At 35.0% G+C, this 72,089-nt stretch overlaps 3 protein-coding genes across 4 annotated transcripts; all 3 read left to right on the forward strand.

The window, feature by feature from the left end:
- The first annotated feature begins 2,971 nt into the window (after nt 1-2,971).
- On the forward strand, nt 2,972-50,739 carry LOC149570561 (jagunal-like protein). 2 transcript variants are annotated; one of them, XM_089823146.1, is made up of 7 exons: nt 3,005-3,318; nt 3,402-3,457; nt 28,389-28,512; nt 28,809-28,915; nt 44,024-44,305; nt 50,216-50,300; nt 50,398-50,739. In XM_089823146.1, exons 1-7 carry the CDS (start codon nt 3,234-3,236, stop codon nt 50,469-50,471), a joined length of 813 nt encoding a protein of 270 aa, XP_089679272.1. In that variant the 5' UTR covers nt 3,005-3,233; the 3' UTR covers nt 50,472-50,739. The 2 variants fall into 2 exon arrangements, with proteins under 2 accessions (XP_089679273.1, XP_089679272.1); XM_089823147.1 differs by lacking the exon at nt 44,024-44,305 and having other exon boundaries at nt 2,972-3,318.
- On the forward strand, nt 22,570-23,330 carry LOC149570562 (uncharacterized). The gene is made up of 3 exons (XM_089823149.1): nt 22,570-22,829; nt 22,947-23,099; nt 23,185-23,330. The coding sequence occupies exons 1-3, from the start codon at nt 22,616-22,618 to the stop codon at nt 23,328-23,330; spliced, it is 513 nt and encodes a 170-aa protein (XP_089679275.1). The 5' UTR covers nt 22,570-22,615.
- On the forward strand, nt 23,470-24,616 carry LOC149570563 (uncharacterized). The gene is made up of 3 exons (XM_089823148.1): nt 23,470-23,585; nt 23,690-24,095; nt 24,231-24,616. The coding sequence occupies exons 1-3, from the start codon at nt 23,523-23,525 to the stop codon at nt 24,299-24,301; spliced, it is 540 nt and encodes a 179-aa protein (XP_089679274.1). The 5' UTR covers nt 23,470-23,522; the 3' UTR covers nt 24,302-24,616.
- Nucleotides 50,740-72,089: the final 21,350 nt, after the last annotated feature.

A 72,089-nucleotide genomic window follows, 5' to 3' on the forward strand; every position in this document is an offset into this window, starting at 1 on the left:
TACATTTACATTTACCAATATGAACTAGTTGTTTCACACACTGACACTTCCTTTAACAAATTACAAAACAAATAGATAATATTTCATGTTGAATGCAACTACAAAATATTGCACTCCTAAAACATTTTACAAATTATGTGAATATCTTGAAAACAAGCATTTACTCATTTCACACTATAAATGATTTTGACTAAAAACATTTATTTTCCACCAAGTTCAACATTCTACTTGGAAATTCAAAAAAACAATAATTTATTTCTATAAATCCAAAAAATTCATATGCTTGAACAATATGTGCTGACATTATCCAATGTCCCATTGCAATTAATTAACCACAGGAACAATGGATGCGACCAAAAGAGCAGGAAAGGCTTCACAAGTCAGGCAAGAACAATTGACAAAAAGGTAATCTATATATGCTTTCATGTATTCCTTCAATACTCATTTTCACATAAAACAAGCCCTAACATGAATGCAATTGCAAGACAAAAGTCAAAAGTACTGGCCACATTACAATTGAACAACTAAATGCAAGAAAGACATGAACCAAATTTGAAGGAGATGTTTTAGTAGCTTACAAAGTCAATCTTGACAAGGTCAACAAAATACGTGAAGTGCTAAGGGAGGATCTAACAGACCACAAGGCAGAGATGACAATAACTTTGACTGTTAATAACAACTTTGTACAACAACATGAAAACAAAATAGTACTAGGGATGGGTCTCTCCATAATAGGTTTTGACATTACAACGAGATCAAAATTCGACAGAGGTGACTGTGATTGTATTCTTCTTCTAATAGAGATTAACACAGTAGAAACAATCAATCACATATGCAAGAAATACAATTTGATTCTAAGCACTACAATAAAAAAGCCTCCTAACTAGCATAAGAAATTTTCCTATTGGAACAGTAAGTGCATTAGTCATTGGGATACATAAAGAAGACAATGCCAATATTCTTGAAATAAAGGATGGTATATCCGAGGAGGACAGAGCCCACGTAAAGCAATCTCCATATTATGACTACTCTTATAACTATTGCAACCACACATGTACATTGAAATGCACATTTCTTATGCAACATTAAAAATCTCTTTTTGTATGCTTTTTGTGCAGCTAGAAATCCATCCCAATTTTCTCCATCACTATATTTCAGCAAAAGAACACCTAGCCAAGAATGCGACACCAATAGTACTTTTTAGGAATATTGTTACAAAGAATGACAAAAGAAGAAAACTTTGAATAGGAATATCCACATTCCTCTGCAACTTAACTGATAAAATAATCCTACAAATGCTACATGAAATACTACAAAAGACTATCGAGGTAATGTTGAGCAATTTTTAACATGTAAACATCTTTGCATTGTAGCTTACACATAACTTACAAACTGAACTTTGCAACAACTTCATAGAGTTTTGAAAATAGAAAATCAATTCTCTAGTCCATTCAGTATTTTTTGTCCAAAATGCCAACACAAATTTGAAGGTTACAAAGTACCAGATGAAGAATTTGCCCCTTGTTCCAGATGTAACTAGGATGTCAACTATGTGCACAAGCTCCATCTGAAGATAGTACTAACTTATGAAATAAACAACCAATCCATTGCTCTATCGACGACTCATTGATTGATCAATTAATTTCAACACTCCACAAAACCAAGCACGAGGAATATATGCAAGACAAATAAAAAATGATATTCAAACTAAGGTAATTCTCTATTAAAGGAATTTTTACACTCACTCAGGCCAATAAATAATCCATGTGAATCACATGCCCACTAATCAACAAGGACAAAAGGTAAGCCACACAAGTTACTAGAACCAACAATTGAAACACAAATTAGTTCAATAATATTGAATATGTGACACACACATATCTAACTCAATTGTTTTCATACTATTGCAGGCAAACGGAGAATAATTATGTTCCACCTTACCTCACTCCAACAACCTCTGCTGGATAATGATATGGACATTGTAATAATAGAATGCTAAACAATTAAAAGCTTACAGACATATGTTTTCTACTATGGTAGTTCAAATATGTAAAGATGCTTCAACTCCAATTATGTAAATTAAATATAAAACCAAACATTAGTATTTTATCACCAGTCATGGTTATTTTGTGAAGCAAAAAAAAATGCCAATGCTATCAGACTACAACATTCCCTACTATAACATATTTGATCTTACCTTCATAAATGTTCGCATTGACAGTTAAAATGTATGATAGTTGCACATAAATTACATTTGAAAAAATGCATTGTATCGAAACACTGTGTTACATGAAGTGCATATGAATAAGACAGAGTTTAAACTAAGTGTATGTATTTAGTTTCTGAGTGATCAACCAATTTGAAATTAGTTACAAGCAAAAGATATTTACATCAGACATGTTTCAATTGTGAAATCATATAATGCATGTACCATCCACCAACCAACTGCATCTAAAATTAACAAATAGCCTCTTCCCATTGATATATACATTTTACATATTATTGTCACTTTAAATATTTTGAATTTCAATTGACATCTACAAATGTAGCTTCCCATGGATTCATAATTTATTTTAATGCTTGGATGTATCTTTTAAATTGTTGATGGATTACATTTTCACTTTCTTCTACATTTTGCATTTGTAGATTTAATTATTGTAAAATAAAACTACATTTTATGATAAAAAATAAACTCCAATTCAATTCAAATAGCTAAATACTTATAAATCCTAAAAGTAATAAATCAAACATACCAACATCTCAACACTAATATTTACCATTCACACATATACTTCTACTAAAATAATATCTATCATTATAGAGAATAAGCAAAACTCAAATTCACATGTATCGAGAGAAACTAAACACATTGCATTTTGTTTTAGAATTTGACAATTTATTAAGAAATTTAATTATCAAATATAAAAAAAAAATTAACTTGTCATATAGAAAAACTACTTTCATCGTCATGAACTGATGAATGATTGAATTTCAATTTTAATGAGTCCACACGAGACCACATAGCCTTAAGCAGACTCCTAAACAGATTTCATATTTATTTCCATTTCCAATCTTCTCATATGAATGAAGAATGAAGAAGTAAGAATAAAAAATCGTTAACTTTATGTAAATGAAAATTTCCGTCGAAATTTCTTCAACCTTTTCCCTCGAGCAAAGAGAAAGATCAAGCGCAGCAGCCATCGATTTCTAGCGTTTAGTTTGCCTCCAGTGAAATGGAGAGACCCAAAAAAGAGGGTTTTGGCAGGCCATCAGGATCCGATGGCTTTGATTATTCATATCGCATGACTGTCGATCAAAGTATGTTATTAACATTTTTAGTTTCAGGTATAAATCATGTTGGACTGTTACACCTAAAAATCTGTCCTTGTTTGTTTGTCCAGGATACCAGAAGGTTGCTCTAAGAAAGGCACAGCTCTACAGATTGTTCACGGCGCAGGTAACATCAGTGATCTTGTTTCCGAAACAAATTAGGTCTTCATGGAAATTCCATTTAAAAAAAAGTAAATATACACAATGTCAGTCACAACAATAAATTGATTTCTGTTCTACTCGCGGAAGTCGAGTTATGTAATTCAACACGCTTTCCAATTCGTAAAGATGCAGTGGTGTAATTTTGAAATTTTCAGAAGATGATCAATTAGGGAAAATAAAGTTCTACTATAGTTTCTTTGTGACATTTCAGGGCTGAACATGGAACTGATTGTACTATTGATTTACAACGACATGGACTGAGTGAACGACATAAAAATCGTCAAAAACATGTCCAATGAGTTAGGCAGCGAAACAAGTGTTTAGAAAAAATCTTTGCAATGTACTACGAATCAACATTCCTGATCACCCTGTGTGATTCACTATAGGATTGATTAACAACATAGGTTAGGATTGTGAAGGGGATCTTTTTTATATTAAAAAATGCCACTAATATCCAAGTATGCCAGAAATGGGCTACTTAGGGAAGGGAGAACAAGAAAAACTTGAAAAACCTATGTATGAACAAGGATTGATTTTACTTCCCCATGTAGCTACTCTAGGATGGGGAGTCGGTCCTGGTGGGGAAATTGTGGACACTTTTCCCTATTTTGTATCCAGGGTACTTCACTTAATTTTTTCTGCAGTTTTAGGCTTTGGTGGTATTTATCACGCACTAATTGGACCTGAAACTTTAGAAGAATCTTTTCCATTTTTTGGTTATGTATGGAAAGATAGGAACAAAATGACCACAATTTTAGGTATTCACCTAATCTTGCTAGGTGTTGGTGCTTTTCTCCTAGTGTTTAAGGCTTTGTATTTTGGTGGCATATATGATACCTAGGCTCCCGGCGGTGGAGATATAAGAAAAATTACGAACCTTATGCTTAACCCAAGTACTATATTTGGTTATTTACTCAAATCCTATGTTCCCCCAAGTTTCCGGGACGGGGACGGCAGGGGACAGCGGGACGGGTTTCCGGGACGACACTTTTTTTTTGCCGATTTTGGGGACGTCGGGGGACGGCAAAAGTGACATTTTTTTTAGTTTTTTAATTTTTTGTGTGTTAAAAAATTGGGGACGGATGCAAGTCCCCAATGAAGTTTCCGGGACGGGGACGTCCCCATCCCCGAAACGCTGGTTTTTTTGGGGGGGACGCGTCCCCGGGGAACATAGCTAAAATCCCCTTTTGGAGGGGAGGGATGGATTGTTAGTGTGGACAATCTAGAAGATCTAATTGGAGGACATGTGTGGTTAGGTTCCATTTGTATCTTCGGTGGTATCTGACACATCTTAAAAAAACCTTTTGCGTGGGCTCGCCGTGCGTAAGTATGAAATGAAGTGGGTGTTATTTAATTCTCAATTTCCCAAGGTGGTCGATATTTTTTAGAGAATGAATAATCACCTTACAGTGGCTTATTCTCAATCCTTCTTTATTCAACTTTTGAGAATGCATGCTAATCTCAGTAGCTGTCCTCAAGCTTCTTTTAAAATGGCGGTTCTTCACAGCTATTTTCCTAGCTTGATATTTTCTTGATTTAGTTATGATAAATTTAAAATATCTTTGCTTTTTAGTTTGTTTAGAATTTCCTGAGAATATGTTTGCTTCCACTGTAAAGCACATCTAAAAGCAGTATATTAGACCCAATTACAAGATCAAAACGCTAAATACAATACGAGGGAAAGTAAGTTTTTGCTGTAGTGGAAGAGAGAGCAAAATAGTTGTAACAAGGCGTGTGGAGTTCATTCCACAAGGAGAGAATTTAATTCTGGCAACCCAGTGTAGTTGTGACTTGCCAATTGGTTAATAAATAAAAATATCACACTTATAGATGTGTGGTTAAAATATAGATTGCTATAGACTTATTTGGTTAAAAGCATTCCTACCATCATGACTGGCTTTAAATAAATCTTCTGCTGCTAGGTATCCTCTATTGCCACCTAAAGAGTTCAGTGAAGAGTGATTTACCAAATGCAATTGAATGCTAAACAAGTTCAAGATTGATAAGTAGGAGATAATTTCCATAGCAAGTCAAATTGTGATATTGCTCTTAGGATTTAACTGTATAGTTTTTAAGTCAACACTTGGTGAAGGTTTTGTAAATGGGGTTGCAAGCAGAGTGGGTTTAACCATTTAGGAAACTCCGTAGTTAAGCATGCTCAAGCTGGAGTAGTACTGGGATGGGTGACCTCTCGGGAAGTCACAGTGCTTCACCTCTGTGAGCATCACCTAGATCTAATGAGTGCAAAGTGTTCCATTTATTCTCATGAGAGATGGATTCGTGTTGAATCACTACTCATGAAAGGGTCAATGAGTTTGACTCAAAAACTACACAATTAAATCCTGATAGCAATATCACAATGTTCAAGATTATCCAAAATTCTTGTAAGAATTTGTAGAAGGAAATTGGATGCAATATTTCTTCTCATAGCGTGAATTTAATGGCGCTCATAGATCTTGTTTGTATTTTAGAACTTCCTATAGGGGGTTACAGTAAATTCAGAGTTCAAAAGGAATATGGAAAAAGTGAATGAGACAAGTTTACTATTTATTTTTCCAATTTCAGTATTTAACTTGGTGTGAATGGGGTTATTTCCTAATCATTATAAGACCTATGCACATTAGGGATGTTAAGTTTATTCACCGCAGTTTGAGAGTACAATAATAATACTCATCTCCTGGTGTCTTATGCCATATTTATTGTGACACAATCCTATGCTATCCTAGCTCTCACATTTTCTTTACAAGCAAGGCTTCATTTTAAAATAATACATTCTGCATCTTGTATCCTTTTGTCTGTTTGTAATATGCATCATTATTGGCAGCGCAACATCCTTTGTTGCTTCTTTCTTGCGTGTTGAAAGTTATTTGGTGTCATAGAAGATTGCTGCTTCTGTTAGTCTTTTTGGTGACTTCAACATGGTAGTAGAGCTTTGATTCTAGAAGAGCCTTTCTAATTTTGGAGAGCTTATAGTATCATCTTTTTTTGGGGACATCTTTGTAAAATTTGACCTATTATTAAAAGTTTGACCCCATGGTCGGGTTTAGAGAGGTCAAATAAATTAGGATCAATTGTAAACTTGATATATTTTGCCTGCAACTTGATTTTTTGTTTTGGCACCTACCTTGATCATATGACATTTTTACCCTCTATTCAAGTGTGATAGTTTACTACAAGTCACTATTGTCATTAAAATATTTGTGGGGTACCTGTTGAGTGGTGTTTTGACACAGTTATCAACATGCAGGTAGAACAACAAATGCACCACTTCTCTAGAAAGGGAACCAAACAAGATTGATTACCCCAAGGTCCCTTTGTGTCTGGTCATGACGATGATGGATAACTTAGTTGCATACGTGGCTATAGCTGTAGAAGGGACTGCTGGTAATCAAGTAAAGAAATAGTTAAATGTACAAGGAGATCAGCAAATAAGATAACAACAATTGAGCAGGCTGCTCCAATCACGTATCGCTCAAGATTGGACACTTCTAGCACTATATCGACAATAAGACAACTTACAAACATGAAAAATCTGATTAATAACTGCAAGTTGTTGAAAATACCCTCCTAAACTAGTCAGATCTGAAAAAATGAAAAATGAATTAGGGTGTGTAATGAGAGATTTCAAAGAAATTAAATAACAAACACCATCTTAGGATATCAACCATTCAAATACTTATCTTCCATAAAAAAGTTTAGATTCAATCACGTAACCATGAAATTATAAGGTAGGCATTGACAACTTATAAAATCCACAGTGCAATCTTCAAAGGATAAAAGAACAGATTATTTCTCAAATTTTATCAAATTGCACAACCATACCATCCATTTGCACATGCGAGACACAATTATCCTCCAAGGCACCATTAAAAGTGACTAAGTCAAATTATTTAGCACAACAAGAAATTTAATAGCTGATACCAATTAAATGAATTGCTGGGTAAATACTATGACCATACACATGAAATGCTTAAACTGTGGTAAAAATGGTCACTTTGCTGCTAGGTGTCCTAATGCTAGTAGTGATGAAGAAGATGTTTTCAAGAACTCATCTGGTCATAAATCAAAGATATTTGCTAAGGAAAAGAAAAGCTTGGCAAAAATGAAAGTACTGATAATTGTGATTCTGATGATGGTGAAATATTGTTTATGGCTTTAGGATGTTGTTCAACAGATTCTAACAATGGTGAATCAAGCAGCAAGTCAGAGGATGAAGCGGATCTTGAAGCATAACTGGTATGTGCCTTAAAAGAGGTCAGTACATTGAAGAAAATTATCTCAAGTAATGAACTTTTGAAGGATATTAAAACGAAAGTAGAAGTTATTACAAATTTTAAACTTGAACTTGAAGAGACTAAGAAGAAACTTGATGTTGGGAATTCTGAACTCACCTTTAAAACTGAAAGTTGCTGCAAGTTATAAAGTGAAATTGTTGGTCTAAGAAATTGGATTAAGAAACTCAACCTTATACCTGACAAGCAATCGAAGTTTATAAAAAGTTCGGAAATGCTTAATAATATGCTGACTCAACAACGCGATTGTAATATTAAAACTGGGGAGGCTTCGAGAAGGCTGAAAGTTCAAATAATGCAGTAAGTAAAATAAATTTTGTTAACAGATGGTTTTCTAGAAGAACATACTCATTTTACGGCTACTGCCACTTCTGTAATTATTTTGTTCATAAAGCAGTGAATTGTACGCTTGTGCCAAGACTAAGATTCAACTTTTTAGGGTCAAATTCTTTTGGTCTCTTGAATAACATTAACTTGATTTATTTCAAATGCAAGAATTCAGGACACATTGTGAAGAATTGTGAGTTGAATAATTTTAATCCTAGAAACAGGTTGGCTAATCAGAAAGAAGTAAAAGTTTGGAGAAAAAGAAATACAAATCACTCATTGTTACAACTTTGCATGCAACCAAAGAGAACTTATGGATAGTTGACGGTGGTTGCTCAAACCATATGACAGGTGATAGAGGCATGTTTTATACATTCTCAGATTGGAATTATGGTCTAGTAAAATTGGGAGATAAAGTCTTGAGTACAGATACGTGGTAAAGGAACTGTACATATCAGTGGTATGCTGCAAGCAAATAATGCATGGTATGTTGCTGGTCTAAAATATAATCTTTGTAATGTTAGTCAGTTATATGACAATGACTACCATCTAACATGTAATGCTTGAGAGTGTGAGATAAGGATCATTTGTTCAGGAAAATTAGGAGCTGAAGGAACACAAACTGAGCAAAATGTGTATGATCTGAAAGGAAACTTGCAGATAATGGGATTCGGCAAGAAATTAATTTTTCAGGGAATCATCAGAAACTATGTTTTGAACTCCTTGTTGGCGACCTGGAGTTGTGGCTTTGCCATACTAAGTTCTTGGTCTAGGGCATGAACTTAGGGGGATTATTCATTAAGGACTTATGCTTTATACCCCATCCCCTTGTCATTGATGTCGAAGGGGGAGAAAAAAATGTTGTTTGAAGACTGTGATCAGTTCAGACAGTGTAATTTTGAATCAGATTAGTTGATCTAATTTTAAATTGTCTTGACATCAATCACAGGGGGAGATTGGTAGACTAATTTGTCATTGATGTCAAAACCAGGATGAGTATGGTGGTTCTAACAGAGATGATATTACAGGTATTAGATCAAATAAATCCATCTAATAATATATTTGTTACTTGTACAAATTAAATGGTGGCTGAGTTAGTACAGATTGAATTGTGGCTGCTTACATCCTTGTGTTTGAAAACAAATATCTCCAGTATCGGTATTGGCTGTAGACAGGTTTGAGATGATCAGTGACAAGTGTAAACAAAGTATTTTATTAAGACACAATATATTCTTCAAAAGTAACATGAATAATATGGGTTTTACATGAAACGGTGAAATGTTTTTCAAAGGCAGATGGTATTCTGAAGAATATTGAATGCTATCTGTCGGGATAAACTAGCAAAGAGGAGAATCACTTTTGATATGTGAAATGGTGAGACTTTTGGGAAACGATACATTAATGCCACATCAAACGATCCTCTGTCTATAAGCAATTTAATATACAAAAGTGTGTTTATTTGTTTTACTTAATTGTTTGTTGTGTATTGAAACGGTGGAAGTTAAAATCAATCCCAACCAATTACGACATTATAAAAGACACACATCTACATTTGAAAGAATAGAGCGTGTTATCAATAATGAGGTGAAAGAATATTAATATTGGAGATCGCTGCTTCAGATATATAATCACAGAGGTGCGTGTGTGGAGCATTATAGAGCATATATTTCATGTGATAAAGTTGGATGGAGTGGTATATGTGATATCTGAAAGAATGTAAAAGAAGTTAAACACATTGAATGCTCTGAGTGTTGGAAATTTTATCAGAAGAAAACTGGAAACATATATACATTGAAATCATCTATCACTGTTGATAAGCATATGCAGCAGACATCGCGTATACAATGAAGTCATTGCAGAAGAAAGAGGGCTTGATATTTGGTACTGGTATATTTAGTTCATTTGATTTTGGATTAAAATCTATTCTACATTTCTGATATGATCACATCAGTACAGATTTCTTTTATACTGTTGACAAGAGGTGTCTAAGTCTGTTGATTGAAAGTGGACCGTTGAAATTAAAGTTGGTTACATATTCAGATTTTGCATATCTTGTTTTCCGGCCTACATGGATATTTCAGATTTGAAGTAACAGTGCAATAAATATTCAGATTATTCAACATAAGAAAAATCAGAAAGAATATATGTTTTAGATTAAAAACAGAGATATAATTTATTTGCTCAAATTGTAATTTTGAGAAGTTGGTGCTCATATAAACTGTTGGACTAATGTTCAGATTGTATAAGTTGAGGCTTTTGTTTGAGATGAGTTGATGCTCATATTGGACGAGTGTTGAAGCTCTTAAAGCTTACGAATTTGTTGAAGCCCTTAAGTTGTTAGTGGGAAGGTTGATTGAGACTGGATTAGGACAGTAGTTCCTAGCAGTCTTTGTGTTGGTAGTTTTATCCTGAATTGGGTTTCCATGTTATATCTTGTGCATAGTCTCTTGTGAATAGTTTGTGTTTATATTAATTGTTATATGATGCTCGTTAAGTAAATCAACCAGCAAAGTCAAATTGATTAAATATTTTCTATACTCCTAATTCAACCCCCCTCTTAGTAGTGTAATTGTGTTCTACATTATTTGTATTCAAGATGATATCCAACTTGAGACAATCTCACATAATCTAACTCATTGAGAGCAGATTGAGCTCCATGCCTGAAACATGGTATAAATTGAGAAATATGAGATTTCACCCACTATATGTAATTTGAACTTTGCCTTTGTCCATAACATTTTACTCTTCACCTATGCCAAAGATATCACTGAATTGGTTCAAGGTGTGTACTTTGTGGACCAATCTTTTTAGCATATAATGTGCCAAGAAACTTTAGAATCTATCTACCTGGTAGATGTTTTGACATGATCTACTAGTCTTTTGGCCATAAATGCATAGAAGGCAAACTCCCTCTGTTCAGTGTGCTTTGCAATATGGTCTGTTTGCTCTTCTGCCTTGGGTGTGGTGTGATTGCATGGTCTTGTAAGAAGCAGGCAACTATTGTATTATTATTGATTGAGGTTGAGTATACATCTCAGTAAAAAATCTCATATATATTTATGTTTATGTATATGCTTGCATGTAAAGCTATTGATGGGGAGGATCCCCTTCACCAAGGTCCTAATCTCCTCTAGGACTCTTCTAGGTTCCTTTCTAAGCCCCTTAGGGTTCTTTGCCTAACCCTAACTCAAGAGGGAATTGAGAACTATCTCTTCAATTCCCCTTCTCCATTGATTCTTAGCTATCAAGTAAACACTCCTTCAAACTCTCTTATTCCTTAGCATTCAATAGGCTAGTACTCGAACTAACAACCTAAAACCAATTCCCAGGCCAGGTAGTGTGATAGGGCTTCTTGATTGGTCAATTTGATAGTTTCTAGGGTCATCATGATCACAAGACCCATAGTTTTCTTAACAATCTCTTCATTCCCTTTGTATTAGGGCTGGTAGCCTTTTGTGTCCAATTAGCCCTCCTTATTGACTTTTCTTGCAATACTTTTCCAAACTCCTTAATGAGGCCCCAAACAAACTAGGGTTCGTCATACCCTTTTGGAAAAGCTTTGAGATTTTCTTGATTTCAAACCCTCAACTCATTTGTATAGTGGATTTCTCCAAATACCCCTATTTTCAAGTGTTTATAAACAACCAGTCTCTACAAGTGAACAAAAGGTACACAAATGGACTCAACTTCCCACCAAATCATGTCCTAAGGATCTTCATTCAATGCTCTACACCTCCATACTCCCGATTGGCACAAACCAATCCATCCATCAATGCTTTCAATCTCTGCAACTCCTTCAAACACCTAGCCGGGTTCATGAAAGTTGCCTAGGACTTGAGTGTAAAAACATGAAACCAACTCCAAATGTTCCCAAAAGACATATTTACAGAGTATAGCAATGCTCTTCTTGATTCCAAGAGGCCATAGAAGTTCAACCATTGAAATTCAAGATAGAGCCATTTCTTGGCAACCTACTAGGTAAAGGACATTGTAAATAAATTATTCGAACACCTATCAAAACAAATCAACCTGCAAATCCAATGATACTCCAAGAAACTAGAAAGGAAATGCTAAGTAAACATGTAACCAAGTTTTACCAACTCAATCCATTAAGGCGTGGAAGAGTGGCTCGCAAACGGATTGACTGAGAACAAATTTCTCTATATTGCTGATTGCTTCAAACTAAAACTCCGTACAATACTAACTCCAATCTTTGTCTTGGGCTTTGCCTGAGCTTATATAGTTCCTTGTCCTGTGTGGCAACTACCAGTACAGTCTTCCAATTGATTTTGGGTAAGTTACAAATGTTTGGGCAAATGTTGTCAATGTTGTCATGACAACTTTGCAAAGTTGTTATGAGCAACTTTATATCTTTTTGCATTCTAACACATTCTAACCTCAAACTCACTCCACATGAGCCAAGTTTGGTTCAAATCAACTATTAAACACATTTCTACACCTTTCCACTCACCTTGGGGTCAGTCAATGTTTGACCATCTTGGACCTACCTAAGTAACTTGTGCGACTACAAGCTTATATTAACAACTCATTAAGTAACCATGTGCCCATAACCTATTGGACTACTAAACAACTCAAACACACGCTTGGGATTACAAACCACCCCTTATTCACTCATGGTCTGGCCACTACAAGCCAAAATGTCTCTAGAGTTTAACCAATCCTCTAGGTGCTCCTCCACCAATTATGCATTTAATGCCATTGGTCTTCATCATACCGAAGGCTTTTGATTAGATAGAGGGGTGTTATATATTGCGAAGTAATTGGAAAAGATTTGCTTGTTATTAACAGTGATCAAGAGATCAATTTATACAAGAGACTTAATGATGTTTCCTTAAGAAACAATTGTAAAGAATAATTTTTTTAATTCTAGCGAAGAGAAAACTAACAGTTATCTACAACTAACTAAAGAATAGAAACATTCTATTCTAGAAACAAAAAACTAAATATTAGAAACATTTTAATATTTACAGAAGATAACAATAGATAACCATTAGATACTAAGCAAAGATAATAGATTCTATCTATTATTGTAATACCCTCCCTTAATGGTTAATCTATCTAGAGCACAAAGCTATCAAAAAGCTAAAAGGCAAATTCTGTTTGTTCAAGGTGATTCGCATTGTCCACTATGGGCTGCGAACCAGATTGCTTAATAGGGGCAGCTAAGTGCTTCCGACATTCAACCTTCATGTGCCCAAACTTGTGGCAATAGTTGCATCGAATGTTCTTTTTCCTAGAGCCTTATGAATTTGGAGCAGAGGATGTCTGCTGAGAAGACTGCTAATGGTACTTTGGATAATGCTCCAAAACTTTGTAGATGAGCATAATGCTCCAAAACAAACCGCAAAAAGCCATGATTTTTAGGAGAAAATAAAAAAAACCAAACACAATTTTTGGGGTGAAAAATCAATCAAAACCCAACATGATTTTTGAGGTGAAAAATCAATCAAAATCCAACATGATTTTTGAGGTGACAAATCAATCAAAACCCAACATGATTTTTGAGGTAAAAAATCAATCAAAACCCGACATGATTTTTGAGGTGAAAAAAAATCAAAACTAGACATGATTTTTGAGGTGAAAAAACAATCAAAACTTGACAATACAAAGCTTTGTTTTGTTAAGAAAAACGGTAAAACCCAACAAATAATTTTTGAGGAAAAAATTACAAACCCACAAAGGAATCCCACACAACTTTGCAAATTACAGAATCATATATTTTTAAGGGAAAATTTATACAAACCCATAAGATTTCTTTTTTAGAGAAACAAAAATATGAAAACCCATCAGAATTTTTTTTTGAGGAAAAAAATTATTAAAATCCACTAGAATTTTTAAGGGAGGCAAAACACGAGACTTTGCATGGTAAAGCAACACATGCAAACAATATGCAAGTATATGCAACAAACATGCAAGTACATGCAGCCTTCGAAAAGTAGAGACCCAAAAAATTTGAAGGGTCACCCAGAAGAGAGCTCAAAAAACCTAGAAAGAATATGTTGTTGGTTTCTAGATCGGTTGGCTAAAAAATTGAGGTACCTAGAAAAAACAGATGACAATCTAGTTGAGATCTCAAAAAACTCACCAAGAATCTGTAAAAAAATTAAATTGATCCAATACAGAAAATTGGGGTTTTGAACAAAAATGGCCTTGCTGCAAAAAACCACAAAAAATGGCGGAAATGTATAGAAAAAACAGACGGATCTGGACAAAAATGGGTTGCAGAACCGAACCAGAAGTCAGTAGATTCAGATCTCTTAGAACGGAAACCCTAGTCAGATTATAAAGAGAGTTGGAAGCAAATATGCATGTAAATAATTTCAAAAATAAAAGGTAGATAATTTCAACCAAGAAATTATAATTATTTTTGAAAAAATTTAGAGTATTGGCTCTGATACCATATTACGAAGTACTTGAAAAATATTTACTTGTTATTAATAGAGATCGAGAGGTCTATAAATATAAAAGAATAAAGCGATGTTTCCTTAGGAAACGATGATAAAAAATAGAAACAGATAATAATTTCTTAATTGAAATTCAAAGATCATTAGTTTCAAAATTATTTCGCACATACCTGCTTCCTAATACCAAGTCACGTCTAGGGTTTCAGTTTTCTTTGATCTTGGCTCAGGCTTACAGGTCTGAAAATCACAATTTTTTTCCAACTTGAAAATTGTGACTTGCAAATCGCGATTTTCTATTGGATGTTTGTTTGCAATCACTACGAAGATTGCGATTTCCTAAAGGAATATCGCGCACATACAAAGCCCGTCTTTGAAACTCGCGTTATTTCATGCAAATCGTTGTTAGATGTTCTACTTGTGTTGCAGCTATTGGGTCTTGTTTATTGGTGAAAAATCGTGGCATACAGTCGCATTTTTCTGAGGACGCTCATCTGGCGATTTTAGGGTGAAAAATCTGGTTTCTTGGTATCAAATCTTCATCCTCTCTGCCGTCTTAGCCAAAACGCTTCTGTCTTGAAAAAAATTGGGCATCTTTTTGCCTGCAAACACCATTTTTCAAATTTTCTACAATTTCGATCATTCATGGCCGCTAGCTAGGGTTTTCTTTGAAACCCTAATTTTTGAGCTCGAAAAATCATTTTGATTTCAAGTTCTTGGTGGGTTTTTCGAGAGCTCAATTGGGTTGTCGTTCGTTTTTTCTAGGTGCCTCAATTTTTGTGCTAGCGTATCCAAAAAATGGCAACATTTTCCTTTTGGGTTTTTCAAGCTCTCTTCTAGGTCACTCCAAATTTTCTAGATCTTTCGTTTCTTGTCTTGAAGAACATGCCTTCACAGATTTTCACGTCCTTTCATTGAAAAATGTGCCATGACATCTCTGACAAACATTCTGCTCGAGCTCAACTCCAAATTCAGTGGTCAAAATTATGACACTTGAAGCAGCAGATCATCGCAATTTTTGAATATCAGAACACTGATCAACTTGTTCTGGGTGTTACGAAGCATCTGACTACTCCTGGTCCTGATCAAGATACATGGGATTTGAATAATCAAGAGGTGGTGATGCTTCTCAAATTGTCTGGGGTTGATGATCAGCTTTCTTAGAATCCATCGGGCAAGATAGTTGCTGAAATATGGACACATCTCAAAAGTCTTCATGAGACTTTTGACAAAAGCAACACTTTCTTTTTGAAGAACACTCTGTTTTCTATTGTCATAAGATGAGTAAACCTTGCTCCAGGCACACTTGAATCGGATTCAGGAAATCCGTGATCAGTTACTTATCATTGGTTGCAAGATGGAGGAAGAGGACATTGTGGTTATCACTCTTCGAAGTTTACCAAAGTCTTATGAGCATTTTATTGAGACTCTCAACAACACGTCTTCTGGTGTTGATCTGAAGTTCATTGATCTTTGCACACTTCTGCTTCAACAAGATCAGTGGAAACAACAGTTCGGTAGCAACTTGAGCTCCACCTCCACAGAGCAAGCCTTCGTTGCTAAATCCTTTCAGAAGGATAAAGGCAAGTTTCAACAGCCATCTTAGCAGAAGTCTTCTGCTCCAGCATCAAATGGTTCCTGGAATAAGCACATTCAATGCAACTATTGTCACAAGTTTGGTTACATGAAGGTTGAATGTCAGAAATGCTTAGTTGCACAATTTAAGTAATCAAGTTCATAGCCCAAATTGAACAGTGCAAAGCACATTGAGCAGATAGAATCTGCTTTTATGCTTTCATGGCTAAAAGACCTGCAAATCATGTTAAGTCGTTTGCCTGGTACATTGATTTAGGTGCCTCTTGTCAATTCACTCACTATAGAGACTGGTTGGTTTATCGACTACCAGTCTTATTCCGATTTGGTTACTTTTGGTGGAGGAGAAGAGTACACTTTTGTCGGCAAAGACAAAATCCAGATTCGGTCTGTTGGGAGGAATCTCATATTCCTCGATGTGTACTACATTCCAGGAATGGAACTAAATCTACTCTCAGTGAGTCACTTGCTGTGACATTCTCCACACTTGGATGTCACCTTTAGTTCACATCAGTGCACCATCATTGATCGGGCGACTCAGTCTATTGTTGCAGTGGGTCTTAAGGATCATGGTCTTTTGAGACTCACCGATTCCGGTGATTCTCGAGACTTAGCTATGGTTGCTCGGCGGTCTTCTCTTAGCACACTTTGGCATCAACAATATGGGCACTTAAATATGCATTATCTCTCACTGCTTGCTCAGGATGAGCTTGTTTTTGGATTGAGATTCAGACTCAACAACTTGGAGTTTGTGATGCATGCCAGACTGCAAAGCAACATTGCACACCTTTCACCAGTGGCGATTCATAGCAAGCTTCTCAGGTACTTAAACTTGTTCATGCCGATATCTACGATGCTATGGCCACTCCTATTCTTGGGTCCAGGTATTTTCTGTTGTTTGTTGATGATTTCAATAGAAATATGTGGGTGCATTTCCTTAAAAAAAATTAGGTGCATTTCCTGTATTTCAAAAGTTTAAACCTTTAGTTGAAAAAGAGTTTGGGAAATCTATTATTACTCTTAGATCAGACAATGGGGGGGAATTTTATTCTAATGCTTTCTATAGCTTCTTGGATACTCATGGCATCAAATGCCAGTTAACCACACCACACACACCACAACAGAATAGTGTAGTTGAACATCGGAACAAAACAATCACCGAGATGGCTCAATCCATGCTTGAACAAATACATGTTCTGAAGAAGTTTTGGATAGAAGCAATTAATACTGCAGTTTATTTGTTGAACCACTCACCCATAGTGGCGGTCAAAGGTAAAACTTTAGAAGACGCTAGTTAGGTTGCAAGCCCAGAATCAGTCACTTGAAGGTTTTTGGCTCCCTGGTCCTTGATGCGTCACGCACCAAGTTGGATGCCAAGAGTCAGAAACTCATGCTTGCTGGATACAGTAGTCTTCACAAAGCCTACTGCCTGATCGATGTTGAGACATCGCGTCTCATCCACAGTCATGATGGTCTTTGATGAACAATGAGGACCATTCATGCCTGTTTCTCTTGTTCCTGATCCAACAGACCAGCCTATGAAGGCTCATGATTTGGGAGTTAGGCTTCCATTAGGTCCACTTGATGGGAGGGCTTTAGTAGCTCCCGCAACTCCAGTTATACCAGTGATCCCTATACACACACCTCCTGCTTCTCTTGCAAGGACACCTTCCACTTCTCCTACAGGATCACCTCGATTTCTAGATGCTTTGTTAGGAATAAGGTGTCTTAACCTTGGATAATTCCTATTCTTATTATTTGTTTTGTAAATGCATTTTTTGCAAATAATGTAATTTAGTGTGTGTGTACATCTCTAGTTGGCATGTTGATGTGTCACTCCACTTGTATGTGTCAGCATCTTGAATTGTGTGTAAGGAGATTATGGCTGAAACGGTTATGACAGATTCCTATGACGCGTAAGAGCTATCTTTGGAAGATATGATGATGGGTGAAGACATGAAGACATGTGACAATTGATCATTGAGTACTGTACACTCTAGTCTCTATCTAGCACGAAAGTTTTTTTGGGTTCCTACTTTTCTAGAGAATGGTAAAATCCTAATAACGGTTGCTCTTTGGAAGTTTCCCTAAAATGGAAAGCGCATGATATAAGCGTTTTTAGGGTTGCAGATAGTGGAGAGTGAAAGTGTATTGTTGCTATGATATGCTGCTAATGGATTTGTCTTTCATGTCTTGAAAGAACTTGCATTGCAAGTGTGTTGTAACCTTTGTGTTGAAGATAATACATTGTGCAGGTTTTGGAGGGGTGGGGTTGTTTTACCGAAAGGATTTTCCCATTGGCATATCTTTGTGTTTATGTATTTTCTTTCTTTGTCTTTTTTTTGTATTCATGGTTGACTGCAATATTATTGTTTACTTAATATCGAATCTGAAATTGTAAGGATTTAATAGGAATTTGCACAATACTCAAGGGATTAGTGTAGGAAGTTGTTTTCGCATCTGAGTTTCCTTACATGCTTCATCTGAGTTTGATCCCGATTCTTCTGATGAGGAACTTGATCACCAAGCATCTCCTGATTCTAATGCTGGTCGTTCTCCTCTCTGGCCTAAGTGGTGGGCTAAGACACATGCTGATCTTCGTGACGGTGAGCTCATTGATGGGAGAATTGCTTGGAAAAAGAGCAAATCTACAGAGTCTGTTAACCTCTCTCTCATGGCCAACATTCATAGTGTGTTTGAACCTCAAACATATTCCGACGCTAAAGGAATTCCAGAGTGGGAAGAGGCCATGACATCTGAACACCAGAGCCTGCTGAAGAACAATGCCTAGGTTCTTTCTGATCTTCCACCAAGGAAGAAACCCATTGCTTGCAAGTGGGTTTACAAAATCAAATACAAATTGGATGGTACTTTGGATAAGTACAAAGCTTGTTTAGTTGTGAAGGGCTTTTCTCAGGGTTAGGGCATTGATTATGAGGAGACCCTGACTTCTACTGCAAAGATGAGCACCATCAGATTAGTCATAGGCATGGTAACATAGTTTGGCTGGAAAGTCCATCAGATGGACGTCAAGAGTGCTTTCTTGAATGGTATCTCCATGAAGAGGTCTACATGACACAACCTCTTGGTTTCAAGGTTGCTAGTAAAGACCATCAGGTTCTTAGATTGACAAAAGCTCTCTATGGCTTGAAGTAGGCCCCTTGGGCATGGTACATAAAAATTGATAATTACCTCAGTGATCATGGCTTCAATTTGAGTTCTTCAGACTCAAATCTGTACATCAAGACTACTGATAGTGACATCATCCTTTTGGTCATTTATGTGGATGATTTGATCATCACTAGCAGTTCGACATCTTTGATTTAGGAAATCAAACATAATTTACGCCATTCTTTTGATATGACTGACTTTGGGCTCATGCATTATTGCCTAAGTGTTGAGGTTTGACAACAATTTTTTGGTATATTCATCTCTTAGTCCAAATATGCTAGGGCCTTGTTAGACAAATTCCATATGTAGGATTGCAAGCCTGCGTCTACACCTATGGAGAAAGGTCTCAACCTATCTGCAAAGTCTGATTTTCCTTTTGTTGATGATACTACATACATGCAACTAGTAGGCAGCCTCATCTACCTCTCTGCTACTAGGCCTGATATTAGCTTCATAGTCAGCTATATCTCACTCTTTATGACAGCTCCTAAGGCTGATCATTGGATGACAGCAAAATGTCTGCTTTGTTATGTGAAAGTCACTTCAGATTATGTACTTCTGTACTCTTGAAGTTCTAATTCTAAACTTAGGGGGTTCACAGATTCAGATTGGGCATGCTTTGTTGATGATAAAAAGTCAACTTATGGATATGTGTTCAGTTTGGAATCCGGTGTAGTCAAATGGACCAGTAAGAAGTAGGAGGCAGTTTCTCTCTCCTTTGCAGAGGCCGAATAGAGAGGCACTGTCAAGGCAGGATTGGAAGCTGTTTGGCTTCGTTGGATGCTTGGGGATATGCAGATGTCACCAGCAGGACCGACTACTTTGTTTGTTGATAACAAAGGAATTATCAAGTTAGCCCGAAATCCAGTCTTCCATGAACGAACCAAGCATGTGGATGTTCACTGTCACTATATATGATAGCTAGTTGAAGACGAGACAATAGACTTGCAGTATGTTCCTACCACAGTTCCTACCATAGATCAGACTGTAGACATTCTCACCAAGCCTCTTGGTCGTGATAAGTTTGTCAAATTTAGAGGACAGGTTGGTGTTATAGATAGATTAACCATTAAGGGAGGGTATTACGATAATAGATAATTGTCTATTATTAGTTAATGGTAATCTATTGTAAATATCTAGTTAGCTTCAGTTAGCTGTAGCTTTTTTAGCTTTCTCAGCTAGAATAGAATGTTTCTATTCTTTATGATTGTTTCCTTAGGAAACATCGCTTTATTCTTTTGTATATATAGACCTCTCAGTCTCTGTTAATAACAAGCAAATATTTTTCAATTACTTTGTAATATTATTTACTGTTAGAATTTTTGTTTGATACAGTCTCTCATGGAATAGGATAATCTTAGTTTGCGAGGGAGAGGTATTCAAATTATTCAAATCTTTTTCATTCAAATCAATTCTTATACAATGTTGCAAAGCTGAATCATACCATTACTTATCATCATAGGTTCCTAGAGGAGGTTATTCAAATTCTCTTGCATGATTTTGAGGCAATTATTGATGGTGTAGGTTGGAAAATGCTATAATAAGAGCATGGAATTGTGTAGTTCCACAAATTAAAGTTCAATCTTAAAGTATTTGGAAGATAAAAGGTAATAAATAGGATGGACAACAATTTTTTTGTAGTACTTCAGCATAAGAATTGATAGATGCAAAAAAGTTTGACTTCAAATTAGATTGAACCATTAAAATTCAGAGGATTTTTTTTCTTACATGAGCCACTTTTGGGTTTGTAGGGGAGAATGAGAGAAATACAATATTCAATTGCAATGTACCATCCTCAATCAAATTGAGTTTTTCTTGAATACATTATTGAACTAATCTGTTTTAAGTATCCTTTTGTGCAAAGGAAGAAACCAGAGTAACAAGAATCGCCCAAAAATCGCCTGAATCGGCGATTCAGTGATGGTGATTTTTTTGGAGTCGGAAATCGCCATCGTCGATTTCATCAGGTGAATCGCCTGAATTGCCGATTCAGGTGATTAATCCAAAAAATCGCATGAATCGCTTGAAAAAATCGGCATGAATCGCTTGCGGCCAATAAAGTATAGACTTGTAAAATTTAAAAAAATTGCTTGTTTTTTTTACTTTGTTTTTGACCTATTCTCTTTGTTATAACCCTAAAGGGCCTTCTATTTGTTTAACATGAGTAGAAGAGAGGAAAAGTGAGAGAGAAGAAGAGAAAAGAAAAGCCATAGGTTTCTAACCAGCAAGAAGAAAGAGCACAAAAGAGATCAGCAATCCATTTGGGGAGGCCATCAATTGCTTTGGGAGCATTAAGGAGCCAATTTCAACACTCCTCAATTCATTTGCAAGAGGTAAGTGCTCTTTTTTTTTTTGCATGTTAGTGTATTATGCATTTTTTGTTAAATTTTTATAGTTTTCAAGATTTTTAGTTTAGATCTTGAATGTTCTTTATTTTTACTAAGTTGCAAACTAGGGTTTGTTGTTTTGTAGCTTTTATTAGCTTCAAACTTTGATATTTTACATATGAATTTTTATTGCAGCAGCCTTTGCTTTCATTTTTCGCAAATTCGCAATGGGTAGAAAAGATGAATGTTGGAAATATAACAAAGAGTTTCTTGAAAGAACCAAATATCAAACAAAATGTATTTTTTGTAAAGAAAAAATAACTTCTGGGGGTATTTATAGATCGAAATACCACATTGCTGCTATACCTGGACACGATGTTACAATTTGCACTCACCAAACTCCTGAGGCAAAACACACTTGCTTAATGGCATTAGAAAAAATTGAAAAAGACAAAGCCAATAGGAAAATGCAACTTGAAGGGTTAAGGGGTATTGGCTCCCATGTTCCCGCATCCGCATCCGCAGCCGCATCCACATCTGCATCTGCATCTGCATCAACTTCTGCATCTGTAGGTTGTGTTGGAGAGGGTTCTTCTAGGCCTCCTTTTTATCCTAGTTCTTCTGCTCGTGCTAGTGCTAGTCGGTCACATACTGAGACAGAGTCCCACACCAACCTATTGCAGCCTAGAGTGCGGAAAAACAGAATGGATAGTTACTTTGTGCCCCACACTACTCCTGGTTCCCAACCCACGCTTGAGGGCATGGGTTTGAACAAGGAGATTCATGATGTTGCCAGAAAGGAGATATGCAAATTTTGGTACTTTTGCAACATTCCATTTATTGCAGTCAGGTAATTGATTCTTTTTTCGTTGTTTTCTTTAAAGTTAAAATTAAAAGTAAAAGTAAAACTTTAATTATATCTACTTGTTTTATAATTTGAGTCTTTGACATCTAAATTTTTATTTGTGACAGGGCTCCTTATTGGTAGAACATGATAGATGCGGTTGCTATTTGTGGTCCGGGGTTTAAAGCCCCAACTGAGGCTGAGTTGAGTGGATACCTCTTGGATGAGATGGTAGAGGACATGAGGGCTGAGCTCGAGGAGAATCGAAAGGAGTGGATTGCAAAGGGTTGCACCATCATGACTGATGGTTGGACAGATAGGAGGAATAGAACACACCTCAATTTTCTTGTATCCTGTGGAGGTAATTGATCATTCTACTTTCCTACATACATAATTGTAAATTTTGATTTGTTGAATGCTAATTTGTTGATGATCCATTTAATTTTAATATTCTAATTCGTTGTTTTGTTACTTGTAGGATATACCATGTTCATCAAATCCATCGATGCTTCCGCACATGTAAAAAATGCCACATACTTATGTGAGGCTATTGAGGAAGTCATAGTAGAGGTGGGAGAACAAAATGTGATCCAGGTGGTGATGGATAATGCAGCAAGTTATATTGCTGCAGGTAAACTTTTAACTTTTCAAGTTTTGAAAATAAATTTATTTGAATTTTGAAATTTGAATTTCTAATTGACTTAAAATTGTTGTAGGTAAACTTTTGATGGAGAAGCACCCCACCATATTTTGGTCCCTTTGTGCAGCACATTGCATTGACCTCATGTTGGAGGAAATTGGCAAACTTGAGTTTGTCAAGTCGTGTGGAAAGGGCAAAAAACATATGCAAATTCATTTATAATCATTCATTTGTCCTTAGCACAATGAGGAAGTACACAGAAGGCAAGGAGTTAGCTCGCCCAGGTATCACGAGGTTTTGCCTCGAATTTCATCACCTTGTAGTCCTTGTTGACATCAAGGGATGAATTGAGGAGCATGTTTGTTGGGCGGGAGTGGATTTCCTCTTCCTATGCTACGACCACTGCAGGGATAGATGTGGCGGATTTGCATATTTGATGAGGATGGTTTTTGGAAACCTGCTAGAGAAATCCTGCAGGTAAATTTATTGCAATTTAACATTTAGTATTTTACTTTTACTTTAAGTTATATTATTTTATATTTAAGTTTTGACTCAAGTTTTTTGTTTTACTTTATATGTAGGTCACTGAGCCCCTTGTAGCTTTGCTACGAACTGCTGATGGGGAGAAGCCCTCTATGGGCTACATTTATGAGGGCATGGATAGGGCCAAGGAGGCCATTAGAGCCCAATATGCAGGAGTGCAGGAGAGGTATGGCCCTATTTGGGACATCATCGATAGGAGATTGCAGAATCAGCTCCATCGACCCATCCATGCAACAGCTTACTTTCTGAATCCGACATATCGTTTCCGTCCTGAGTTCAAGGCGGATGCGAAGGTTCTCACTAGCTTATACACAGTGATTCAGAGGTTGAGTAGCGATGAAGATAGTGCTGCTGCGATTGTTGAGCTAGACCAGTTCAACAATAAAGAGGGGCCACTTTTCTCTGGCAAGATGGCCATAAATGCTCAGATAACACTACAGCCAGGTAAAAATTAAATAATATATTCAATGTTCATGAATCTAGATTCTAAACTTAAAGTTGATTATGTAATTTTAGAGTTAACTCGTAATTTGTAAATGAGATTAATTGTTTCTATTTTCAATTTTTCCCTTATTGCAGATAGATGGTGGCAAATGTTCGGGGCCACAACCCCAAAACTTCAAAAAATTGCCATTTGTATTCTGAGTTAGCCAAGCAGTGCTTCTGGATGTGAGCGCAGTTGGTCCATGTTCGAGCACATCCATTCGAAGAGGAAAAACAGGTTGACAGTGCAGAAGTTGAATGATATTGTCTTTGTTCATTACAACCTCCGTCTTAGGATCAGACAGATTTTGGGCACTGACTCCTCTCCGATCATTCTGGAGGAGATTGATCCAGAATCAGAGTGGCTCACAGAGGTTGTGGATCCAGTCTTCACTGAGGAAGACCGTGTGTGGGTTGACCAGGTGGAAATAAGTTTTAAATTGTTAAAATCTTTAAATTTAAAGGGTTTTTTCAAATTTGCCGATTCATTGCCGATTCGGCTTTGCCGATTCCGATCCGATTCCGATTCTTGTTACTTTGGAAGAAACTATCTTAAGTAAAGTGAAAATTTTAATTGTTGTTTTTGACACATAATTTAAATGTCTTGTAGTCATAGTGATAAGACCCCAAGTAAAATATTGGACGAATTTTCTATTTACGTAGGATGCTAGCTGGTCCATGAAGCAGCAATTGAGGGCTCTAGAAAAGCTGCTAAAGGGCTATAGATAGGTGAAAATTAAAACCTTTGAGTATTTGGACTTGGTATTTTTTTGTTTTGTTTCTGGATGATGTGTAACACAATAATATAGACATACTGTAACTAAAATGAGTCATAGCCCTAATGGCATGATGACTTTTTTTTTTGTTTTCTTGTGGGTGAAGCAGAGGTAATATGCCTTTTTTGATATGAGATTTCATAATAAATATTAATAAAATTAAAACACAAAATAGTTAAAATAAAGTAAAGTATAAGTAAAATTTAATTAAGTTAATGAATGGTCAAAAGCCATGAAATGAAGAGTTGCGACTCTCTTAAACATGAGATATATAAGGGAGAAGTGTTCATTTGAAAGGGGATATGGAGTAAGGAAGAAACAATGGAGCATGGGGAATCAAGGAATTAATGGAGGGAAAAAAAGGTTATGAGAAGATAAAAGGAAGTGACTCCTTCGAAAGGCAAAAATTATAAAGGGTTGTGTCCTTTCAAAGGGTGGTGATTGTGAAAGTTTGACTCCTTCAAAGTGCAGAAGTAATGAAAGGTTGCACTTTTTGAAAGGGCAGAAATGATGAATGGTTGTGCTCTTTCAAAGGGGGGTAAACCGTGAAAGGTTGTGACTCTTTCAAATTGCAGAAATAATGAAGGGTTGTGCCCTTTGAAAGGGTTTGTGAAGGGTTGTGGCCCTTTCAATGGGAAGAAATTATGAAGGGTTGTGTTTTTTCAGAGGGTGGTAATTGTGAAAGGTAAATGGTGGTAAGTATGAAAGGTTGGGACTCTTTCAAAAGGCAGAAATGATGAAGGGTTGTGCTCTTTCAATGGCTGGTAATTGTGAAAGGATGACTTGCAGAGGGAAGGCATGATTAAGAGGTGGTGACTCAAGTCTTTTGAAAGGTGATGACCCTTGTAGACACCTAAACTTGTGCTCACTTAATGAAATACATATATTTATTTATTTAATCATTTTATTAGAATTCCTCCATTAATTATATAGATTTTGATTATTTGTTTAATTAATTCATTATCTTTAACCTTTGACGTTTCAACATGTCTAGATTCAATGCATGTTGTGATTTATTATCAAAAGTCAACCATCTTTTACCTACTACTTAATCTCATCCTGCCATTTGCATCAACCTCTTAATCTCCTTGATTCTTAATTATTTCATACCTACCTTTTTATCTTAGCCATTCATTGATGTATCTCTTAATGTCAACCTTTGATTTTCACGAGTACTTTTATAAAAGAATATCTGCCTTCCTCATTTGAATCTAATGTGCTTTTGTTTATTGGAGAACTCTTGAGATCTTGCTTTCATATCTTCATATCATTATCTTTGCATCAACATCAATTGATCACATCTCTGTTTTCTCAATGCCATCTTATGCATGTGCTTTAGCTGAGAGCAAATATCATTTGATACAAGATCCTTGAAGGATAGGAGAATAATGGAGTCAAGTGTTTCACAAATGTGATGGTACAAATTGCTTTATTTTATGTTTTGCATTCGTGGAAAGGTACTTCATTCGTATTTTGAGGAGAATTAATTTGTAGATTTATGCTAGTGATTAGGTTAGGTTTACAAACAGGATTTTTAATTCAACAAACGTAGAACCCTTTCAACAATGAAGTATAAAAAAGATTGTCGCTATCATTCAAGGATTACTTATCAATTGTTACTCATGAATCCACAAAAACAATCATCAATTATCAAATCAAGTAAACAATCAATCAGAAAACCACTCCATCAAATCAGGATATATCAATCCGACATTCACAACATCATCACTCATCACTCATCTAATCAACAATCTTTTAATCATCACTCACCAATACCTCAAATCATCCAATGAAAAGAATTCATTCGATAAATCAATCATTCAACATTTTTTTTTAATTTTTAAAATCAGTAAACGGCCGAAGCCTAGATTAATTATCATTATTTGTTCTAATTAATTATTAATTCTATGTGTCAAGCAGATTCGAATCTAAGACCTACCACATGAGAGGCTCACAAGTTACCATTGTGTTGCAGGCTCTTGCCTTTGATCGGTAAGAGGCCGAAGCTAAGGTTAATTATTATTATTTGTTGTGGTTAATTATTTTTTATTATTAGTTAACCTTGAGTAGATTCGAACCCAAGACCTCCCAATTAAGAGGCTCACAGTTTACCATTGTGTTGTAGGCTCTTGCCTATCATTCAACAATTGAATGATAAGTCTATCTGAAATATTAAGGAAAGTGAATTAGTATGCACTATTATTGTGATTACATATTTATAAATCTGCATGAAGATGTGATGGTACGGGTCCGGTCAATTAAGTAGACCACCTCAAATTGGTTTGTTTGTGGGCCAAGGGGTTGAATTGTCTTGGATGGATGCTCCATGCCCTTGAGCTTGGTTGAGGAAGATAGTGTCCCAGTGTCTTAACAAGAAATATAAGATTAGTAATCATTTATCCAATTTCCATCAAGCAAACATATATGGAATTGGTTAGGAAAAGTGGAAAGGAGATGGAGGAGTACAGGTTCACTGAATTAAGTAGACCACCCATTGAGTTGGATTGCTTGTGAACCAAGGGGTTGGATTGACTTGGTTTGGTTGTTCAGAGCTCTTGGCCTTAGTTGTGGAGAACAGTCTCTCAGCGCCCGTTCGTGCTTTCCCAACAAATCCCTAATATGGCTGGCTGTTTGAAAAAGCTATAGCAAGGATCCAAATGGAGAGGGATCATTATCATCATTTGTTCGATGTTAAATTGTTAATTGATTACTTTTCCTAAGTTTAATTGCTATTATGTAATTTAGGAATAGAATACTCTTGTAAATAAATTATATTAATGGAATTCCCATTTTTGGGCAAATAAATCTATATCGTAAAAGGGGATATTACAGTGCTTGAGGGTTCTCAAGCAAACTATTTAACTAACTGTCATTATAAGGAAACTGCAAGCGAGTTCATGTAACAGCAATTAAGGGCTTTAGAAATGGTCCTAAAGGGGGCTAAATACTGGTTCAATTAAAACTCTTGAATCTTTGGATTCAGCAAGTTTATTTTTGATTCTGGATGCTGTTTTAGAGTAATGCAATGATGTGAACTGATTGCCATTTTCAAAGTAAAACAGTGAGATGTAATATGCATCCAATAAAACTGCAATTGTTTGATCCGTTTGAGATGCAAATCAATGAGTATTGGAAGACTTGAGCATGTTGTGATACAGATGCTATGCATACTTTTATATTGGTGTGCTTAATTTGCCATGCAATATTATAGATCTACACGGGATAAACCTGTAATTACTATAAACATTTGATAGGCTGCTGGATTCCCAAGATTGATATCAAGCATGCATGATGGACTTTTCATTTCTGGGGAGGATTTGTCATTCCATAGGGAATTTGGTATTGGGATTGCATATTAGTTTACTGCCTCATGTTCTCAATTTGTTCTCATTGGTGATTGCTTATTTTATTGTGTAAGATCGAAAAGTAATATATTAATTACTGCCTTTCTCTGGTTTGGAATTTTGTGAGTTTACAGATTGCTTGTCAGGCACTGGGCTTACTATGGTTAGCATTGGTAATTTTACAAGGAAGGGAAGTCAGCAAAATCGTATTCATTTCAATGACAAGTGGCATAATTGCAATCATCAGTGGAGAAATAGGTGATTGACAACAGCCTGCATGAAATTCTGTTTATTCTATGTAGGATGCTTTATATTTTCTTGATCTTGGTTGCTGTCATCAGTAGAGAAATAGGCAATCGACAGCAATCTGAATGAGATTCTATTTATTCTATGTAAGATGCTTTATATTTTCTTGATTTTGGCATGAATATTTATAATTGTTGATCTTGCTCTCTATATGTTTTTTTCTGATTAATGAGTTGGTATGCTATAGACTTTTCTTTTATGTGTACAGATCACACTTTATAATTTGAATCAATCATTATTTTTGCAAGGTCGAAGGCGCACCAGTTCCATGTTACTGAAGTTGTATATTTTTGCATCATCTTTTGCAACGGCACTATCTGTATCATGTGGAAGTTTGGGTTACCTATCACGTGAGGTAAGAGGAATATATCTTGAATTTTCTCTAACATTCATTTTTCTACTTTCTTGTAGGACATCACTGAAGAGAGGAATAATTTGTTTCAACTTTCTTCAAGCTAAGTGTGACATAGTACTAGATAACAGAGTTTGATGTATGGAGCTCAAGGATATTGCCATTGTGAAAATAATTCTTGCATCCATAGAAGGTAGCACCCTCTTATGCCTAGTTGATTTGGCAAAGCAAGGATTGGTTAGAGGCTCACCCCATCATCAATATTGCCGTACATTCGTAAAATTAGATATAGCCTTATTTCCTTTGCAAGCTGTTTGGTTGGAAGTTGTTTGGTTTGAAGAAGTTGAAAGAGTTGATGTCCATTGAATGAATAGTGTAAGTCCTTTTGTGATAAACAACATATCACATCACCATAACTGAGTGGAAGTCCACGATTAAGAAGGAACCTTGAGGTTGTCTCATTTGATCACACAATTCATCTACATTGTTTAGCATATGAGCATCCTTATTCAAGAGAGAGATGGAAATTTGGTATTTCATCTCAAATTATAAGTCTTTGATTCTGTATATTGTAGTGGAACAAAACTCACAAAACTCACATCAATAAGACCCAAAGAAGTTATTCATTGCATTCAATTCAAGTGCAGATTGAGAAAAACATGGTTATCAATATATTATCAATGAATAGACTAGAATGAAAACCATGGTTAAACTTGGCTTCTTTTGGCGTTGGATTAATTGGAGCTTTAGCAAGATTCAAGCTCAGATATTCCATGCTTCTAGACATCAACCCATTTGGTGTCTTTTCTCCTTCAAGAGGATCAAAGCAGAGGGATCAAATATTGCCTTTTCTTTTAACAATTATGGTAGGCGCTCTAGGAAAATTTTCACAAGTAGCAGCCAATAATGGTTTGTGGAAAGGGCTAAAGCTAGCCAATGAAGTTAATGCAGTTTCCTCTCGACAATTTGTGGATGAATCATCCTCTTTGGAGATGTTGGTATGAAGGAGGTGTACAGATCAAAAGCTTGTCTAATGCATTGGCATATTAGTGAAATCATGAACTTTGATACATTGGGGAATTTGTCCTTTAATGTAAGCTTGACTCTAGAACAAGTACATGCTGCTTGTCTTGGGTTCAAGGCGGAGAATCTTCCAAGCATCTAAGGGTTCCTCTCCACAAAGGGGCAATTTCTGTTCAGAGATGACCTATGAAGTTATGAACATATATAAGAGTCCAAGGAGAGCAAATCTAAATGAAGCAAAAACAGCACTCATAGCACTTTTAGGAATGAAACTCTTAAGAAAACATATATATCTACGATTTGTTAATGGAATAGCTGAATGATCATGGAAGGATGTGAATGGCTTAGGGACTCCATAGAATCAAGTTTGACTTCTTCTAAAGTAGTAGTCTCGCCAAAAAGTTTTCATTAGGGAGAACAAGGTCTCAAATGGAGTTTCTCAAAGTTACTATAATGTTAAAATGGGTTATAAAGCTACTTTTGTGCACCCACCGAAGAGTGATTGTAGAATATGATTATGTTGGAGAAACAATTGTTATAGGTGTCTTTTCTTGGTAGGTGCCATTACTTGTTTTGCTATACTTAAGAGATCTTAATTGTGGACAAGTTTAAAAAACTAGAATACTTTGGTCCCTCAATGTGTGCATTGTGGGTTACCTTAAGAATCAATGGATCACTTGTTGGGAGTGCAACTCTATGAATACCTATATCTCTGGTTTGTAAATGGAATAGCTGAATGGTCATGGAAGGATGTGAATGGCTTAGGGATCCCATAGAATCAAGTTTAACTTCTTCTAAAGTAGTTGTCTCACCAAAAAGTTTTCACCAAGAAGAACATGGATAATCTCAAAGTTAGGTAACTATAATCATAGTTGGAAAACTCTCACTCGACAAAAACTCGCCAAGCCCAGAAAAAAACTCTGGAAAAATTTGGCCAGATTTTAAACAGAACTCGAGAACCTAAAAACAACTTAAATTTAATTAAAAGTACTTTTTTTTAATACAAAAGTTATTGAGAAGATGTATCTAGTGAGTTAGTTAATGAGAACACAAAATAAACAAGCAGAGTTTATATATATATATAAATGCAAAGTGGGTTTAAGATTGGATTCTCATGCAGAATGCTGATGGCAGGAAGTTGGAACCAAACAAGTAAATAGTTTCTGTAAAACTAGAAGTAAATACATCATTGTAGTTACTTTCTATAAATCTAGAAGTAAATACATCATTGTAGTTAGTTTCTGTAAAACTGGAAGTAGGTACATCATAGCAAAATAGTCCAGGCATGAGTTTCAGCAATTTGGCCTGCTGGAAAGTAATGCTTGTCTTGGGTGTGAACGAGTGATTGAGCTAAGTCTGTTAGGACTTTAGGAATATAGAATTGAGACCAAACGATTTGTGAGAAAATGAGTTAGAATCTTAAGAAAATCATTGTTCCAGCTTCAATTTGACCTCAAATAGCCATTACAGGTTGTGGGAGATAACAGTGCTAAAGGCAATCTAAATCCTGAAATTTGGCTAAGCCTAGAATTTTTTGAAAACTGCTAAAATCTAGAATCTGCATTTTAACTTTTATGAAGCTGAAACCTATTTCAAACATCTTGACAATATTTATACAAGTAAAACATCAAGTATAAAATGCAACTTATATTTGAATCTTATATTTGTATAAATCCTCTTGCCATTGAGCTGCCAAAATGACAAAACAATGCTGCAAATGCAAACTGGTATCAAAAAATGACATTTTTGGGCATTTGACCTTTGATTTTGCTGCACATGCAAGTGTTTTCCCAAAAGTCGCCCTTTTTTTGCTAAAAACTTGCCGAATACTCGTGCGTTTTTAGCAAAAACTTGACAAGTTCTGCCCCTGCTGAGTTGTGAAAACTCACCAAGCATTGCCGAGTACTTGACGAGTTTTCCAACTATGACTATAATGTTAAAATGGGTTATAAAGCTGTTTTTGTGCATCCAACAAAGAGTGATTGATGAACATGATTATATTGGAGTAACAATTGTTTTCCCATAAGTAGGTGCCTTTGCTTGGTTTGCAATACTTATCAATATCTTAATCGTGTGCAAGCTTAAAATTCTAAGATACTTTGGGTCCTTCAATGTGTGCATAGTGGGTTACCTGAATCAATGAATCACTTGTTTGTTTCTTGCCTCTTCTTTTATAGTTGCTGGCAATGGCTTTGTGCTTGTTTGGGTTGGTTAGGAGCACTCTCTAATGACTGTATTGCAGCCTTCAACTCTTGGCCTAATAGACCATTCTTTTTGTGTGTTTTCATGCCTTCGGAAGATTGCCGTATCTCAATTCTTATTTGGGAGATTTGGAAAGAATGGAATATGGTTATATTTTAGAATGAAGATATATAATAATGCAAATCTGGATGAAACAACATTTGAAGAAGTGGCCATGTCAAGAATGATAAACCAACTCTCCCAAACAAAAGCTTCTTAGCCTAGAATAATGAAATGCTAAACAAGTGGAAAGGGTTAAAAGCTCCCCATGTTCATCGTGTGATTAGAATTAATCCTACTTGCAATTGTAGAGTTGGAGTTGGTTGCACTTTGCCTCCTGTAGGTAGGCAAAAAATGAACTTTTGATAGGGCAGCAAGGGGCAATCAAGGCTTGTCTACTGTCTACTGCAAGTTGCATCATTGAATAGGACAAAGGGGAGTTGTTTGGTGCAACTTAAAAGGAATTGATAATTGTCGCCAACATCAACAATGAAGTAGAAGTACAGGCATTTCTTTTATAATGTCCTTGAGATTGATTTTTCTTGAGTTTTTTTAACAAATATTTGATGAAATGCATAACCCACATGCTCTGATTACCCAATTCTCAATGTGAGGTAGCTGAGAGCATATATGTTTGGGGTACTAACTTACTGATGATGGACACTTTTTTTATTACTATATCTACAGAATGGATAACTTATATGATTAACCATGTCTTTGCTGCATTTTCGTTCAGACTTCCAATCCAAAGTTAATCTGGCAGTGAACTGCATAGACAATTACAATATGATTGATTTAAGCAATGAAATGCTTTTCTATTTTCAAATCCAGAAATTACAAAAATATTTGTCCAACAATCTGAAAAAACACATTTTGTCAACCAGTTGGAAAGGAAACTGTGTAAAATATAAATTACCTGGATTAGTGCAACTGTTGCAAAATGATTTGTAACCTGAATACCTAAATTCAATGGTGCAAACCTTTTCATTACTAGTATTGGTGTATGACAGCTTTTTAATATGTTGGGTAAACTGAATTATCATCTCCAATTATTATTTTTCCACAATCTCAGTATCAAATATTATTTATTTTTCCACAAAATTGAATTTTCCCCTTTTATACCAGTTATCATCGAATATTGTAGTATATAGTTTGGCTTTTGGAGATCCCAAATGACAGAAAATTTAAATATTAATCTTTTCCTTCACTCAATTTTACAACTCACTCAGCATTTGCAGAAAAACCTGACGCCTTCCTTAATAAGCTGCTGTTAGGCCTGCAAGCCTTACTTTCTATTTATTTCCTAATCCACTAATTACTGATCACTGGGCATGACAATTGACTTACTATAAACTGCAATGAGGGAAGGAGTCGCCAACTTGTCCGAAGGTGTGTTAGGTTTCACTCCTCGATTATAGTTTTTCCAATTAGCGCTCCCTCACCTGTCTTAGGCTCTCATCAATATTCCTTCATATGATATGATTTGGCTATTCTTCACTATGCAAATTAGGATAGCTAATAACTGCGGCACTTGTTAATAGCAAACAAAAGACTTCAGCAGTAATTAAATCAAAATGGCTATGATCAGGCCCAACTTATACTAGTACAACAATTTTTAAATAAATGACGACACTAAAAGGATTTATTGTAGTACCTGTATCAGCACCATAATTAATAAAACCTAAATCATTGAATTCTCGTGTGTGTGTGTGTGTCTATATATATATATATATATTGGTGTCACCCAGATTCTAGAGAGAAAAATCAACTTAGTAGATTCTGAGAAATCCCAAACAGCCAAAATAATTGAACCTGGAAAACCACAAACCAATCAAATATAAAAATTTCTTTGATGTTTGCCACAGCTTTGTAAATATACAATATACTATTGAAACTAATCCTTTTGCACAAATGCATTTCTTAAATGGTATTGTGACTGTTGGATAATAGGGTTTTATCCGCGAGTCCAATTTGAAAATTGAGATGGTTTTCATCTTCCAGCTAAAGAATAAACACCATATGTTCAATTCTTTAAGAAAAAGGTTTTTGACAAACAACAATGGATGCATTTTCCTCTAGCCCGGCTCCTTTTGTAATCACTTGTTTGCTATTTCTAGCCTTCCTTAAGAAGTTCCCCAAATTCATTTTCTTGTTAGTTTGATATTTCAATTAGCCCTTGTCCTAGTGACATCATTTTGGTCCCTCCTTTGAAAAATAATAAAATTTGAGTTTCATCTCATACAACTAAAGTTACCTTTTGGTCAACTTAACTAAATTGCTAATATAATAATATTTTTAGCTCAAAAAAGGGACATGTCCCCTTCTCAGTCTTAATGCATATTAAAAACTTGGTGTATGCAATGTAAAGGCGGAAGGTGATTCAATGATCATTAGCCATGCCATTCAAAGCAGGAGATTTTCAAACTGGACAAGCAGCAATATTTAACAAAAACATTGACTTATCCTATATCGTCAGAGCCCTTTCCCTACACCATGTATATAGACTTTAGAGAAATCAATGATGAAGTAACTAATCAACTAACTATACCATTGATAAAGAAGTGGAGTGCGTAATTGACAAACATGTAGATGCGTAGAAATCTTTTGATACTACGAAATTATTAAAAAGTTGCTGTCTCCAGCATTGATCTTCAATCATATAGTTTGGCAAAGGGTAAAATTTCATAGGATTTGGCCTTGCACGATAAATTATTGATGAGCAGCATTGGTGACTTGAGAAGCATGCAAATAAACTGATTTCATAAAGAAACATAATGGGTGAGTACGAAAACTGTCATGACATTTATGTAGGAGGAATTATGAACATTAAGCTGAAAGTGACATCTATGCTAATTGTGATATTGATATCTGTTGATATATGATAGCTTCGGTCAGATTATCTTCATAACAAGTCTGAAACTATACCAGCTTCATATCTAACTAAGTTGAATCATGTGCATAATATATATATTCAATATCTTGTATATGGATCAATTATATTGGATTCAGTTAGTTAGTGAACACTAACTAATCGTGACCTTTCACAATTAAGAGCCATGACTGATCCTAAAGTTGCTATTGAATATAATATATGTATGCTTTCCTGATGGGAAGATACACATTGAAATCAATAAATGTGACATACTTCCTACAGTTTGAAGATCATCATATTTGCAGAACAATACTTATCATCTTAATCAACTATCTCATTTTAGCTGGTATCAGAGCAAAATCTGGGAGAGATAAAAGTTACAGTAGGATAGTCAATTGGCAGGTGAAAAGGATTCTAGTTGTCCTATATGAAAATAACTTCATGAAGCAATAATGGAAGAAGGGCGTTAACATTAGAGGAAGTATTTCAACACCTTCTTAAAATTGCAATATTAGAGCCACTCGATCTTACGGGTCTTTCGAAGGACTAAAGTTGAATAAAAAATGGATTGCTGATAAACTTGAACTTATTATGAATATTTGGAGCACAGGTGGTGAGACAAGGAAGTGAGAGCACATGTCCCAAGTTTCAGATCTCCTGCACAGTGTTGTGAGATCAATGTTTGGACGTGTACTTGTGTAGGTCATAGTATAGGATGGAAAGCTTCAATGATGAATCAGAAGTCTATGTCACTCATGAATGTATATGCAATGCTTCTTCACTCTTTGCATGGATGTCTTAGCATCTGTGGCACATTTTGGGACCACTTGTAGCTCCCAATCCATGTTCAGGTTGTTGAACACTACAAACCTCAGGCGAGTTAGGCAATCAATTATCAATGTTGTGATCGATGCAAAACACGCTCAACATTCTTGTTTGCACTTCAATGTTGCTGAACGTCGGAGGGAGATAAGATGGACAATGCCAAGAAGAGATATTGGAGAGTGTTCGATGTCAATGCTCATGGGCACCACGACTTGGGAATGTTAGAATGCCAATGGTTGATTAATGTCAGTGCTCAAGTCAGCACCAAATGTGGGCACTGTCGATGTTTGATGTTTGTTCTGGCATTGCAGATTAATCAAAGTTTGGATCACATGATGCTTGAATATGGCTGCTTCAAGGAAATGTCACATGATGTGCTTAATCTGCTGATACAATGTTCTGGGAACATTCTGCACGTCAAATGTCTAGTACAATCAACATTGAGATGATTTCTTTCAAGGCGCAGTAGAATATACTGAGCACTCCCTATTTAAAGATGAGGATTTGCAATGAACACGGTAGATGCTTGCAGATGATGCAAATTTAAGAGAAATACTCATCTTTCCAAGCGCTTGTTGAATGGACTATAGGGATGACACGACAGTGCTGAGCTGGAGATGTATCGTTGGGTTTGATGGATCTATATGCTATTGGGGGATTGGGCTTGCTGGGTGGATGTGCAATGCTATGACAAAGCTCTGCAATAATTGACTTCTCTAGATTGAAGATAAAGATTCATGGTGGCTTGGTGTAGATAGCTCAGCCACGATATGAATGCTACCTATGTGACTCAGCTGATCATTTGGAGTAGATTGGGTGGTTGCCAGGAGAGATATAAAGTAATAAACTTTGCATCAAATCAACCGGAGCTCTTGATTAATATCTTTCTTGTGATTTGATTGATTGCATTTGTACCTATTGAGAAATCACCATAACATATGAGGCAATCATTGTTGGGTAGTATGAGCAGTCATCTAAGCAATTATCTCCATGCAAGATTACAGAATCATAATCAGAAGAAACAGTTTCATTTTTCAATAATATTGTCCAATCTGCAAACTTAGTGTAAGAGAGGTCTTTGGATGGACTTCCATCAAGCCAACTAGCTTGGAGGAGAAGTAGGAAATGAAACTAAGACAATTCTTGAAGAAGCGTCTGATGAAAACTTTCTTTCAAAATCACAGGCTTCTGTGGCATTGAATGAAGAAGAAGTCACTGTTGTAACTTTGAGGGGGTTTGGGATCTTGCATTCGAACACCCTCATTCATTTGAAGGCCCAAAGATATTTTTTTACAGGCACTGTACTTATGAGGCCTATGCCAAGTTCAAGATGTATCCAAAATTTTATAGTACAGAGGAAGTGAATGAGATCAGAAATGATGAGTATGGGTTATCTAGAAAAGACTGAAAAGACTTTGAAGGGTTACTTGGCTTATTGTGGATTTGGACTCTTTTCTTACCTAAAGCAGTTGCAGCATTGGGAATCTTCTTCATTTGGTTTTATCAGCAATATCTACAAACTTGAGCTCACATGCACTAATTGAGCTGCCTAAGGAAGGAATTGTGGAGCATGATATCAGTGATAGGATAATGGATTATCTTAGCATTCCTCAGATGAATCAATTAACTGGATGGCACAAACTGCAAGGGAATGCGCCTCGTGATAATGGAATTTACACTGAAACAGAACTTGCTTCTTCAACTCCTTACACTCAACTCTTCACTGAAGTTATTCTTCCAGCTCTGAGAATAACTGTTACTAATTCGTGGGAGCCTAGGGACCCTAAACCTATGCTACATTTTTTGTTTTTTGGAAACTTGGGGAGAAATTACTACCAACTTCAGTACTTGGTGTCCAACTATTTGTTATAACTTGGGGAATGTGCTTCATGCCTGGAATGCAAGTGAATCTTCTGCATATGCAATTTTATCACTTTGGAAAACTGTATTTGACCTTGCTAGCTAGGAGCAACTAATTGTCCATTTTATTGTACCTAATCTGATATAATTTTTTACAAGAATTCTTAATCAATCTAGCTAATCAGCTACTAGACCAATTCAACTGAGTTATGATTTGGACATCTGCTGTTTCCGTATACTATATGGCTAAAATGTTGGAGGCTACATCTTTTAAAGAGGCAGCGGTCAGGATCTTGATCATACAGATTTAGAGGGAGCCTAAGTAGCAGAGGGAGAGTGCAAACTCATGTAGTAGTGTGACTGCTAATACTCCGTGTTTGGTCATCATCAAAATCAACTCTACAAAATGAAATGACTGGGAATTTTATGTTGTGGGGGGAATGATAAACCAATGTTCCATTCCCATTCGAACCACCTGTAGAAGGGAGATTTCAGAGAAACGATACCATCAGAGTTCAAATATGAACCATTTTAGATCTTATGCATATGGACCTTTATTGGTGCAATTGATATCAAGGATATTGATGTGCAGGGATTAAAAAAAATAAATAAAAAAAATGATGCATTGGGAATGATATTGAGGTTTTTTTGCAGATGATAACATTTGGGATTATGAAATAAAGCCAAGAGGCTCTTCTATTGAGAGGGAGCATACTGCAATTGAATTTTGTTCAAATATAAAATGATCATAGTTCTTCGAAGAGGAAGAATCAACATTCAGAGGGAGTTTGAAAATCCATCACAGGCAACCTTGGACGAGAAGCACAAAAGACAAGTACATCTGTGTACGAGAAACTACTCCAATGAATAATATTGTGATCATAACATAGAGAGTTTTCAGAAGATTTGCCAAGTGGATCTTTGATCATAGTGATTCAGAGGAGTAGACGATGGAGATGGTTTCTAGAGAAGGTACATAACCACTAAAGTACGAGAGGCTAATATTATCACCAAGTCTCATATCAAAGTAAAGTTTGTGCATTTGGAGACTAGCTTGAAGTTGTGAAGAATGAAACCATTGCTAAGAGGGAATCTTAGCATCATTGATTTTTGGAAATGTACATTATTGGATTCTTCTCTGTGAGAGAGAAGTTTAAAGTAAAGCCCTTGTTCCACCCTCTGATGGTAGTTATGATGGATCCACCCTCTGATATGGTTCATGGTGGATGCAATGTGTGTAATTCCATTACAACACCACGTGAGAGAATTTGTGGTGACTTCATGTAAATATTTTGATGTCACACGTGTGACTCCATGCCTTTGATGGGCCTGCGCCCTATGTACATTACAAAAATGTGACGATCTTTCTAATATTATACACTTGTATTCAACATTGTAAGGTGATGACTTTACAATGCTTACCATCACGACGAATATCACGTTGACTTGATATTCTTAGAAATGTCTTGATAGTTATTATCTCATGGACTTATTGATAGATATCATACTGACTTTATATCAATTGTATATCAATTTGTTCTTTATGAGATAATCATGGTGGATAATATGTGACCTACTATCTGTGGATAAGCCATGATAAGTTATCGTAGACATCATGTGACGTGATGTTAGTGCACATACCATAACCAAGATATATGAATATCATGCTGACTTGATGTTCAATATACTTCTTGATATCACGAGTAAGGTGATATCTAAATTTGTTCATACTTAGTTAATCTTCCCTAGCTAAGAGGGAGTGTTGATTTATGATAGTTTCCCTCAAGTTATTCCAAATCTATTTGCGCACATATATGTGAATTTATGTTTCGCATACATATCTCTGTCATAACAAGTCTGAAAATATACCAGCTTCATATCTGACTAAGTTAAATCATGTGCATAATATATATATTCAATATCTTATATATGGATCGATTATATTGGCTTGAGTTAGTTAGTGAACACTAACTAATCGTGACCTTTCACTATTAAGAGTCATGACCGATCGTAAAGTTGCTATTGAATATATATATATGCTTTCGGTGATGGGAAGATACACATCGAAATAAATAAATAAATAAATAAATAAATATATATATATATATATATATATATGTGCTTTCGGTGATGGGAAGATACACATCGAAATCAATAAATTTGATATACTTCCTACAGTTCGAAGATCATCATATTGTAGAACAATACTTATCATCTTAATTAACTATCCCATTTTAACAATATCTGTATTCAATTGTGTAGTTTTTTGAGTCAAACTCATTGACCCATGTTTCATGAATAATGGTTCACAAGAACCCATCTCTCAAGAGAATGAGTGGAACACTCACCCTATTTCATCTAGGTGATTCTCATTGGGGTGAAGCATTTGGCCTTCCTGGGTGAGGTTTGGTGCTTCACCCTTGTGAGCATCACCTACATGCAATGAGTGCTACTGCTGAGCGTTCGTTTCATTCACATGAGAGATGGGTCCTTGTGAACCACTACTCATGAAACATGGTCAATGAGTTTGACTTGAAAACTACAATGTTGAATCCTAATAGCAATATCACAATTTGACTTGCTGTGGAAAATATTTCCTACTCATCTATATGCTAGTTGATTTGACAACATTCTTATGTCTCCCTTGCATCTCACCACAAAGGCTACTGTGATATTTGAAACATGGATTTCAATGTTGGATTGGTCGCAACAAAGTACATTTTCTTTAGGTAACATCTCAGATCAACACATAAAGGTCTTCAAGACAGAATGTGGAGTTTTTATATATGCCATGATGATGGCTGTATGGAATGAATTCTCGGAAACTCATAGAGGAATCAAGTTAACATTGATACAAGGCTGAGATAAGCTCAATTGTTTAATTGCTCTTTTGCTAGATCTAGATGATTATAAAGATATCATCAAAATCCTGGGGAAAGTAATTTATTAAATGGCTTTGTTGGGAGGGCTTGACCAGATATTGATTGATGCATTCCTAGAAATGGCTTTGCCATCCCAATTACAGCCTTGCTGATCAGCAATGGTGTAGCAGTTGACTTGTGGGTACCCTTACCCTCAACTAGTGATTGAGTGATGCAAGAGATTTGTTTCTCGCACCAAAACCTAAATGCAAATTAAACATACATTTCATTTTATTGATAACAATCTTGCAAATCAGTTGCATCAAATAACAGCTTATAAATCTGCAATAAAATTACAAATTTAGCCTCACATGGTCCTCTCACAATTCGTGTATTTCTCTTCATTTTCTTCCGAACTGTATACAGCCATCTTCCTTCAAATCTGCATCGTCTCTCCCTCTATGTTGGCATTCTAATTAATATTTTATTGATGTTTTAATAAATAGATTTTAAGAATTGCTCCCATCTTTTTATTTTCCACTTATCACCTTCCTTTCCCTTAGCTTCTTTCCTTTTTAAAGAATTCTATGTTTAACTTTTTCAATTATATACAATTTGATGTTTGAAGATAATAATAAGCAGCACATTTTTGAAATGAGTTAATTTTTTGAAAGGATGATTTAACTCATTTATGGGCTCTCAAAGTAAATTTTGGACCATTGTCAAATTCAATCACCCAAACGTCTTTATGCAATGTAAATATGACGCATAAAGGAGTAAGATCCAATGATTTAATTGCTACAATCTTTTTATTATCATACCAGAATAATTTGATCAAATTGGTGTTTTGGAATTGTGCAATTACATGTCAGAAAGTAACTTCTGATGCATTTTTTTCTTGAAAGCTCTGCTTTTCTGAAAACTGAAAACTGGCCAAGATAAGTGAAATAACATCATCATGCTTCCCTCAAAAGGTTTTTGCGCCAGCCTTTTATTAATTTTGAATTTTAAAATTCTTGTAAAATTGTTGGCACGAACTACTGGCTTTAAGTTCTCCCAAATGGTGAGATATGGCTTCAAACCTTTTCCACATTATTCAAGAATATCCATATAAAATATTTTAACCCTATCCTCGTAGGTTTTCTAAAGTCTCTGCAAAAACTACTTGTGAAGCATAAAAAACTGCATTAAGATAGAAACTCCATTTTATTCATTTCTGATAAAATCAAAGATTACCTGATGCTGAGAAATGGCAAGAATACAAAACTGAGATAAAATTACCAATATATTTTCTTGGTTGATGTGGGATCACCTATCGATCTGTATGCTCCCGCATCACTGAGTAGAGAGGAATAGTCAAAATAAGGCTTTTGTGGTAATGGTTTTTTTTCGGTAGACTGGACAAGAACAATGGTTGGAATAAACCTCAATCATAGACAACTTATTATTAGAAATATTATAGATGTTAATCTAGCTGTATTGTTATAGGAATTGGTCACGGCCAATTTTATCTTCCTGTGGCCACACCAATTTTGTAATCTTTATACTTGCTTAGAGATTGTGTTTACGCAAATGCAAAATATGTATTATTTACCAAAAGCAGGATTATTTTTGAAAAATATGCACTTAGAAAAATGGTGCCAAAAAAATGAGTCTCAAGTTATTCTTCTCCAAGTTTTAGGGACAGGCATGGCAAGGGACAAGGGTACATGTTTCCAGGTAAGGCCATTTTTTAGGATGGCAAGGGAGAGCTATTCAAAAATGAAAAAAATAAAAATATAAGGAAATTCCGAAGCTTCAATATGATAAGACAAGAACACCCACATATATATGCATAGGTGATGAGGTAATAAAGATATGCATAATTGGTATGTATATTCAAGTGGGATCAATTCTCAAAGGTATCTTGAAGTTTAATGCTGCATGTTATGTTGTCATTTCAAAATTGCGTGGTACGTTGTCAAACTAATTAACAAAGAGGTATGACTTGGTAAAAACTTAGAGATAACCGGTAATGTTCAATGTATTAAATAAGATAAACCTTTACTTTGACTTTAACTATGAAGATGCACAGATCTCGTGTGTTTTGTACTATTTTGAAGGTTTTGTGCTCAGGATAAATCATTTGTCATTTACTTGGTTATACTAATAAATTGGTGGGATTTTGGGGACAATTCCCTCAATGAGATTGAGGATCAGTGACCCCTCTGGGGTTAAGGGGCAGTGACCCCACTGGGGTTGAGGGGCAGAACTTCTCATGGGGTCTAGGGGCAACACTGCTGGTATGCTCTCTATTGCAATGCAGGCTGGGTTCTACAGGTGGAGCCCTCACCACGAAGCCCTAATGATGACCATCAAAACCACGCAGACCTTCATGGACCACCCATCCCCTTTAATCTAAATTGTTGTCTCTTGACAATGCCAAGAAATGCTTGGGTCTTATGGGACAGCTAGCTATTCTCTGGATGTCTAGATGTTGCCAAGCTAGCCCCTAAATCCCTTATTTTTTTGGGGACAAGCTGGGGATATTTCCCACTTTTTCAAGAAGGGGGTTGAGAGGGGACGTTTCCTACTTGCCCATGCATCCTTGAAACATCCTCTATAGGGGGGACAGGCATTTAGTGTTCTCTTGGAGCAGTTGAAAACTCTTAAATATTCTAAGTCACTTTAATGCTTGCACAACTTGGATTTCTTTTGGAAGCACATTTGATGCGTAACTAGTGGGTGATTTTCAAGAGATATTTAGAAAAGCATAACTCTATTCTTTTTATCTCTGTGACTTGTTTTATTAGTGAGTATCTATCTAATCCACACTAAATTATAATATATTCTTTAGCCTCTTCAGTTTTTTGATCAAAATTACAATTGATATTCTCTGTCTCATGTATTTCTTGCATGTGCTTTCAGTTTTGGCCATGAATTGATGCTAAGTTTCTTACTGGGAAAAATATTTAAGATATTGATCTAATGTCAAGCCAACCACAATCTCGACATCTCAGTTGACCCTTTAATAAAATTTATTAAATCGGTTATCATGGCTAACCAAACTTGGTAAAGCTTAGAAGTATGTTTAGATTAGAAAACTATTTTGCCTGGTTAGAGTTCTGCTAATATATTTGTTAGAGTCATAAAGCATTTTTTTATTAACTAAATCATACTGATTTAATTATTAAGTCACATAATAACTCAATTTCACTTAAGCTAAACTCTAGGCATATAGTAATTAATTCTTTTATTAATTATTATAATGCAACCTAGGTTAGATTTTTGTTAGGGTTTCAATCTCCTTTTATAAGGACGATATGTCTTTGTAACATTGATTCGCTTTTGATAATAACAATCTCTTTTTTTTTTCTCATCAAGAATGTCTCAACTATGGATCTGGGAATTCCAGCCTCAATAGCTTTTGCTTCTCTCTTTTTGTGACAGGTGTTTGCATGCAGGGGATTCTTGGGAGTTGTGGGGTTGATCTTTCATCAAATTCAACATGGTATCAGAGCTCCAAATCTTCATGCTCTTGTTCTTTTCTTGAGAGATTTGACATCGGTTTTCAGATCTGCGATTTTCAGAGGATTTTGTATTGATTTGGGGGGGACCTATTTTTTGGAGCACTTTGAGCCCAAACAGACATCACCGTTGAGTTTAGAGCGCTCAGAGAACTCCCATTTCCATATAAAATATAATCCTGTTTGGACGTCGTTGAAATCCAAGGCAAGTTTTTTTTGTACCCAAGTTTTTACTTGGGCACTATTTTCGAGGCAATGATTTTTTCTTTTTGATTTTTCATCAAAAATTTTAATTGCAATTTTTTTTTGCAAAGAGGATACAAATTTGTTTTGCAAAAAGAGGATGCAAATTTGTTTAGTAGAGCGTGACTACGCATGGTTGATTGATGGGACACTGGCTTTCAAAATAAAACTTAAACCAAACACTTTTTTGTAGAAAGTGCATGCATGGTATGCATGCCTTGGAAGGCGCTCCTCCATGACTGGCAACACTCATACCCTCAACCCTTGCGGTTATACCCATGTTGGAGACGAGGTGGCTGATTAGACACAGCGAATCCCAGTATGCTTGTGCACTTGGACTTTATTTCCAAGCACCCTCTGATTGCGCTCACATCAGCTTTGGAGGTCATGATTTGTTTGTGGGAGCACGTGTGGATTGAGGTTTTTTTTATAATCAAAATCAAAAGTGTGCATGCATTTTTATAGGTTGACTTTTTGTGTTGGACCCGACGAGTCCTTTGGGGAACTGTGCCACCTTTTTTTGCACGTTTTTAGGCTTTGTCTACTTGTGGGTCCATGATCACGCAAGACTTGTGCTTTCTACCATGCGCTTTCCCCTATTGGCGGTTTTTTGGTTTTCCAAGTAGTTTGCTACCTTTTTAATCGATGGTTTCAACATTGGTTTTAGCGGCATGTTTTTTGATAAGGACATGCATTTTTAAGTGGGCCCCTCATGCCACTTTAGCTCATCAGTTGACCTATATTTGGGTTTTTAGAGGATGTTCTGGTGTTTCCCCCCGCTGGATTCACATGTTTTTTTTAATGCTCGGGGTATCCTTTGTTGAAACTTGCTGCGCCTTAGAGTTTGGGAGATCCTAGGTATTGCAACATGGTTTCCATATTTGTAGCATGGATGGTGGTTTTTTATTCGTGATTGGCGGTCTCTCCACTTTTTTGGATGATGGTTTTGATTATTTGGTGAGCGGTTTCTACGATTCCAATGTAGCTTTGTATGTCTTTGGGTGTGATTGGTGGTTCCTGGCAATTTCAGCGGTTTTGGCCCACCTTTGGGCGAGATTCAAGGCAATTGTTTTTTGCTTTGACTTTGCTGTTTTTGCATGCACGTCCTTGGCCTCCAATGTCAATGTTGGCAAGCTTGGCTAAGGTTTCGCCAAATTTGTTTGGCACGATTCTAAGCAGTTTTGGCATCTATTGGCGTGCCTATCAAATGTGATTGCAAAAAAAATGTATGGCACTATACCTCTTTGATTTTTGAGCTATCCATGGTTTTTTTTGGCAGTTCGGCTTTTTTAATTAGTGATTGCTCCAACTTTTGCATGTCCTTGGGCCGCACTCATAAGAGAGGACATGTTTTTTATGGGACCCTTCATTCACCGAAAAACTCATGACCGCAAACAAGATATCACTAGAAAGCTGGTCTTGAGTCCGTCACAGTGGTTTAGGTAATTTTCAGTTTTGATGTTTTTTTGATGGCTTTTTTTGTTGTCAGAGTCAAGGGTTCCTTTTTGCACTCCTAGAGACATCTTGAGCATTCGATCTTCAATTTGGGAATTCTTTATATTGTTGGAAAGGTCTTTCCGAGCTCTTTCCAGTGATGTTGGTTGTTGTTCCAGATTCTGCTCCAGACACATTCTATTCGGTGTTTTGCATTTTTGCATTCTGGTGGATATCTTGGTTGTTTTAGGTCCGGGGATCAATTTCGTTGTTTTAGATGATTTGTCATGGGTTGTGCTATCTATTGTATTAGCCTTATGTCTCTTATGGTCTTTGTAGATGTCATTTGTATGCATTCTTGCAAACTACTGAGATAAAGTGTCATATTGCATCTGTTTTTTCGTTTCAGTTGTTTTGCCTTTTCATTCGAGCAGTGTCATCTGAGGACACTCATGTAGATTATTGTATTCTTGGTATTCATCATATCTTGTGCCTTATTTTACATGCACTACTCTGATTAAAGTGCCATGGGGGGTTGATGTTTTTCTTTTTTTTGCCATCTTCTTTTGTCCAGTAAGTTTCCCTTTTGAGACATTAGCCACATGACGTGTCTAGGATTGATCACCTTAGTACACACATGTACTCTTTTGTGCATCTTGATTGTGGTTCCTTGACATGCAGTTCTTTTGGTCTACTTTTCCAGTTGCCTGTCACCTCACCCTTATCTGCATTAGGGGGGGTTATTCTGTTGTTTCTCATGCGTCTTTGGTTTGATGGAGTAAGCTATGTATTCAATATTTGTTCCTATGTACTAGGCGGATGCAGTGGTTGGGTACTTATGCATTTCGGTGAGGTGAATCATTTACCATATAGACACTTCTTTTCGTTCCTACTTTGGATGCAACCTTCCATGTTCGATTGATTAACTCTTCAGGCTTTGGTGTTTTATGCCATCTATATCTTCGATTCCAATTGTTTGCCTTTGTGTGCCTCTGATTCGATGCAGATTATAGTCTTCTCTACCTGGTTAGGTTCTATTTCAGTAGAGGTCCTTCAAATCAGTGGTTACTTTTGACAGAGCTTTGTAGCTTCTATATGCTTCAATGGTGTTCTTCATGATCATCTTTTGTTCTTATCTTCTGGGACATTCCCTAGTTTGGAGGCTTCTTTAGTCCTTCATTAGTGCTTTTTAGCATTATTTCCATCTCTTTTTGAAGTAGGGTTTTTCTCATCATGTTTTCTTTATTTATCTTTTTTTCAAAGATTTGGTTGTGCTTGAGTACCTCATTAGGCCTTCTTGCTAGGACCCAAATTTACTTTTAGTAGTAGTTTCTAGGTTTTTAGCTACTTCTTAAGTTTATCTTTGGGGGCGTGTTAGAGTAATAAAACATTTTCTTATTAATTAAATCATATTGATTTAATTATTAAGTCGCTTATTAACTCTATTTCACTTAAGCTAATACTTTAAGCATATAATAATCAATTCTTTTATTAATTATTATAATACAACCTAGGTTAACTTTCTATTAGGGTTTCGATCTCCTTTTATAAGGACGATCTCTCTTTATAACATTGGTTCACTTTTTGATAATAACAATCTCTTTCTTTGCTCATCAAGCATGTCTCAACTATGGATTTGGGAATTTCCAGCCACCATAGCTTTTGCTTCTCTCTCTTTTTGTGACAGGTGTTTGCATACAGGTGATTCCTGGGAGTTGTGGGGTTGATCTTTTATCAACTTCAACAATATTAATTTGCCAATCCCTATCTTAGGAAGGATATTGCCTGCAAGCCTGGAAACAGAATCATTTGAATTTGAGATGGTTTGATAGAGCTGAATTCTACTACTGGCAAGTTTCAGCAGTAAGAATTTGCATATTGAAACTTTTAGATGAAAAGAAACCACTTTCCATGCTCTTTGAATTCTCTCTAAACAATTACAATCCCTATATACTTAGAAATACAAGTCATTGAAAATGTTACTCTTGTAGAAAGCCGTCCTTCGATATCAAAAAATATTTTGTGCTTGGAGATTGTTGTCTCTGAGCATGACGTGCCAAGTGGCTCTTGCCAATGGGCTAATTAATTTTCCTTTGTTGTTTTCTGATAGATCATATATTCAGTTCATTCAGATTCACAATTTGCCAATGCTTTAACTTCTACAAGATGAAAGTGTCGTCTACATTATCTTTGGGTGAGCTGGGTGTACCCCTAGCGCCTTTTTACTCTGGACAAGGCAAGTGCTGGTCTTGTGTTATGGGTGCCAATACATATATTATTTTTATAGAAGATCGTGTTCGTGGTTTTTTCGTAGTGGCTCATTGCATATGTTTTTGCATTTCCCAAAGTTTAATTCAGTTTGCTGGATTTAATGTGTATAATTGTTATGATTTTTCTGTGATAAATTTGATGAATGAGTTTTCTACATATTGGTTTCTTCACATTTTTGACCTTTCAAGTTTTCATTGTCTAGTATCTGGTAAGTTCATACTTCGAATATTATATTACATCTTTCTAGTCTAGTCTATGCACTATGTAATATGCTGGTATATTGTTTTGATATAGTTGGAAAACTTAGACTCGGCAACAACTTGCCAAGCCCCCTAAAAGTTTATTCGGGAAAACATCAACCATTTGAAAAAAAAAACTCGGGAACTTAAAAAAACCGCTAGAAATTCAAAATACATTTTTTTGTTGTTGCAAATTTCAATGAGAAGATGCATCTAATGAGTTTATTAAAGAGAACACAAAAGAAACAAGCAGAGTTTAGATATATATAAATGCATTGTGGGTACAAAATCACATTCTCATGCAGAATGCTGATGGCGGGAAGCATAATAGTAAATAGTTTGTGTCAAACTAGAAGTAAATAACATCAGTACAATCACATCAGTACAATCACATCTTCCTCTTCCAAGCTCTACTAGCATATTGTAATTCTCTATTTTTACATTATATATATATATATATATATATATATATATATATAAACTCGGCGATTTTTTCTCTAGTTGAGTTGCGATTAAATCTAGGAAAAACTTGCTTGTCCCAAAAGCTCGGCGATTAGTAGAAACTTGCCTATTTTTTGGCGATTATGCCAACTATGGTTTTGATACCTCATTACTACAATGGCATTTACACAAAGACTAGTTTACTACAATTGTTTATCTTGGGCAGTTGAATCTCTTCATATTGTTGAACAACCTGTATGAAATGCCAGTAAGGTTCTACATGATAGAAAATCAGCTTAAGCTAAATTTGTAATACCTGTTCCTTCTCCCCAAAAGATTCATAGTAACACGGGGACGCGTCCCTACTATTTTTGGCTGCCCCACTTGAGATGGGGACGCACCCAGGACGGGCGGATGACGTTCCCGCGTCCCTAGTGGGGCCACCAACTCACCGCTGGGAGGGGGACATATCCGTGTTCCTGTTTGGGGACTTGGGGATGGGGATGGTTGGCAGTTCCCTTTTTCGGAACATGAAAAAATGCAAAAAATAAATAAATTAAAAGATTGTGTTTTGTTGTTTTTTTATTGTTTGCTAACCCTAGGTATGTGGTGCCCATTTAGAGGTTGAAATCCCATTAAATCTCTTTTCTCATTTCTATTCATTTCATAGTTTTCTAAATTTTGCAAGAAGAAGAAGAGTTTTCATAGTTTTCTAAGTTTGTAGTTTGTATTTAAGACTTGGAAATTTGTAGTTTGAAACATTTGAACATTGAACATTGTGATCATATCATGGTTGTTGCTATTTGATGTAAAAGTGTATGATGCCATTGAATGATTGATGAGATAATGATACTCAAACTTTTGCTAAATTCATAATACGATATATCATAATAGATATCTATAACTTTTTAAGTTTTGAATTTGAATCTTCAATCTTTGATTATTTAAGTTATTTGATAGAAGTTAGAAGTTAGAACTTTGATCTCTCTCATAGTTCCTTGTTCAATTTTCAATGCAATGTAAAACTAAACTAGCAATAGCGGATTTGATGAACTTATACCTCATATTTATGTTTTGTATTGTTATACATCTTTTCATAATTAGTATTTTAAGTATCATATGTATAGTATATACTTTATACCACCGTCCCCCCTCTTGTCCCCAAATTGAAGCCCCTTTGTCCCCTCGTCTTGGAAACTTGTCCCCCACCTCCTCACGTCGCCCAGGCCAGTGTAACTATACAAAGATTTCTTATCTTTTTGGCAGCAACCATAATGATGATTTGATTCCAACTGGGGTGTAACTATACAAAGATTTCTTATCTTTTTGACAGCAACCATAATGATGAGTTGATTCCAACTAATTTATGATATTTGAAGCTAAATTAATACATTTAACAGTATGCAGGGTGATCGACAATGTTCTTATTTGTAGGTTCATGCTCTTTCTACATCTAGATTCTAATATTGCCCCTGTATGTTCAACAGTTCAGTGGAGATTCAAAACTGAACGAAGACAGAGATTCCTTGTCAGTGTTATTAGATACTTTGGAGACATGGCGAATATTTATAGGTAGGCTCATCTCTCTTTATTGCATGGTTAGAAATTCCTTGTGTTATCGTTTTCTTTGATATGTATTTTTATTTATTTTACCACATGTTTATCTCAGGAGCGCTGCTGCAAATTGTTACGACGTCTGCAACGATTTCTCTACTACTAAACATGTCTTCGAAGAGGAGTTGATAATACGGTGAAAATATGTAGCTCATAAATTTCTCATAGCCCGATAAACAGAACTCTTTTTCAGAAAGGAACCTTTTTCATTATAGTTTGCTCGAGCCAATGATAGTAGCTTTAGTTTTGTACAAATAAAAAAAAATTCTTTTTATTGTCCTGTTTATGTACGTCTGATATCTAATCACATAATATTTAGTTTTATGAGTATTGGCGGCATGATTGCAAGAATGTTTTATATTGGAGATTAATTTTATTTTTTTTGCGATTTTCTAAATGGCTGCTACTTTATGTTGCGATATGCTACTGCATAGAACGCTTTTTTAAGTTAGAAACTGTTGTTCTAATATTTTTTTAAAAGAATTTTAAATCTTAAAGTTAAACTTATTTTTCTAGATAGTTAATGAGCCAAGAATTTTAAATCTTAAAGTTAAACTTATTTTTCTTGATGGTTAATGAGCCAAATGAGCCAAATTCTAGATTACTTTTTAGGGAAGAGCTTGTGTTGTAAGCTCTCCTCTAAAGTTAAATCGATTATTATAAAGCTGAAACAGGAAAAATATCATTAGGAAATTTTAAAATTTATCATTAGGAATTTTAAAATTTATATTCAAAATTTTATGAAATTACTGGGAAAAGCTTAAGGCAAAGAATAATTGGATGCTGTTGATATTTTATTAAATATGCTCAACAATTATAGGAAATAGTTATGGAGCTTGTGGCCCCATGAACATATATTTTACTACTTATTTTTAGGCTGAAAATTTAAAAGTCTGAATTAATTAATTAGATAATACTTTTACATAGATGAAATTAAAAATAAAATATTTTTAAAAAGGAGAAAAAAAGTTTGTTTGTGGAGCCACGTTGTGTTTTTGGCAATAAGTAGTGACTGCTTATTTTTAGCCCAAGTGCTTATTTTTAGCCTCTCCTCTTTTTGCATAGCTTAGTTTCAATTGCTAAACAATAACCGCTCCACTAAAATAGCTAGAGATTCTAAATGATCCTTTATACACTTTTAAATTTCCATGAGAACACTAAACTGCTTAAATGTAAGCACAAAATGCACGGGAACACAAGGTTAGCTTAACAAATATAAGAATGTTTTTTGCCACTTGTCAAACAACTAAATTTTGATTTAACTTAAAAATAATTTTGGAGGGAAAATGATTTTTTAATATCTATCATGCACAAAATATTGAAGTCAAAGGTAGTGTCATCTTGAGACTAATGAGATTGCAAAATTGATGGAACCAAAAACAGTTTTAAATGTTCTTAAAAAATCTCAAGCAACTTTTGCTCTATTTTTAATGAAGCCTATGCTCATTAGATTGCAAATCTTTCTAAAATATAAAAAGTGACCCTTTTAAAACCTTAGATCTAAGAAGTAAGAGCTATTATTTTTTGTGCAATTTTTTTAGAACTTTCAGATAGCTGAAAATAAACTGTCCTCGTAGATAAAGAGAATTTGTGAGAAAATAAGATCATTTAAAAAATAAAATTAGATTTAAGTTAGTGTTTTTGGAATAAGGAGGAATGTTTATCTTCTATGTTTCTAAATTTTTTGATGCCACATGTCTGGTATGTATAATTTGAAATGATTTTTGTCTAAATGTTTTAGATTAAATTATATAATTACAAGACAACAAGCTTCCTAATTTTTTAAATTAGAAGGTTTTACACTTATTTATAGATTTTTATTAAAATATTTTAGAAGACCCCTTTTGATAGGATCACAATATAATTTATATTCTAGCATATTGCGAAAAAATAAGATTATTTAAAAAAAAATATTAGATTCAAGTTGGTGTCTTTGGGATAAGTAGGAAGTCTGTCTTCGATGTGTCTAAATTTTTTGATGCCATGTTTCTATTATGTATTAATTGAAATGATTTTTGTCTATTTATTTTAGATTTAATTATATAATTACTATACAATAAGCTTCGTTTTTTTTAATTTTTTAATTTTAATTTTTTAATAAATTTGAAGTTTTACAGCTTATTTATAGGTTTTTACTAAAATATTTAAGAAAGCCCCTTTTGATAGGTTCACGTTCTAACATATTTATCTTTAGAACTTTCACATAGCTGAAAATAAACTATCCTCTATAATAGCATGGCGTAAAGAGAACTTGGAATTGGAAAATAAGGTTATGAGAAAATAAGACTATTTAAAAAAAAATTAGATTTAAGTTGGTGTCTTTGGGAGAAGGAGGAAAGTTTCCCTTCTATATTTCTTAAAATATTGATACTACTTTTCTATTATGTATTATTTGAAATACTTTCTATATATATAAAGGCGAAAGTTGATGAGGCTACTATATATATATATATATATATATATATATATATATATATATATATATATAAAACCCAGTCCAAAGGTTCCACGAGGAAAGAACTAGGAAGAAAATCCGCAGCTTAGTCCCATTACAAAAATTACAATGATTTACAATGCATAAAACAAGAATCCAAATCATACTTTAGGGGAGAAATGTTCTCTTCTAATTATGTCATTCAATTCCCCATTAATACTATTACAAATAGCCATTATGAGTAGTTCAATATTTATTGAATCACATCCCATATTTGAAAGGTAATGAACCACATGATTGCCTTCCTGATAGGTATGAGAAATGACATAGCTTTTAAATTCATCCAAAAGTCACTAGATCTGATTAAAGATATATCCCAAACTCCTATTAGATAACTTTCTATTAATGCATGCTTGGATCACAATAAGTGAATCACCTCCTACATGAATGCATTCAATGCCTAAAGATCTGGCAAGAACTAATCCTTGCAGTAATGCGGAAGCTTTTGCAATATTATTTGTCCTGGGTAGTATATCAGACGACTTCAAAGCAATTGGATGTCCAAATATCAAAATTAATTTTGATAACACCACGATCAATAGGAAGCCACTTGATCTTTTTCTTGTCCACTTTCTCAAGGGAGTTGTTAATATTAAAAAGGATGGTAAGGTAAAAAATCTCCATTCCTTGAGCATTACATCATCCCATGAACTAAAGTGAAATTGTGATAATCCCGACTTGATGTTGTAGAAACTACTTCAAAAATTGACTTATCTATAGAAAGTATCACATTTTTTACTGAATACGGGGACTGTCTAAAGATACGTTTATTATGTTCCCACCATAATGCCCAAACAATCAAGGATGGCGAACACTTCCATATTGAAGCAAGTAGAGAATTGGGCTGAATTATTGGCCAGGATTCAAATAATTCATGTAATGAATTAGGAAGTGGCATAGCATAGTTCAGTTTCTTAAGCACCGATTTCCAACATTCCTGTAAATAATCACATTGTAGAAAAACATGATCAACATCCTCAAGCTCTCTCTGAAAAAGCAAACATTTAAATCTGTGTAATATTGAACTTTTCCAGCCTATCGCTAGTTAAGGGTCTCCTTCTGAGAGTGAGCCCTGCAAAACAACCAGCTTTTGGAAGCGTACAACTGTTCCAACATAGAGAATATGCTCTACTTTTAGATCTAGCAATTTCAACATTACCAGCTGCCACGGTACCTACCTTAATCGAGTATTTACCTTCATGAGAAGGGGCCCAAAACAAACAGTCTTCAATAGGTTGAAAGAACACTTTTCTAACATTTACTACTTTAAATAAATCACATATGATCTCAAGAAGGATTTTTACAAGACAACAAGCTTCCTAATTCTTTTAATTTAAAGTTTTAAAGCTTATTTATATGTTTTTACTAAAATATTTTAGAAAACGCCTTTTGATAGAATCTTGTTTTAATTTACATTCTACCGTATTTTTCTACTTCTCATGAGACTCTTAGCTACTCAAAAAAAAAAAAAAGGCTTAAAATATCTCCATGGGATCCCTTCCTAGAAAATGTCAATCATATCATTCTAAAAGGAAAACAAAAAGTAAGCAATACTCACCATCAAACTTGGTAGAGTATTCTCTATTTTAATGACCCATAATTGGTAAAGTTTCCATTTTATTTGCATCTCATTAGCTCTCTATAGATGTTTGGATGCCTTCACAAAATACACCATATTTTTTATGCTATTAATTTCCACCCTTATTTTTATTGTGACAAAAGCCACATATCATAATCACCAACTAAAAGATTGACATTATTAGCATAGTCCTAAATTGTTGGAACAAATTGAAGGAAAATACTAATAATGTTAAAAGTACTAGGATACACATTATTACAAAGCCCTAAGTTTTTATGTGTGTGCGTGTGTGTGTGTATACGTATATGTATATGTTGTTGGAAACTAGAATTACTATGTTGTCATTGATGTCAAACCTTATTGGTGAGACAATTGCTACTTAAGAAGAGTGTCATATCATTTGATTGATGAAGAGGATTTGAAAAGAAGAGATAACAAAAAGACCTAGTGGAAAGGTTGAGTTATGTGGAACTACAGTGGACACTTAATTAGTTGGCATATTGGCAAGATAACATGTTGTTTAATCATTACACTACGTGGACAAGATAGTTGAATTAAAGCCTAGTAGAGTTGATCAATGGAAGACCAAATGCACAAGCTAAATCAAGCAACAAAGAAGAAGATAAGTTGAAGACGAGTTGTGCTAGTGTTGACCAAGTGATAGTAGAAGCCGAGCAAATATAGTGTCAATCGAACATTAGTAAAGACAAAGTATGTTGAGCAAGACACGTTAGTATTGATCGAGTTGTCTAGTAATGATTGAGGCCGAGGAACACAATATTGGCCAAGTCATAACATTTGATAGTTTGTGAAGAAGTTCAGATTCCCAGCTGACACAGTTGAATTTTCAGATTGTTCAAAGCACGTGAAGGATAAGTATTAATGAGTTGGAGCATTTAATGCATGATAAATCATGCTTGAGCATTTTCATGCATGGATTCATAGAGAAGTCTTGAGAAGTATCTAGAAGGAGAAGGAAGAAAAAAAATGATGGAAGGATTCGATGAATCTAACCTAACCCTAAGATCAATGATGATGTTTAAATGACAAAAGATCAAAGCTTCCTATTTAAGGAGGCATAAGGATAACCTAGAGAGGTTAGTAGTTGTTGATTATGTTGATTGGCTAACTTGAGCAGAAGATTGTGAAGAGTTGAGTAGAGGTGAAGTATGATTTCTTGAAGAGTTTCCAAGCAAATAAGGGATGGAGATCTTAATGAAGGCCAATAAGTGGATCCATAGATGAGCCACATTATGATTTGTGTTTGTAAAGTGAGTTGTATTTATTAGATCAACTTGTCATTACTTTCTAACCATTGTATCAGTTAAAATTCTTTAATCAAGGTTGACCTAACAATCATTTGTAAATCATTTAATCAAGGTGACATTCTAACGGGATGTTCTTAAGCCCTTTAACCAGGCCACTCCTAATAGAGTGATTAAATCCTTTAATAGGGTCATACCTAATAGTGTGTATTGTAATCTTTAATAGTGTTGGCTCTTAATTGAGCTCACTTCAGAAGAGTGAAAAGTTGGTAGCATGTTATTGGTGTTTTTTCCCAAATTGGGTTTCCACGTTAAATCTTGGTGGCATACTTGTGTGAATGGTATCTAATGTGTTTTATTTCTTATTCCTTTACATTATGTAAGTAGGTTACTATTGGGACAATGAACTACAAGTTTATGTTATTGTTAAGTTGGTATAGAGGCCGAGTGGACTAATGAGTAAATTTAACTTGTTAAAAGTGGTTAAAATTTTATTTGGAACATCTGGACTTGAGAATAACTGATCCATCCCCACCTCTAAAATCATTCTAACAATTGGCATAAGAGCTTGTGGTGCTTGTAAGGAAAGTTTGAAGGGACTTAAAGCTAAAGATCAAGATGTTCAGAAAGGAGGTACCCAAGTTGAACAAGGAGAACTTCCCTGCATGACAAAGTTTGATGAAGCTACACATTGCTGGAATTGAAGATTCAATAGTATATTACCTTGAGAAAAATTACATAGAAACACCTTCACCTATGACAACCCACCAAATAAAGGAGAAACAAGATCACAATCATGCAATGTTGGAGATTGCACCTGCCCTAAGTTACTCAAAGTTTAATGATAAAAAGGAATGCACTATTGCAAGGAAAATGTGGAATGAATTGGCAAAGATCCATGGTGGAAACAAGAATGTACTAAGAGATAAGTCAGAAAGCTTGAAAGGAAAATTTGATGATATGAAGATGAAAGAAGGTGAGAACATTACACAATACTGTGACTGAATCAAAGAATTGGTGAATGAACTGAAGGAAAAATCAGAAATGAAATTGTGATCATCAAGGTACTAAGAACCCCACTTCCTATTTATGCTATTAGAGTTTCTGCAATACACGAATCAAGATGTACACTTGGTAATGATCTGACCTTGGATAGTCTAATTGGGAGGCTTATTGCAATTGAATTGTCAAATTTTGATAATTTTAGTACCCCTACTACTGAATACGCTTTGAAGTCACAATTGGTTCTACATAAGTCTAAGAAGAAGAAAGGAATTTAAGATGAAAGTGATAGTGAATCATCTGATGATGATCTTGAGGATCTTGAAGCATTAATGGATAGAAGGCTACCAAGAGGCAAAATAAAATTCAAAGGTAAACTTCCTATAATCTATTTTTCATGCAATAAATTTGGTCATATTGCTGCAAGATGTCCTAATAGGAATGACAAGGATGAAAAGAATGATGACAAGTACTGAGGAAGAAGATATAGAAGAGACAACAAAGGATATAAAGAATACAAGGGAAAAGGTAAGAAATCTTGTTACATTGCTAAAGAAGAAACTGATAGTCATTCTAATAGTCATGATGAAGAAGTTGTTTGTGTTGTCATAAAAGATGATTCTGATGAAGATGAGAAAACTGCACCTATTTTATATGTGAGTAAAGGTGATAGATGGGTAATTGATAGTGGTTGTTCACATCACATGACTGGTGATAAAAGTAAGTTTGAAACTTTAGAACATTATAAAGGAAGTAGTGTTAAGTTTGGTAACAATGCACCATGTCTTGTGAAAGGTAAATGATCAATAAGATTGACTGACAAGATTAGATGTGATAATGCTTTTTGGGTTGAAGGACTGAATTACAATTTGTTGAGTGTTGCATAGTTGAATAGTTTGGGTTATAGAGTTTAGTTCCAACACAAGAAGTCTAAGATCTACAATGGCCTAGAGAGCTTGTTGGAAGTGGAGAACAAACAAGAAGTAACTTGCTCTACCTAGACCTATATTATGATACATGCTTGTTTGCATAATATGAAGACATTTGGTTATGACATAAGAGGCAATGTCATGTCAACTTTGATAACTTGGTAAACATTAGTAAGATGAAAAGAGTGAGGATTACCAAGATCGAAGAAACCTGATAATGTAATGTGCAAGCAATGTCAATTGGGTAAAATGACAAAGTCTAGTTTCAAGAGAAAGACCTATTTATCTAATGATATATTGGTGTTAGTTCATACTGACCTTTGTGGACCTACATGAGTGCAAAGCTATTGTGGTGGCAAATATTTTATTCTATTTGTTGATGATTACTCTAGAATGATGACCATGATGTTTCTTAAAGAAAAATATGATTCATTTCAATTGTTTAAGTGGCATTTGGCTAGAGTTGAAAAGGAAATAGGTAAAATCTTGAAGTGTTCAAGATCTGATAGAGGAGGTGAATTTATATTTGAGGAATTCAACATATTCTATAATGATATAGGAATCAAGAGACATATGTCAGCACCGATGACCCCTCCAAAGAATGACATTTCTGAAAGGAGGAATAGATCAATCATAGACTGTGCTAGGACATTGATGATGGAGAAGAATGTTTCACAAAAGTATTGGAGAGAAGCTGCAAGTACAATAGTTTATACTTTGAACCGAGTACAAGTCAAGAAAGGTACACATGTTACACCTTTTGAGTTATGGTATGGATATGCACCTACTGTGAAGCATTTCAAAGAAAATGTTATATATTGAAAGAAAATAGACATGGAAAAATTGATGCTATGGGTGATGAGAGCATATTCCTAGGATATTCTACTAAAATCAAAGCATGTAAGTGTTTGAATTCTAACACTAATAAAGTTGTGGAAAGTGCAAATGTAAGAGTTGACGAATATGCAAAGAAAAATGAAGTTGAATTCAAACAGGAACTTGAAGACTACAAGAATTTTGTATATGTCTATGAATGAGAGCCTAGCACCCTACATGAGCCCGAAAAGAAAGTTGTAGAGCAGAAAAAACTAGTGAATATCAAGTTACAACAGTAGACTTCCAAGTATCATGCAATTGAAGCCAAGCATCAACAAGTGATTGGTGAACAATTAGAAGAAGAAGCTGAGACACAAGAAGTAATACTTGAAGTGACTGCAAAAAATGAACTTGATGCACTAGTGCAAGAAGAAAGAAGAGTTGAACCTGTACTGACAAAGTATGCAAGAAGAAATCATACACCAAATCAAATCATTGGACATAAAGATTCATGAGTTACAACAAGAAAACAACCAAGGAGTGATACATGCTTATTGTGAGAGTATGAGCCTATATTAGTCAAGGATGCACTTGAGAATGAAGATTGGATAGTAGCCATGAATGAATATATTGAGAAAATAGAGAAGAATAAGACCTGGACATTGGTACCTAGAGAAAATGATAAGAATGCTATTGGTACAAAGTGGATATTCATAAACAAGTTGAATGAGAAAGCTGAAGTCACAAGACACAAAACAAACTAGTTTGTAAGGGATATGCACAAGAAGAAGGAATTGATTATGGAGAGACATTTTCCTCAGTTGCAAGATTAGAAGTGAGAAATGTGATTCCATATGTTGCTTACAAAGGACTCAAAGTATATTAAATGGATGCCAAATTTTCTTTTTTGAATAGAATACTAGAGGAAGAAGTCTATATTGAACAACTTGAAGGATTTGTTGATCCAAGCAAGAAGAATATGGTATGTAAGCTACATAAAGCATTGTATGAATTGAAACAAGCTCCTATAACATGGTAAGAAAGGTTGCACATATATTTGGTGAAGATTGGGTTTACACAAACTATTGATAATGGTAATCTATGCTAATCTATACTTGAAGATTGAATCTAGAAAACATATATTGTTAGCTGAGATATTTGTGGATGATATCATATTTGGAGGACACGATTCATTGTGTAACTCATTTGCTAATGAAATGAAGAAAGAGTTTGAGATGTCTATGTTTGGAGAGATCAAATTACTTGTTGGTTTGCAAGTGTATCAAATGAAGAAGGGTATATACATTACACAATCCAAGTATATTAAGGAGATATTAAAGACCTTTTCAATGGAAGACTTAAGGCCAGTTAGTACCCCTATGGCTATTGGACATAAACTTTCAAAGAGTGATGAGATTGCAGATGTGAATCAAACCTTTTATAGATCAATGATTGGCAAGATGCAATATGTTGTTCACAACAAACCATACATTGCATTAGCTATTGGGATTGTTACTAGATTTTCTACAAATCCTAAGGAGATTCACATGATGGTTGTGAAAAGGATACTGAGATACCTGAAAGGAACAAAGGACTATGAACTGTATCACAAGAAAAATGACAAGTTTGAACTAAAAGTGTATAATAATGCAGATTGGGCTAGAAATGTTGATGATAGAAAAAGTACAAGTGGTGGAGCTTTCTTTCTAGGAAATAGATTAGTTTCATGGACAAGCAAGAAACAAAACCACATTTCTCAATCTATAACATAAATGAATATGTAGCAGCAATAGTTGATTGTTCTAACATAGTGTGTATCAAACAATTGTTGCAAGGAATGAAGGAAGAGATCACTGAGCATGTTGTCATATTTTGTGATAACACAAGTGCTATAAACATATCTAAGAATCCTATGATACACACCAAGATCAAACACATTGTTATCAAATATCATCAATTGAGAGAGTTGGCACAAGACAAAGAAGTGAGATTAGAGTATGTGAATATGAAGGAACAAATTATTGATTTTTTACTAAAGCACTACCTAAGGATGCTCATGAATATCTAAGCGGAAAATTAGGGGTGCTTCTACTAATTGAGGCTACCTAAGCTAGTGATGGAGCTTTGCATCAAATGTTTTGATCAGAATATCTTACAACTTGATGCAAGAGGCTACACTTTAGAAGCTGTCTAAAGCTGTGAAGAGATAAGCACAAGATGCCAAAATAGTCATAAGAAATATGATAGAGGGAGAATCTAGTTCAAAGAGCTCAGATGGAGTTATCTACCTAATAAAGATGTATTTTATATATTAAGGTGTCTTTGACATTGTTGTCAAAGAAGGATAATTTAAATAATTACCATGGGAAGCATGAGTAAAGGAGAAGTTATACATGAAAGAGGGAGAGTACAAGAAAAAGAGATGATGTTCTAATATGATAGAGGGAGTTGTTAATTTTTTTTTCCTACAATTGATGTCTAGAGGTGTTGCACATCAGAGCTGTAGAGATGAGAATTAGAATGAAACTAAGGATATTAATAAAAATCTGTGATTGAACACAGAGGGAGTTGAAATAAACAAATCAAGTAGGATACTCAAATGACTTTTTGGGTTGCATGATAACTTGAGGTATTTCCATCAATGTCAAAGAGGGAGATTGTTGGAAACTAGGATTGAAACAACTGTTGTGTTGTCATTGATGTCAAACCTTATCGGTGAGATAATTTCTAGCTAAGAAGAGTGCCATATCATTTGATTGATGAAAAGGATTTGAAAAGAAGAGATAACAAGAAGACCTAGTGGAAAGGTTGAGTTATGTGGAACTACAATGGGCACTTGATTAGTTGACACTTTGTCAAGATAATGCATTGTTTAATAATTACACTAAGTGGAGAAGATAATTGAATTGAAGCCTAATAGAGATGGTCAATGGAAGACCAAGTGATAGGATAAATCAAGAAATAAACCATAACATTAAGGAACTTATAGTTGAAGTTGAGTTGTGCTAGTGTCAACTGAATGATAGTAGAAGTCGAGAAAATATAGTACCGATTGAGCATCAGTAAAGACAATGTATGTCAAGCAAGATGAGTTAGTATTGAATGAGTTGTCTAGTGATGAGTGAGGCCAAGGAACACAATATTGGCCGAGTGATAACATTTGATAGTTTGTGAAGAAACTAAAATTTCCAACTGACACAATTGAATTTTCAGATTGCTCAAAGTGCGTGATGGATAAATATTGATGAGTTGGAGCATTTAATCCATGATAAATCATGTTTGAGCATTTCCAAGCATGGATTCATAGAGAAGTTTTGAGAAGCATCCAGAAGGAGAAATGGGAAAAAAAATGGTGGAAGGATTTGGGGAATTTTATCTAACCCTAAGATCAACGATGATGTTTACATGACAAAAGATCAAATATACCTATTTAAGGAGGCATAAGGATAACCTAGAGATGTTAGCAGTTGTTGATTCTATTGATTGGAAAACTTGAGAAGAAGATTGTGAAGAGTTGAGTAGAGGTGAAGTATGATTGCTTGAAGGGTTTCCAAGAAAATTAGTGATGGAAATATTAATGGAGTCCAATTAGTGGATCAACATATGAGCTACATCATGATCTGTATTTGCAAAGTGAGTTGTATTTATCAGATCAACCTGTCATTACTTTCTAACCATTGTATCGGTTACAATCCTTTAATCAAGGTTCACGTAATAGTAATTTGTAAATCCTTTAATCAAGGTGACATTCTAATGGGATGTTTTAAAGCCCTTTAACTAGGCCACTCTTGACAGGATGATTAAATCTTTTAATAGTGTCACACCTAATAATGTGTATTGTAACCTTTAATAGGGTATTCTCTTAACTGAGCTCACTTTAGAAGAGTAAAAAGTTGGTACCATGTTACTGATGTTTTTTCTCAAATTGGGTTTCCATGTTAAATATCGGTATCATACTTGTGTGAATGGTATTTAATATGTTTTATTGCTTATTTCTTTACATTCTGCAAGTAGGTTATGTTAGGATAAACCATAGACAAAAATAAAAACTACATGCAAATATAACCAATAACAAAAAAATAATAGATCACACAGAAATGAACACAAGGCACCAAGATTTAACATGGTTCACCCAATCCCTGGGCTACGTCCACCAAAAATAAAGTCTGATCTTATTACAATCCAGTGATTACAACCTGATTACAGTCCGTAATCCCTTACAGCTCAATACCGCCGCAAGAAGCAATTTCGCATCACAACATAATGAAAATACTCAACCCTAAACCCTTTTATACATGTATTAAACTGTTTTAGGGTTATAACATGTCGGCCATAAATTGGCCATAACTTTAGTGGCAAATCTACGAATGGCATATGTAAAGTACTTTCCTGATTAGTCACCACAATCTAACAATCTCCCACTTGGAGACTGATCAAGCTCCACACTAAACAACAATCTCCCACTTGGAGACTGATCCTGTAGCAATACCACTACCACATGGGGCTCTCACTAGATCAAACCACCCTGGACTTTGCTGTTCTTTTATTCATGTTCAGTCTAAAAGACCAACCGAAGCTGAAGAGGAGTTCAACTTCTCCCTTGTTACAACCTTTGTCAACATATCTGCTGGATTGTCATTTGTATGTATCTTCTCTAGCTTTAACTGTCCATCCTCCAAAATGAATCAAATGAAATGGTATTGCAACTATATGTGTTTGGTCTTAGAATGCAGAGCTGAATTCTTTACAAGATGAATGGCACTTTGACTATCTGTGAACAAATAATTATCCTTCTGAGGATGTCCCAATTCTTCCAAGAAGAACTGAAGCCATATCATCTCCTTGGCTACTTTTGTAGCAGCAACATAGTCTACCTCTGTAGTGGATAGAGCATTAATCTTCTATAACCTAGAAACCCAGCTCACGGCTGCCCCACCAACATTAAAGACATAACCTGTAGTACTTCGCTTGGTATCAATAGCCCCTACCAAATCTGAGTCAACATAGCCCTACAAATCAGTAGTAGAGCCCCCAAAGTGTAAACATTTATTGGATGTTCCTCTCAAATATCTGAGAATCCACTTGACAACATTCCAATGCTCAAATCCTGGATGACTCATATACTTGCTAACGACTCCCACTGCATGTGCAATATCTAGCCTAGTGCATACCATAGCATACATCAAGCTTCCTACAGCTGAAGCATAGGGTACCTTAGACATCTTATCCTCCTCTTCATGTGTCTTAGGACACATCTCCTTAGTAAATTTCAAATGACCAGGTAAAGGTGTGCTGACAGCTTTAGCATTCTCCATAGAGAAACATTGCAACACCTTCTCAACATAATCAGCATGAGATAGCGTTAATGTTTTTTTCTTCCTATCTCTTCAAATCTTCATACCAAGGATTTTTTTTGCTGCCCCCAAATCCTTCATAGCAAATGCATGTGCTAACTGGCATTTTAGCCCCTTAATATGATCCATGTTAGACCCAGCTACAAGCATATCATCAACATATAAACATAAAATAATGTAGCTATCATCATCCAACCTCTTAAAATAAACACAATAATCTAAATGACACCTGTTATAGCCATGCTCATGCATAAACCTATCAAATTTTAGATACCATTGCCGAGGTGCTTACTTCAAGCCATATAAACTTTTTTTCAATTTTCACACTAAGTTCTCCTTACCTTTGACCTCAAATTTCCATGGTTGAGCCATATATATTTCTTCATCCAAATCACCATGAAGGAAGGCTGTTTTAACATCCAGTTGCTCTAAATGCAAATCTTCAGTAGCCACAAGACTTAAAATGGTACAGATATAAGTCATTTTAACAATAAGAGAAAATATATAATCAAAATCAATTCCCTTTTTCTGTGCAAATCCTTTTACAACTAACCTGGCCTTAAATCTTTTCTTACCTCCTTCCTCTTCTTTCAACCTATAAACCCACTTATTTTGTAAAGCCTTTTTACCTGCAGGCAACTTGCATAGATCCCATGTCTTATTCTTCAGCAAAGAGTCCATTTCATCTTTCATTGCAGACTCCCACTAAATCTTAGTATCCACTTGCATAGCTTCATCATAATTTTCAAGTTCATCAGCATCAATAAGTAAAATAGAATACAAAGAGGGAGAAATTTTTTGTGGAGGTCTAATTTGCCTCATTGACCGTCTAACATTCACTGGTGTGTGTGGTATTTGTTGTTGTTGTTGTTGCACATCATGAGGAATGGCTGGAACATCAACTTTTGGAGTAGCATCCAACACTACATAATCACCTTCTTTCTTCTCATGTTGCTACAACAGATCTTTGTACAACACTTTCTCATTGAATATGACATCTCGACTTCTAACAATTTTATGATTTTCAAAATCCCAAAGCCTATAACCAAATTCATTAATGCCATATCCAACAAAGAAACATTTATTTGATTTAGCTTCTAGCTTGGTTCTATTTTCAGAGTCTATATGAGCAGAAGCTTCACAACCGAAGGTCTTGAGAAAAGAATAACTCACCTTCTTACCAGTCCATGCCTCCTCTAGAATACCACAGCCCAAAGGAGTAGAGGGACCTCTATTAATCAAATATATTGTAATATTGATAGCCTCTACCCACATGTGTAAGGGAAACCCAACATGCAACCTCATGCTCCTTGCGCTCTCCATTATAGTCCTATTCATGCGTTCAGCCACTCCATTTTCCTGCAGAGTCCTTGGAATAGTTTTCTGTCTATGAATACCATTAGTGAAGCAATAATCTTCAAATTCATGACTGCAATACTCACCACCATTATCAGATCTGAGACATTTTAATTTCTTACTAGTCTCATTTTCAACCAAGTATTTCCATTTCTTAAAAGTTTGAAATACATCAGATTTCTGTCTAAGAAAATAAACCCATACTTTTCTAGTTGCATCATCAATAAATGTAACATAATAATGAGAGCCACCAAGGGAAGATACCTGAGCTGGTCCCCATACATCTGTATGCACAAGCTCTAATTTCTCCTTTTTGTTTTCCTTCCTAGTCTTTACAAAACTCACTCTCTTTTATTTTCCATACACACAACTTTCATAGAAATCCATATTAACACACTTTAGACCTGGTAATACTTTTTTTGAATGAAGTACTTTCATACTTTTCTCACTCATGTGCCCAAGTCTATTGTGCCACAACGCTATATCATAATCTATAGCAGCTATTTGTTCTCCCTGCTCAATTGCAACAATTATTCTTGAACATTTATTTTTCTCTGAAACAATCAAACTAGAAAAAACAATATGACCTGTACAAAGATATAAGGTGCCTACTTTCACACCTTTTGCTACTACAAGGGAACCTTTTGAAACCTTTCAATTTTTATCATTAAAAGTAACTACACAACCCTTATCACCGAGTTGCCCCGCTGCAATTAAATTCCTACTCAGCCTTGGAACATGTCTTACCTCATGTAGTAGCCAATGATTCCCAATTTACAACTTAACCTTAATTTTTCCCTTTCCAACAGTCTAACAGGGTTCATTATCCCCCAAATAAACAAGCCCAAAATGCCCTTGGACATAATCAATGAAATAACCTCTATGAGGTGTAGCATGAAATGAAACACCAGAATCTAAAACCCATGAATCATCGACACTTTCTAAAGACAGAAGCAAAGCATCCTCTTTGGATTTGTTACTTACCACATTTGCCTCTTTGTCTCCATCTAATTTATCTTCTTCATTTTTCTTTCGATTCTAGCAATCTTTCTTTTTGTGCCCTGGTTTCCCACAGTACCAACAATCATTTGGTCCTCTCAATTGAGACCTCTTCCCCTTTGACTTTCCTCTTGATTTCTCATGATTTCCAAAGTTACTTCTCTCTCAGTCATTTTGCCCCTGCTTTGTGCATTTAAAACACTTCCTGATGTAGATCCACCTGAGGATTTCCTATGAGTTTCCTCACTCAAAACAACACCGATCACATCTTCACATTTTAGGGTACTAGATCCAGGAACATAATTACTCACCACCGTTACCAAGCCATTCCAGCTTTCAGGCAAAGAACACAAAATCAAGAGAGCCCTAATTTCTTCATCAAAATTGATACCCACAGAAGATAACTGACTAAATAGTATTAAAATCATTTAAATGATCTGCAACAGATCCACCTTCTGCCATTTTCATATTAAATAAATGCTTCATGAGAAATACCTTGTTTGAAGTAGAGGGCTTTTCATACAGTATCGCTAGGGTTTTTATCAACTCTTCTGTCATCTTTGCTTTTGTAATATTAAATGCCACCGATGGTGCCAGGCATAACCGAATGCTTTCGAGTGCCTTTCTGTCCAAAAGATCCCATTCAGCATCTAACATAGATTCTTGATTCTTGGCTTTGCCTTCCAACGACTTTCATAAATCCTTCTGATACAGATAGTCTTCCATTTGCATCTTCCATAACTAGAAGTTCTGCCCATTAAACCTATCAACCCTCAACTTACCCTCATCTGCCATTGCTCCCACTCAACTGTGAGACTCCCACTTAACCGTGAGACTTTCTTGCAGAGGATAATTGAAAGACAACTTTGGCTCTGATACCACTTGTTAGGATAAACCATGGACAAAAATAAAAACTACATGCAAATATAACCAATAACAAAAAAATAATAGATCACACAAAAATGAACACAAGGCACCAAGATTTAACATGGTTCACCCAATCTCAAGGCTATGTCCACCAAACAGCAAGTCTGATCTTATTACAATCCAGTGATTACAACCTGATTACAGTCCGTAATCCCTTACAGCTCAATATTGCTGCAAGAAGCAATTTTATATCACAACATAATGAAAATAACCAACCCTAAACCCTTTTATACAAGTATTAAACTGCTTTAGGGTTATAACATGTCAGCCATAAATTAGCCATAACTTTAGTGGCGAATCTATGAATGGCGAATCTATGAATAGTACCAATTTTTTTTTTTGGGGCGATGCTCCAAACCCCACTAATTATTGAGTATGTACAGTACTTTCTTGATCAGTCACCACAATCTAACAGGTTACTATTGGGACAATAAGCTGCAAGTTTATGTTATTGTTAAGCTGATATAGAGATTGAGTGTACTAATGAGTAAATCTAAGTTGTTAAAATTAGTTAAAAGTTTGTTTGAAACACCTGGACTCAAGGATAACTGATTCAACCCCCTCTTAGTTATTCTACAATCATTCTAACATATGTTTGTATATGTATGTATACACATATATGTATATATACATATACATATACATGTATACACACACACATATACATACACATACACACACACATATATACACACACATATATACATATATATACATATATAAATATATATACATATATATACATATATAAATATATATACATATATATACATATACATATATACATGTATATATATAGATACATATATGTATATATTTATATTATATATATACATATATGTATTTGTATATACATACATATATGTATATGTGTACATGTGTGTGTATATAGGTGTAATATTTTTGGATTTGATTGTGTATGTAATTTTTGCATCAATATTTAAGGTCACACTTTGTGATTTATTGCTTTTTACTCCTTTATATCTTGATTATGGATCAAAGTGTAATCCACACTGATACCAAAAACTATGTAGATAATCTGTTGAGTTTGAAGGATTGCTACGAATGTATTAGCACTGCATGTATGATAAGTGTTTTCCATATATATATATATATATATATATATATATATATATATATATATTAGAGTAAAAAAGACATGTCTCTATGTCAATCAATATTGGTTTTTGTAGGTTAATTTCCATTAAAGAATATCAACAAAAATATTTATATGTATATGTGTGTGTGTGTTAATTACAGGGCTCGTCTCTAATCAATTCAATTTGATTGAAGCTATAACATCAACAATCCCTCTTAGCTAGGGAGAATAAAAAAAAGGTTAGATATTACCTCAATGTAATATCAAGTTGACATGATTAAGAATATCTTTGGTTAGAAGATAAATCACAATTTATTTATCATCTCATGATATCATGAGTAATGACCTTAGAGTATCAAGTCACATAATATTCACCAAGTACTCCAACTAATGGCCTTATAATATCAAGTTGCATGATATTCATCAAGTACTCAAAAGTGTCCATAGATAATGCATCCTCAATAATACTTACCATAGAAATATTCATGGTCTTTTTAAAGAACTTAATCCACCATGCATGTTATCATCTACCATGATCTGCTTAGACGGCATAAGATGTCCATTACAATAGAAGATTGTGGTTAGTTTATGGAACTTAGTCCACTATGCAAGTTTTCATCTATCATGATCTTCTTAGACATCATAAGATGTCCACCACAATAGAAGGTCATGGTATATTTAAGGAACTTAATCCACCATGCATGTTATAATCTATCACGATTTGCTTAAACATCATAAGTTGTCCATCATAATAGAAGATCAAGCTATTGAAAGATCACCACCTTTCAATAACCTTTGCGAATACAAGTGGTAATCATTTGGAAGTTGTCACTTCCCTATGATGTACACAGGTGGTAGATCCATTAAAGTCATGCAATCACATAAATGAATTTTCATACTTCCTCTGAATATCAATCTTTTGAGCTTCTAATTTTTCCTTCAATGAAGTGTCAGACTAGGTACCTTTGAATTTGATATCAATCTTTCTTTTCCTGCAAGAACATTCCCAGAGGAAAGGAAAATTTCAAGGAAAATAGCTCTTATATTACATATATAAATATAAATAAAAAATTAATTATAAAAGTAAATAAATGTAGTTCTCAAGATATAATAATAAGAAAATACTTATCTCATTTAATATCTTTTAGAGGTAGTATATCTAGGAGTGGCTCCTCTTCACAAGGCACTTGGATTACTTAATTTTTTCTTCTCACATAAATGTTATTTCAATTTCTTTATATAAATGTAAATATCTTCACAAAAATTGTATTTTCATTTTTTTGTATTCTTCTATCCTTCCATTTCATACCTTTTCTATTTAATCAATTTCTTTTAATAGTCGGTGTCACTCTTATATGACCACCCACCTCAATTTTAAATGGTTACTTTTATTTGTTAATGAACTCTAGTCTGGGGCCCAGTTCCTGTTATCTTTTGGTCTAAGTCATAATCTTACTCAAGGTGCTTATGCAGTCTTTACTTTTCCTTTTGTGCCTTTAACTATAAATTCCCTTCCAATGCTGGCCCATCCACATGTTAGTTTTGAAGGCTTATTTCTTGGTGCTAAATAAATCATACTCTTCCTTATTTAGATCAAATGCAAATTTATTTTGTTCATGTGAATATCTTTGTACTCCAAAATTTCGTATAACCTCTTCTTCATATGGTTCTTTCATGCGATTAGCCACCTTCGTAATTGCTGTGCACAAGTTGTTTGAAATGGGGTATGACTGTTGAATGCTTACAACTTTCATTTGACTTCCTTTATGATTGATTTGATTGCTTTATCAGGCATTTTTAAAGATCAATATCAAAATGGATTGAGCCTCTTGGACTTGTAATGTGAATTTACTTTGCCCAATAACAGAGCTTGCATAAAATATGCCCATGTACCTTCTTGCATACAGATACCACATACACTTCTCAATGTTCATGGTAGGCCTTGGAAGACATGTTGAATAAGGGAAAAAGTCAAGGAAAGAAAAAAAATGCTCCTAGTTTCTTCATGTTATCATATTCTATTTCTCAAAATACCAATCACGCAAAACACTTCTCTTAAAAACTGATTCACCCAGACATTCACAATGATCATACAAAAGCATCTAGATGCACTTGTCCAATGATTTCCTATAACTGTCTTAAATTAGAATCACCTTAATTTAATGATGGTTTAGCACCCATTTAATGCAATCTTATTATCTTCTTTCATATATCATCATTTCTTCCCCTTTCTTTTCCCTTCTCCTAAATAGAATTAGGGTAAGGCCTAATTGATCCTCTTTAAAGCTCCTATTTTCTTGGTGTAAAGCTCAAGGTAGGATCTAACCACCTAGGTCCTCCTTTCCTTCATCCAATCATTCAGAGTCCCTTATCTGCACTAAAACAACTATATCTTGGGTTTTGCAAGTTTTTTGGGATCTAGGACCTATTTCAGGATCTTGAAGGAATCCCAAGGGTTCTTGGCCCTAATAGTGCACCCTTTCCAATCAAGGATGCAATGCATCATTTCTAGGATAATCAAGGATGCAATATGTCCCTATTTGGGCCCTATTTTGGGTTTGTTGCCCCAATCTTGTGTCCATATTGTTCTAGGGTGTTAACTTCTTGGTGGGTCATCCTATAGGAGTTAGTTAATTCTGAGCCCTTTATAAACCTATCTGTTTACTCCATTTTGCATATCAGACCTCATCATCAAGTGTTCAATAGTTCATGCACTCAAGCTCTCAATGCTCAAGAATTCTTGAACTATTCAACACATTCAAAAAATCTCTCCATTGAAGATCAAGGATTCATGCATTCAAGCCATTGAAGGAGTTTAAGCAAGATCTAGCATTTCAACATTCAAGATTTCCCTTCAAACCTTCAAGATTCTTTGATGCATCTTCTACATTCATTCTTTCAAGATTTACATTCATTCATAAGGTGAATTTCAAGCACATTCATATATGAGAGTTTTAGTTTCATTTTGATTTTCTTTCAAAGCTTTTTGAAGTTGATTCAAGGCTTTTGCATCCACATACTTGATTACATTCCAAATTCAAGAGCATATTCATAGATTTACATTGCTTCATGTTAGATCTATCACTACTACTTGGTATCATTTTATTTCTATTTCAATTCAAGGCTAATTCCTAAATTAAGGTTTGACCAAGGCAAATCCACCCCCCAACAACAAAAAAAACATTTTATTTTATAGGTTTCAGATCTTGGATTGATGAACAAGTTGTACATTCAAATGCCCTTTTTTTCTTTCTTTATAATTGTGAAATGAGAATCAAGGTTAGATAAATTTTAGTAAGGCCATAGAGGTCACCCTTGTGAGCAAGGCCGTAGAGGTCAATGTCACAAGAGGAAGTCACCTTTGCTAGATCATTGAATTATTTCTAGGTTTTTGTAAATCTCATTATTTTTAGCCTAAATTATGAAAATCAATAATTTTGGAACTCATTTGATAGCCCATTTTTAATTTTATATTTGATAAGGTATATCATCTTCCTCTTTTCCATTTCAATATATTTCATCATTTTACTATCGTCTCATATTTTAGCTTTATATTCCATATCCCATTTTCTTAAGTATGGTATTAAAAATCCTATTCATATATCTCCTAAGCCAGATAAACATGGTCCAAATTGGCTATTCTCCGTTTGAGATAGTGCAAGAATATCCTATACAAAATCCTCTTCATCTTCTCTTACCTTCTCTTGATCTTGATTATCTGGATACTCTTCGAGATTTGACCTTAAAGGTGTATATTCAAGTAGTTGTTGATGAATCGAAAAAATTTAACATTTGTCTTGAAGATGCTTTTTTCAAAATTTCATGTCATTTTAATTATTATGATTCTCACATGCTTGCCAATTGTATCATTTTTGGTTTGTGTGTTAAGGAAAAGACTTCTTTAGGGGTTATTCCTTATACATGTGA

This window comes from Cupressus sempervirens, chromosome 3, assembly GCF_028749045.1.
Source record: "Cupressus sempervirens isolate cs-2001-9-10 chromosome 3, ASM2874904v1, whole genome shotgun sequence".
In the NCBI taxonomy this organism is placed as follows: domain Eukaryota; kingdom Viridiplantae; phylum Streptophyta; class Pinopsida; order Cupressales; family Cupressaceae; genus Cupressus; species Cupressus sempervirens.

What these genes read in the sequence shown, in the direction of transcription:
- LOC149570561 (XM_089823146.1), top strand. Translation starts at nt 3,234, where the DNA reads ATGGAGAGACCCAAAAAAGAGGGTTTTGGCAGGCCATCAGGATCCGAT. An exon ending in TGGGTTACCTATCACGTGAG is followed by an intron (nt 28,916 to 44,023) that starts GTAAGAGGAATA and finishes TTTTTGTGACAG; the next exon opens with GTGTTTGCATGCAGGGGATT. An exon ending in GACATGGCGAATATTTATAG is followed by an intron (nt 50,301 to 50,397) that starts GTAGGCTCATCT and finishes TGTTTATCTCAG; the next exon opens with GAGCGCTGCTGCAAATTGTT.
- LOC149570562 (XM_089823149.1), top strand. Translation starts at nt 22,616, where the DNA reads ATGATAGATGCGGTTGCTATTTGTGGTCCGGGGTTTAAAGCCCCAACT. An exon ending in TTTTCTTGTATCCTGTGGAG is followed by an intron (nt 22,830 to 22,946) that starts GTAATTGATCAT and finishes TGTTACTTGTAG; the next exon opens with GATATACCATGTTCATCAAA. An exon ending in AGCAAGTTATATTGCTGCAG is followed by an intron (nt 23,100 to 23,184) that starts GTAAACTTTTAA and finishes AAATTGTTGTAG; the next exon opens with GTAAACTTTTGATGGAGAAG.
- LOC149570563 (XM_089823148.1), top strand. Translation starts at nt 23,523, where the DNA reads ATGTGGCGGATTTGCATATTTGATGAGGATGGTTTTTGGAAACCTGCT. An exon ending in CTGCTAGAGAAATCCTGCAG is followed by an intron (nt 23,586 to 23,689) that starts GTAAATTTATTG and finishes CTTTATATGTAG; the next exon opens with GTCACTGAGCCCCTTGTAGC. An exon ending in TCAGATAACACTACAGCCAG is followed by an intron (nt 24,096 to 24,230) that starts GTAAAAATTAAA and finishes CCCTTATTGCAG; the next exon opens with ATAGATGGTGGCAAATGTTC.